The following is a 52209-nucleotide window of genomic DNA, read 5'->3' on the forward strand; positions in this document are numbered from 1 at the left end:
ATAGATTTATCTCTGGGCTTTCTATTTTGTTATATTGATCTATATTTATGTCTTTGTGCCAGTACCATACTATCTTGAGGACTGTAATTTAATAGTATAATCTGAAGTCAGGAAGGTTGATCCCTCCAGTTGCATTCTTCTTTCTCAAGACTGCTTTGGCTATTTGAGTTTTTTTGTGTTTCCATACAAATTGTGAAATTATTTGTTCTAGTTCTGTGAAAAATACCATTGGTAGCTTTACAGGGATTGTGTTGAATCTATAGATTGCTTTGGGTAATATACTCATTTTCACTATATTGAGTCTTCCAATCCACGGGCATGATATTTTTCCCCATTTATTTGTGTCATTTTTGATTTCTTTCATCAGTTTTTTATAGTTTTGTATATATAGGTCTTTTGTTTCTTTAGGTAAATTTATTCCTAAATATTTTATTCTTTTCATTGCAATGGTAAATGGGACTGTTTCCTTAATTTCTCTTTCTGTTTTTTTCATTGTTATGTATTGGAATGCAAGAGATTTCTGTGTATCAATTTTATATTCCAAAACTTTACTATATTCATTGATTAGCTCTAGTAATTTTCTGGTGGTATCTTTGGGGTTTTCTATGTAGATGATCATGTCATCTGCAAACAGTGAGTTTTACTTCTTTTCCAATCTGGATTCCTTTTATTTCTTTTTCTTCTCTGATTGCTGTGGCTAGGACTTCCAAAACTATATGAATAGCAGTGGTGAGAGTGGACACCTTGTCTTGTTCCTGATTTTAGAGGAAATGCTTTCAGTTTTCACCATTGAGGATAATGTTTGCTGTTGGTTTGTCATATAGTATATGGCTTTTATTATGTTGAGTTATGTTCCATATATATATATACACACACACACACACAAACACACACACACACACACACACATATATATAGAGAGAGAGACCATATTTTCTTTATACACTCAACCTGTCAATAGACATTTAGGTTGTTTCCATGTCTTGGCTATTGTGAATAGTGCTGCTATGAACATAGGGATGCATGTGTCTTTTTGAATTATAGTTTTGTCTAGATATGTGCTCAGGAGTGGGATTGCTCAATCATATGGAAACACTATTTCTAGGTTTTTGAGGAACCTCTGTACTGTTTTCCAGGGTGGCTGGGCCAATAGTGGATGTACCACATTCCAACCCTAGTGTAGGAGGGCTCCCTTTTCTCCACAACTTCTCCAGCATTTGTTATTTGAAAAATTTTTAATGATGGCCATTCTGATCGGTGTGACGTGGCACCTCACTGTAGGTTTGACCTGCAGTTCTCTAATAGTGATATTGAGCATCTTTTCATGTGCTTGTTAGCCACCTATATGTCTTTGGATAAATGTCTACTTAGATCATCAGCCCATTTTTTGATTGTAGTTGTTTGTTGTTGTTGTATGAGCCATTTGTATATTTTGGAAATTAAGCCCTGTCAGTTGCATCATTTGCAAATATTTCCTTTCATAGTGTAGGTTGTCTTTTCTTTTTTTTTATGGTTTCTTTTGCTGTGTAAAAGCTTGTAAGTTTGATTAGCTTCTATTTGTTTATATTTGCTTTTATTTCTGTTGCCTTGGGAAACTGACCTAAGAAAACATTGGTTTATGTCAGAAAATGTTCTCTTCTAGGAGTTTTATGGTGACCAGTCTTGTCTTTAAGCCATTTTGGGTTTATTTTTGTATATGGGGTGAGGGTGTGTTCTAGCTTCATTCATTTGCATGTGGCTGTCCAACTTTTCCAGCACCACTTGCCAAAGAGATTGTCTTTTTCCATTGTATATCCTTACCTCATTTGTTCAAGATTAATTGACCATAGGTGTGTGGGTTTATTTCTGGCTCTCTATTCTGTTCCATATATATCCATTTTCTGCCAGTACCACGCTGTTTTGGTTATTGTAGCTTTGTAGTATTGTCTGAAGTCTGAGAGGTTATACCTCCTGTTTTGCTATTTTTCCTCAGGATTACTCTGGCAATTCTGGGTCTTTTAAAGATTTTATTGAAGTATAATTTACTTACAGTGTTGTGTTAATTTCTGCTGTATAGCTAAGTGATTCAGTTACATATGTGTGTGTGTTTTCACGTTCTTTTTCATTATGGTTCATCCCAGGATATTGAATATAGTTCTGTGTGCTATATAGCAGGACTTTGTTGTTTAGCCATCCTATATATAATGGTTTGTATCTGCTAATCTCAAACTCTCAATCCTTTCCTTCCCCACCAGCTCTTCCCACTGGCAACCACAAGTCTGTTCTCTATTTCTGTTTCAAGGATAAGTTCATTTGTGTCATAAATATTTTAGATTCCACATGTAAGTGATACCATATGGTTATGAGGCCAGTAATAGGCTGATACCAAAATCAGACAAAAACATCATGAGAGAATTACTGACTAACATTTCTTGTGAGTACAGGCACAAAAATTCTCAACAAAATACTAGCACACCAAACTTAGAAACATTATAAAGAATTGCACACCAAAGCCAAGTGGGATTTATACAAAAAAGGCAAATTTAACATCCAAAATTGAGTTAACACAATACATTATATTAATAGAATAAAGGATAAAATCAATATGATCATCTCAATAGATGTAGGAAAAGGATTTGAAAAAATCAACACTCCCTCATGATTTTTTTTTTTAAAAAGTCAATAAACTAGGAATAGAAAATAATTTCCTGAATCTGATAAAGGATATCTATGAAAAACCCACAGCTACTAAAACTTAGTGGAGAAAAACAGGATACTTTGTCCCCTAAAATGAGAAAGAAGACAAGGATGACTGCTTTCATTGTTTCTGTTCAACATCATACCAGAGATTCTATGTGGGGCATGAGGGTAAGAAAAAGAAATCAAAAGCATTCAGATTAGACAGGAAAAGTCAAAGTATATTTGAAGGTAACAGGATCTTATACATAGAAAACCTTGAGGAATTTACTTAATATTAAAACCCATTAGAAGTAGCAAATTAATTTAACAAAGTTCCAGGATACAAGAGCAATATGCTAAAAATTAATTGTATTTCTGTACACTATGAATGAAATACCTGAAAATGAAATTAATAACTCAATAATAAAAAATCCAATTTTAAAAAGTGGCCAAATTGTCTGAATGTGTATTTCTCCAAAGAAGATACACAAATCTCAATAATCACATGAAAAATGTTCATGTCGTTAGTAATTAGGGAATGCATATCAAAACCACAATAAGATACCACTTCATACCCAGTAGGATGGTTATAATAGAACAGCAATTAGCAAGTGTTGGCAAAGATATGAAGAAATGGGAACTCTTATACAGTGCCAGTGGGAATGTGAAGTGATGCAGTCGCTTTAGAAAATAGTTTGACATTCGCTTAAACAGTTAAACATAGAATTGTCATATGACCCAACAATTCCACTATTTTTTATTTATTTTTTTTTATTTAATTTTATTTTTAAACTTTACAATATTGTATTGGTTTTGCCAAATATCGAAATGAATTAGGTAGATACATAAGTACATATATCCAGACAAAAATCTGTATATGAATGTTCATAGCAGCATTATTCACAAAGCCAAAAAGTGGAAACAACCAAGTGTTCAACAGAAAATGAATGGATGAATAAAAGGTGATATACTCTTGTGATAAAAAGCAATGAAAAGGGATGAAATTTTGATACATGCTATAGTCTGGATAAACCTTGAAAACATATCCTAAGTGTAAGGTCAGGGGAAAAAAAATGTATTAAATGATTTCATTTATGTGAAATGTCCAGAATAGGTGAATCCATAGAGACAGGAAATGGGTCAATGGTTATCCTAAAACTGGGAGGTAATAAAGACTGCTAAAGAGGTAGGGGGTTTCCTTTTTGGAGGGATAAATGGGTTTTGAAATTCAGACTGTGGTGATGGTTACACAATTTCATACTAAAAACTCTTGAGTTGTGTATTTTAAACGGGTGAACTATATGATAAGTAAATTGTATCTAAATAAAGCATTTTTAATTTTTTAAGAAAAGGGACAATGAATTGAAAATTCAAAGATGAATAAGACTGGTCCACACTTGGGCAGTGGGGCTGGTATTATGAAAATGTTTCTTTACACCTGTGAGACTCCAGATTATTTTCCTGTTTCAATAATCATTTTTCAATGAAGTAAAAACAATCCTTTTATTCTTCCATGGAAATTTGTATTACATGTAAATCACCATTCTGCTCTAAAATATAGGAAACTATCTCATTATAAATGGTATGTCTATCCCTAAACTAATAGCTGGAAACAGATGAAAAGCATGTTTTGAAATGCTAGAAATAATTAAGGTAATGGAAAGATGTATTTATAACATCAACAACCTTGATGCCAAAATGAGAAAATTATCTGTAAAGTGATTTGACAGGGCTGGATCAATAAAATAGTTTTAAAACTATATATGTGTCTGTGTGTGTATATATATACTATATTCATTATATTCACTCTACATATTCAGTATTAATTAGTTTCTTTATATAGCAAACTGCAAACTTTTATCTTAGAATGTGCTAGCTACAAAAGTGAATGTTAACTCAGTGACTTTGTTCATAGAACTTGAATGTGACTTTTTTATCATTAGGATTCATTTGGGAACAAACTGTTGACTCAAACTTAAGCCATGTAGACCTTTTCTAGAACTGTTCTAGGAAGTTAACTAATAATCAAGTATGATTCATACAAGAAAATAAAGAAAAAAAAACATGTATTGGTGTTGATTCACAGATAAGATCCTTCTGGAGTGCATGATGGTCTGTGTATGGTCACCTGGAGTCTTTGCAGTTACCATAAAACTTGTGGTTACCCTCTTCTGACCTTTTTAAATGAGCCCGACAGGCCAGCTCCAGATCACACTGGGATGTCATAAAGGCCCCTACAGTGTCTTGCTTTTGGAATTTCTCTGCACCATCTCCTATCAGCATGATCCTCTTCCTCAGCTTTTCTAAGCTAAATGCCTCTCTTCCAATTCCATGCCTTAGCCTCACAGCTTTATTCGATTTGAGACTCTGGACTCCTTCCATACATTTCTACCAGTCTGTGATATGCCTGGGAACTGTCAACGGGTGACATTTACCCCCCTGGATAAAGGTAATGAGTTGGTATTATTAAGCACAAAATGTCAACTGAGACTGGCATAATTGCTTTATATAGATTAATTTTGTTTAATTTTTATATGTCAATTTACATATTTATTTTTATTGATTTTTGGCTGTGCTGAGTTTTCATTGCTGTGTGCGGGCTTTTCTCTAGTTGCGCTAAGCAGGGGCTTAGCTAGTCATGGCACATGGGTTTCTCATTGTGGTGACTTCTCTTGTTGCAGAGCACAGGTTCTCGGGCACACAAGCTTCAGGATTTGAGGATTGTGGGCTCAGTAGTTGTGGCTCGCAGGCTTAGTTGCTCTGTGGCATGTGGGATCTTCCCAGACCAGGGGTCTAACTGGTGTCCCCTATGTTGCAAGGCAGATTCTTAACCACTGGACCATCAGGGAAGCCCTAATACAGATTAACTTTCAATCTTCATGGCCATTTTCTTCCTTGGCATTTCAGCAGACATACTCTATATGTTGTAGGGCCTTGTATACAATTACTCGGCTAATATGGGCAGAATTCAAGTACTTCACTCCTGTATCAGGGCTATTTCTCTCAGCCTGGACAAAGAATACCTGTAAGACCACCTATAAGATTACACACACAAATTATCTGGCCCCAGCCCAGACCAACTGAATGAGACCAGGTGAATAAGAAGGTGGTACTCAGAATCCTGGGCTTCCCTGGCTCAGGGGTAAAGAATCCACCTGCAATACAGGAGATGCAGGTTCCATCCCAGGGTTGGGAAGGAGGGCATGGCAACACACTCCAGTATTCTTGCCTGGAGAATCCTATGGACAGAGGAGTCTGGCAGGCTACAGTCCATAGAGTTGCAAAGAGTCAGACACAACTGAAGCAACTTAGCACACATGCACCCAGAATCTTAATATGCCACAAGTGATTCTGATTCACATAAGTTTAAACACCATTGCATTATTCTTCCTTGAGCATTTAATATAGCATTTCAGCAATTTCCTGGAAAGATTCACATCCCCTAATGGCCAGAATGCACATTACCAGCATCATTTCCACTGTGAATGGGGAAAGATATTCTTCTCTTCCCAATCCATATTTGTTATATTGTTGATGATAAATTATGTTCCCAAAAAATCCAAAAAGGAAAACAAAACAAAACACAGGTTCCTCGGTGTGTCTGCAGCACCTCTTGACTAAGAGAATGAGCGCAAAAATCTGGTTTTTACTAGTCCTTATTAAAACATACCTAGAGGATCCTCACTCCCCAACAACTCAAATGGCTTAGTTGCAACCTTGTTCCAGATCCGCTATACCCTTGTGCTGATGAATTGAATTGGGTATCCAATCACAGTCCTTCTGTTTCTATTTGAGACACAAAGATGCATAACCATGGCGAGATGGCAGTAGTCTTCCTACTCTTGAGAGAAAGGTGCCTCGAAAAGGGGCAGGGGTTGTTTTATCATTGTTGATCTGTACAAGTTCTTTATATATTTTGGGTTTTAACACCTTATAGAATATATGATTTGCAAGTATCTCCTCCAATTCAGTAGGTTTCCTTTGGTTGATGGTTTCCTTTGCTATGCAGAAGACCCATTTGTTTATTTTTGCTTTTGTTACCCTTCCCTGAGGAGATGTATCCAGGAAGATGTTGCTAAGACCAATGTCAAAAAAGCATACAGCCTATGTTTTCTTCTGGTTTTGTGGTTTCAGTCTTAACATTCAAGGCTTTAATCCATTTTGAGATGATTTTTGTGTACGATGTGAGATAGTGGTCTAGTTTCATTCTTTTCCCTGTGGTACTGACAGCTAGAAACTAAATTTTTGGTGGTAAGCATGTTGTATACACAGAAGTTAACATATGTACACGTATGTTGTTGTACATCATAGAACTTATATCATGTTATAAATCAACATAAAACATAAGGTTATAAATCAACATCTCTTCAATTAAGCATTACTTTTTTTAAAGATTTTGTTTTTGGTGTGGTCCATTTTTAGTATTTGTTACAATACTGATTCTGTTTTACATTTTGGTGTTTGTTTTTTTTTGGCTGTGTGGCATGTGAGATCTTAGCTCCCAGACTAGGGGTCGAACCCACACCCCCTGCAATGGAAGCCAAAGTCTTAATCACTGGCCCACCAGGAAGTCCCTAAACATTAACTGAAAAAATAAAATTAAAAGGAAATGTGCACAAAAAAAAGGAAAAGGGTAAAGTTTTATTGGGTGCTTGGTAAAAAGGGCTTGTTTAGGAGTTAGCTCATTAGTTGTATGTATTGTTCCCAGATTCAGTCTTCACCAATGCCCAGCACAATGTTTGCTAATGCTATGTCAGTTGATATTTGCTGGATGGATGAGTCAAGATACTAATCAGCCTTGTGTGACTATCAGAAGTAGAAGAGTTTGAGAGACTTGATTCATACCTGTCCTTCTCCTTTTACAGATGAGAAAACACCTTCATCAGTCAGAACTCAACTCCTTTTCCAAAAGGAGGTGGTCACCCCATTTCTTCCTCCTCATTTCAGAACACTTGGCTGAAGGTATGTTTTCCCATCCAAGTTAAGGTCTCTATGAGTCTCTGACCTTTTATAGATTTCTCAGCTTTAATATTGTTTCCCCAGATCACTGTGGCTTCAGGCCAAGGCTATTTTTCCTTTGACTCTTTGCTGCTGCTGCTAAGTCGCTCTTTACTTGATACTAATAACTGCCATATGCCTGAGAAAGAAAAACAAAAGGCACACTTACGGAGAAAAAGGAGAGTGTTCACTGAAAGACAAGTGGAGAGAAAAGTGCAGAAGATAATTTTTAAGGAAAAAAAAACCACTGAGCTAAAAGCATGAAGCCTTAGAACACCCCTTCTCAGGGTAAAGTTTCATTCTCACTGATATGACAAACATTTTCCCAACAGAAGAAGTTTAGCACATTATATAAATACCCCAATACGCATATGCAGCGGTAGTAATAATTAGTTTTCTCCCCCTTTCATCTCCGTTGTTTCTGCCCACACACATTTCCTATTTCGAGCTTTGGTGTAACAAATGCATCTTTCAAACTGGAAGCCCACGCCTTGTTTGCACAAACACAGGTCTCTTTATCGCCACGTGCAGTCCCTCCAGCTTGCGGAACTGAACAATGAGGCATTTTCCTCTCTCCCCGGCCCCAGAGCTCTGACAGAATTCATTTAATTTCCATGGAAAATGTAATCTGCAGATAATAATAGGTCATTCGCAGCAATATCACTCCACCCGCCCAGATCACCCGTTGTTGTGCTAATTGTGGGATAATGTAATAGACAGCCGAGGCCCGCGGATGGAATTAGACGGGGCATTTTGTTTTTTGCGATGCTATGAAGGAGAATATAAGAGAAAGTGTCAGCAAATGCTGTAGGCATTGTTCCCCTTTTGTAAAATGACTTGAGTCTCCTTGTACATGGGGCATCTTTGATATTCTTGATGTCACCTGCAAAATTCAAGGGTTTTAGTGTTTCACTGGGCATCTTTGGACCACTCAAATGCTCCACCTAAGCAGATGAAGTGAGTTCTTGAGAAACTGGGAGGAGCCAAATGATGGCTTGGGCAGGTGCTAATCACCTAATCTATTATTCTTGTTGTGAAATACTTAAAAAATATCAATCACCTCTGAAATTCCTCCTTCCAAGCTCAAAAGAGAAGCAGAGGCCCTTTCTGTGTAGAATGACTTTCCTCAGCATAGAAGTCTACACTCACCCATCCGTGCTAACGTTCTCTCTCTTTTTTTATTGAGCTACGTGTGTGTGTATGAAAGTAGCTCAGTCGCGTCCAACTCTTTGCAACCCCATGGACTATACAGTCCATGGAATTCTCCAGGCCAGAATACTGGAGTGGGTAGCCTTTCCCTTCTCCGGGGGATCTTCCCAACCCAGGGATCGAACCCAGGTCTCCCGCATTGCAGGTGGATTCTTTACCAGCTGAGCCACGAGGGAAGCCCCTTATTGAGCTATAATTGACACATAACATTCTTTTGTTTTTGAGTTCGCAAAGTCAGGAGCTATCACAGAATCATGAAAAGTGGGTCCAAAGATGACTAAGGTTAACACACTAATTATTTATTTCATGACTTTTTTTCTCTTCTAATAAAGATCATTCACAGTCATTGTAAATTATTTGAAAAGGGTTGAAGAAAGCAGAAACGAGCCCACCCTTCAGAGAATTCCCTCAGGGCAGACAGAAAAGGCAGAGGAAATGATTCTCCTCAGAACTGACAGTAGAAAGGGCGGGAGGGTGTGTTTACAATGAGATTTGGAAGCTGATACGTGTGTGTGTGTGTGTCTGTGTCCATCCCTCTTAGCTGTCTGCATCACTGATGGGCGGTGTCTGACCCATGCCCACTGGATGATGCGGGGATGGGATGACTCAGGCAGGACCTCCCAGTTCTTCTCCTGCCAGGAAGCAGAGGGCCTGCTGGGTTGACTCAAAGGGCTTAAGTCCAGATTGTCAGGCTCTGATGAGGAAGACAGATGGCCATTCCCTTCTCTCATTGTCCAGCCTGGTTGAGGTATGTGAGGAGATAAAATATACCCACACGCTGGGGAAACAGACAAAGATGGAGAAGCTCAGAGATGCTGGGAGATAAGACAAGAGAGAGTGAGCCCCAGAGAGCAGACATCTCAGAATATGGCAGGGAAGGAGAGAAAGAGTGGTAACAGGAAAAGGGGACAGGGAGAGAGGAGCAAGACAGAGACAAAGAGTGAAGGGCACAGAGGGAAAGGCCATGAAAATAAAAGACAGGCGAGGAGGACTGAAAGAGACAGAGCAGAATGAGACAGAAGGCAGAAACCCACAGGAGTGCTGGGGGATCCGAGAAGAAGAGGCGAGTTTGTGAACAGACTGCGCCCAAGGCTGACGGCAGCGGGTGAGGGTAGGTGTGAGGGCGTGTGTATGAGGGTGTATGTGTGAGTGTGTATGACGATGCTGCCCGTGTGTGAGAATACGTGTGTGCACATGAGATGGGTGTGTGTGTGGAAGGAGCCTTCGACAGGCACGGGATTTGAAGCTCTCTGACTTACAGGATGCCCTGTGCCTCACCCACCCCTCACTACATCAGACACCTCTGTAAGCATCCAAAAGAGCTTTGCTTTTCATTCTTCCCCTCTTCCTGGAAAGGAACCAGCTCTTTCAGTCATTTCGTCAGCAGCTGGGGACTCTGTGGTTTATTGCTTCACACCCTGGGACAAGGCAGGCGGTCACTCTGGAGGGGAATCCTGCAGGCCCGAAAGTGGTCAGAGGGGAGGGTGCTGGGATCTATCGCAGGGTCAGGCTCAGCTTCCACAGGCAGCAAGCGCTAAACTGGCTTTCTGGCTCTGAGGTCTCTGACAGAGGAAGGGTCAGTCCTGACCTGGCAGATAGATTAGGGTTAGTTATGTCCATGGACGTATGGACTCAGTGTATGTTCCCCACCCAGGAGGGCAGCCTATGGTCCATGAGCAGAGGATAGCAGCATCAGATGGAGGGACACTGGATCCTGGGCACAAAGACCAGTAGAGAGTTCTAGAAGCCAACATGGGGTGGGATTGTTGTTGTTCAGTAGCTAAGTCATGTCCAACTCTTTTCAACCCCATGAACTGCAGCATGTCAGGCTGCCCTGTCCTTCACTATCTCCCAGAGTTTGCTCAAACTCATGTCCAGTGAAGGGTGGTGAATCGAAAGTTATGTGTATGGGCAAGGCAACCTAGGGACACTGGACTCAGAGGGTGAAAGGGACTTGGAGGAGGTCCAAGATGAATCATGGGGCTGCCCAACAGATGGAGCTGGGCTTCTCCATTCCAGGTCACTGTGGGGGACTTCGTTCAAAGTCTCACAAGACTGAGCTGGAGCCTCCTGCCTGTGAAAGTTGTCTTGAGCCCTGGACAGTGGTGAACCCATCTGTGAAGAATGGAGAGGAGAGAGTCCAACCTGGTCCCTGCCCTGTACATGGGAGACAAAGGCACACACACACGTATACACTCACATGCACATGTGTAAAGGTATACACACACACACACACACACCCCCTCTCTCTCTCTCTCAGAATGATTAACTTTATATCCTTGCTGTTCAAAGTGTGATCCATGGCCCAGCAGCATCAGCATAACCTGGATGTGAGTTATAAATTCAGATTCTCAGACCCCATCACAGACATACTGATCATGACCCGTGCCTTAGCAAAAGCACTTTAAAGTCTGAGAGCAGTACTCCACGTGGCAGGGGATCGGGAAGAGCTGCTTGGGGGTGCTCAACAATTTGATGAGTTGGACATCACTTTCTTTGTCCTGTAAGTAAGGACAATGAAGTTTTTAAAAAGATTCTGTCTTAGTAGCCCAAGGCAGCGTAGCTATGAAATGACAGAAATTTGGTCTCAAACTCAGGCGTAATGACTCAAACTTAAACTTGGTAAGCCAAGACAACCACTTACTCATGCTTCTGTGTGCTAAGCCCAGCGCTGAGCACTTGATTATATCCATTACCTACCTGGATTCACACAGCCACCAGATACCATATATTTTCCCCAGTTCACAGAGAAAGAAACAATAGACTTAGAGACGTCGGTGTTTTTTCCCCCAAACCAACCAGCTGGCCAATAGCAGAGCTGGGATTCAAGTATACAAGTGTCTCACCCCTAAGCCTGGGTTTTATTTTTGATTCTGCTTTGTACTGCCCAGCGGCTGCCCACTATAGCTTTCTGCTTCATTTTCTAAAGATGCAAAACCTATGCTGGTCTCAACTGCCTTTGTGTCCCCCTCTCCGGTCACAGCCAGCCTCCAGGCGCCAGGCCGATGCGAGCAGGGAAGACCACTGAAGTCACATGAGGAGGGCACATAGCAGACAGATCTGGACACGTGCTGCTCAACAGCCCTGGAAGGAGGGACTCCTGATCAGCATTTGGAACCCAGCTGTGGGGTCAGAACTAGAAATGTGTGTTCTTTATGCCCGAGTCACACAGTTTAATGCCTTCCCATGGCCTCAGTCTGGACCCCCTGGAGCCTCCAGCCTGGGAAAAGCTCAAGGAAATCAGGTTCCCAGAACATCTTCAAGCTTCCTGGTAGCAGTATATCTGGGAAGACAGTCTGCATGACTGTTTCTCTCATTACAGCAGGATGTTTTTCAGCCCCCTGCCCCTCCAGCTCAGTGTTCTCCCCTGTGTGCAGACTCCAGGTAGCATTCCCTGTCCTTGAGAGCTATTACCTTAGATGCAGGCGGCCACGCATCCCTGCCCTCCTTCGCTGATCTGCAGTGAGCTGACACAAAGAATGCAGGGGGACCTTCTAAGAACTTTTGTTATCTGAGTTCCAAACTCCCTGAGCCCTGTGTGAGTGCAGAGGGAGCTCCCCAAAATGCAAACCATACGTACCAAGATGGAGGAAGGTTGGATCATGCCATTGAACAAGGACTAATGAAGCCCCCAAATCACATCCAGTCAGGTGACTCTGAAAATATCCCTGGATCCTAACAGCTTCCTCAAGGACACAAGTATCTGCAAATCTCGGTGACTCGGTTTTGATGTTCTGAACCAACTGTCTTTCATCTCTTGGGTTCAGCCAGCCCTGGGGCAGGCTGGAGGCCTGGGCTCTGCTCTGCTGAGTGGAGCACATCCCTAATAAGGCAGGTGTCGGCCCAGGAGAAAATATCATTACTAATGGTTTGTGAAGGAGGAAAGGCTCACACGTGGGGTGTGCTGGGAAGGGAGATGCTGTCTGCCAAAGGGGTTGGTGGTCTGATGAGATGTCCCTGTGCCCCAGAACGGCTGATGGGGACTCAGGAAGCCAGAGCCTGCCTTTCTGTCTCTGCGTTGGGGAGCAACAACTCAGGATGACAAGTGAGGTTCAGAGTGACCTGTCAGGTACAGGAGTTTTTAAGGAAAGTGGGCCCCATTTGCCTGCACTCCCTGTAAAAGTGCGACAGGACGAGGCTGGCTTGCTGATTGCAGGCAGGTTAGCCCGCAAAGGAAAACATGGCTTTCAGCTCCACGAATGCTTTTGATATTAGAGAAGCCTCTTGCTGGCTGTGACTTTAAGTGGAGATTGTTCCCTAGAGACAAATCAACCTGAAATTTGCAAGAGCTCAGGGGCAGAAGGAAGAAAATTGTGCCAGCTGGGAGACTTTATATCTGTGAGTCCGGGATGGAGTCAGAAGTGGAGAAAAGGGTGGGAAGGCCAGGAGCCCCGTGGGTCAGAGGGAGGGCTGAAGAGACGTGCCAAGCCAGAGGTCACCCCTTCCCAAGGGGAGGGTGTCTTTGGGGACTGTGGGCAGAAAAGAACAGGCATGATTCCGAATGGAGACTCCCAGGTTGAAGAACCCTGAACCAGGAATGTCCCAGCTTCTCCCTTAGCCAACCTGACCCCGAGGATAAAAGTGTTTTGGTGTTTACTTTTTCTAACTGAACGATTTACATACAACAGTTGTTTTGTTTTGTTTTGTTTTTTACGGGTGCAGCTGATTTGAGTTTTGCAAACAGATCACTCATGTAACTAGTGTCCCGGTCAAAATACAGAACATTTCCCTGTCACCCCAGAGTGGTTCCCCTCTGCCCCTTCGAGCCAGTGTTCACCCCACTTCCCTTGCAGGACAAACACTGATTTCTGTCATCACAAGGTGAGTTCTGCTTGTTCTAGAGCTTCATTTAAATAGAGTGTGTGTTCCTCGGTTCTTTGTCTCGTCATAACAAAGATTTGGAGTGACGGACATTAAAGCCCCCTCGGCGTGTCACGGCTCTCAGGTCTTGGATAGACCGTGTTATAGCTCTCAGGTCTCGAAAGGACCATGTTATAGCTCTTAGACAAACCAGTGTTACAGTTCAGTGTTACAGCTCTATTTTATTTAGAAGATAGCAGGAAAATCCATCTTCGAGGCGTGAGGGCACGTCGATCCAAAGATGCGAAGAGAAGAGCGCCCCAGCGCACGCGCAAGAGAGAGCTAGCTTTGGCTCCTCTTTTTTTATGTTTCTCTCTCCCTGGGCCTGTCCTATGTAAACTGGGCCAGCCAGGAGTGTTGTTGGTTTTACCTGAGGTCCTCACTCCGGTCCTCAGACCTTCCTTTGTTCTATTTTCGCGGGCTTTTCCCTTCTTCGTGTTTTAGCCACCGCCATTTTGGACTCCTTTTCCCTATTCTACCTACCTAACAGAATCATACAGTGTGCTTTTCTGTCTGACTTCTTTCTCCCAGAAGAATGATTTTACGTTGTCTCTGCTGTAGTGTGCAATAAAAATTGGTTCTGTTTTATTGCCGAATAGTATTTTATTATAAGAATGTATCACATTTACTTGTAGGTGGACACTGGGGTTGATAACAGTTTGGGCGATAACAAGTAAAGCTATGAACATTCCTGTACAGTTGTTGTGGAAATAATCATGCACTTATTTCACTTGGCTGAAGAGGAGTGAGATTTCTGAGTCACAGGGTAGCTGTATCTTTACCTTTATACTGCTGCTGCTGCTGCTAAGTCGCTTCAGTCGTGTCCGACTCTGTGCGACCCCATAGACGGCAGCCCACCAGGCTCCCCCGTCCCTGGGATTCTGCAGGCAAGAACACTGGAGTGGGTTGCCATTTCCTTCTCCAATGCATGAAAGTGAAAAGTGAAAGTGAAGTCACTCAATCGTGTCCAACTCCTAGTGACCCCATGGACTGCATGCAGCCCACCAGGCCCCTCCATCCATGGGATTTTCCAGGCAAGAGTACTGGAGTGGCTTGCCATTGCCTTCTCCATTACCTTTATAAGCATCTACCAAATTATTTCTCAACACAGCTGAACCATTTTGTATTCGCATCAAATTGCAAGATGCCCCCCATGCTTACCAACCCCCTGGTATTGTCAGTCTTTTTAATTTTAGCTGTTCTGATGTCTGTCTACAAAGTGATATCTCCCAGTGGTTTTGATTTGTACTTCTCTAATGACTAATTGTGTGATACATCTTCTCATATACTTATTGGCTATGTGTGTATTATTTTACAAATCATTTGTCCATTTTCTTAATGGGCTATTGTTTTATTAATGAACTGCATGAATTCTTGTATATCCTAGATAAAATGCTTCCATTGCAAATGTGTTTACCAGCCTGATGTATTTTTTTTTTACTTTTATTCAAGAGCAGATGATTTTAATTTTACTAAAGTTTATTTTTTTTCCCTTTTATGATAAGCGCTATTTGGGTCCCAGCTAAGAAATTTGCATCTCCTTTAAGGCATGAAGATATTCTCTTACATTTCTTCTAGAAGTTACCTAGTTTTAGCTAGTATGCTAGGTATACTATCCATTCCATATTAACTTTTGTAAATGGTATGAGTAAGGATTGAGTTTTCCCATTTTTTTTTTTTCAACTCAAGAGTCTCTCCTTAGTTTGCAGGAAAAAGTAAAATTGGGCTTCAGTGCTCTGAAGGCATCTAGTAAATAACTGATCTAATACTGTTTCTTTTGTTTGTTTTAAGAGTTGTTAGAGGGACTTCCGTGGGAGCCCATTGGTTAACATTTCACTTTCTAATGCAGGGGTGCAGGTTTGATCCCTGGTTGGGGAGTTAACGTTCCACATGAGTCACATCTGGAAAATCAGAACATAAACCACAGAAGCAATGTTGTAACAAGTTCAGTAAAGACTTTGGAAATGGTTCACTTCAAAGAAAAAAAAAATCTTAAAAAAAAAAAGTTGTTAGAAACATCTTCCAATATTATTTCTTGAAGACCTTCCTTTCCCCAGTGAGTTGCCTTGACGTCTATATGTATGAATTTATTTACAGATTCTCCATTTGGTAATGTTTGATTGATTTGTCTGTCCTCATCATACAATAACACACTCTTCATTACTGAATTCTTTTAAGTCTTAAAATTCAGATACTGTAAGTCTTTTATCTTCTTTATCCAAGATAGTTTTGGTTCCTTTGTATTTACATAAAAATTTTAGAATCCACTAATCAATTAGTACAAATAGGCTTGTTGGAATTTTAATAAGAAAGACATTAATTTTATAGAACAATGAGGAGGGGAAGACATCTTACAGTGCTGAATCTTCCAATCCATGAACATGGTGAATCTTTTACTTAGGTCTCCCCTCCCCCACCAACAGTGTTTTGTAGTTTACAGCATAAAACCTGACATATAAAGTTATATCCTCAAATACTTTCTTGATGTTGTAGATTGTATTACTTTATATTTCATTTTCTAATCTCTATATTCATTATCAGTTGCTGTACAATACACCTTCCAACAGGGCTCAAAAAATGAGTCATCATTTATTTCCCCTCATAGTTTCTGTCAGTCAGAGATTTGGAACTGATTAGATGGGAAGTTTCAACTCAAAGTCTCTCCTAAGTTTGCAGGAAAAAGTAAAATCAGGCTGCAGTCGTCTGAAGGCTTGACCCTAACTAGGTGAGCCCATCACACATAAGCTCCTCACAAAGCTGGTGGTTTGATGCTGATAGCTCTTCTGTGTGAGCCTCTCTGTGGGGTTGCTTGGCCATCTTCATATCAGGGTAGCTGGCTTCCTCCACAGAGAGTGATCCAAAAGACCAGGGCAAAAGCTGCAATGCCCTTTGTGACCTGGCCTCAGAAACTACACATAGTCATTTTTGCTTATCCTACCAGTCACTTAAGGCAGCCCTGATTCAGTGTCTGCAGAGACTGTGTGCTGGGCTTAGTCGCTCAGTCTGGTCCAACTCTTTGCAACCCCATGGACTGCAGTCCTCCAGGTTCCTCTGTCTGTGGGGATTCTCCAGGCAAGAATACTGGAGTGAGTTGCCAAGCCCTCCTCCAGGGGATCTTCCCAACCCAGGAATCCAACCTGGGTCTCCTGCATTGCAGATGGATTCTTTACCGTCTGAGATGACTAGACAAGTAAATAGCGGGAAGCAAGGGGTCACTGAAAATCATTTTAGAAACTGGATGCCAATCCCATCAATAGAAATAGAACTGATTCCTCTATGTTGATTTGCATTCTGTGACCTTGCTACGTGGACATTAATTTTAGTAGGTTTTTTTTTCTTTTGAAGATGTCTTAGGATTTTCTTTGTAAAATAAATCATGTCATCTGTGCATAAAGATTTTTCTTTCTAATGTATGCTTATTTTTCTTGCTTTAGTGCACTGGCTGAAATATGCAGCACAATGTTGAACAGAAGTGGTATGAATAGAAACCCTGTCTTGTCTCCAGTCTCAAGCAGAACACGTCCAGTATTTCTCCCTAAAGTATAATGTTGGTTACAGGTTTATCATGGATGTCTTTTATTAGCTTGAAAAAAATTTCTTTCTATTCCTAGATTGCTGAGGTCTTTTTTTTTTTTTTTTAACCCCCCTTCCATGATCACTCATGGGAACTGAATTTTTTCAAATGCTTTTCCTACATCTATTAAGGCAGTCATGTAATTTTTCTTCTTTATTTTGCTAATGGGTTAAGTTATATTGGTTTAACATGCCTAAATCAATCAATCTTGACTACCTGGAATAAATCCCAATGATGCATTACTCCTTTTATATATCTGGGTTAATCTTCTAGCATACTTTTAAGAACTTTGCATTAATAACCATGAGGGACAGTGGACCATAATTTTATTTACTAATAATATGTTTGTCAGGTTTTGGTATCAGAGTAATGCTGATCTTATGAAACAAGTCAGATATGCTCCCTGAGCCTCTATTTTCTGAAAGAGTTTGTCTGAGATTCATGCTATTTCTTCCTAAAACATTTTATACAATTTACGAGAGTAACTGTATGAATCTAGGGTTTTCTTGTAATCTTCCCCCCTAATTTGATTTCTTTAAAACCTATCAGTTCAGTTCAGTTCAGTTGCTCAGTCATGTCCGACTTGTTGCGACCCCATGAATCTCAGCATGCCAGGCCTCCCTGTCCATCACCAACTCCCGGAGTTTACCCGAACTCATGTCCATCAAGTCGGTGATGCCATCCAGCCATCTCATCCTCTGTCGTCCGCTTCTCCTCCTGCCCCCAATCTCTCCCAGCATCAGGGTCTTTTCCAATGAGTCAACTCTTCACATGAGGTGGCCAAAGTATTGGAGCTTCGGCCTCAGCATCAGTCCTTCCAATGAACACCCAGGACTGATCTCCTTTAGGATGGACTGGTTGGAACTCCTTGCAGTCCAAGGGACTCTCAAGAGTCTTCTCCAACACCACAGTTCAAAAGCATCAATTCTTCGGCACTCAGCCTTCTTCACACAGTCCAACTCTCACATCCATACATGACCACAGGAAAAACCATAGCCTTGACTAGATGGACCTTGGTTGGCAAAGTAATGTCTCTGCTTTTGAATATGCTGTCTAGGTTGGTCATAACTTTCCTTCCAAGCAGTAAGCGTCTTTTAATTTCATGGCTGCAGCTTTAAGCCAACTTTTTCACTCTCCTCTTTCACTTTCATCAAGAGGCTTTTTAGGTCCTCTTCACTTTCTGCCATAAAGGTGGTGTCATCTACATATCTGAGGTTATTGATAGTTCTCCTGGCAATCTTGATTCCACCTTGTGCTTCTTCCAGCCCAGCATTTCTCATGATGTACTCTGCATAGAATTTAAATAAGCAGGGTGACAATATACAGCCTTGACGTACTCCTTTTCCTATTTGGAACCAGTCTGTTGTTCCATGTCCAGTTCTAACTGTTGCTTTCTGACCTGCATATAGGTTTCTGAAGAGGCAGGTCAGGTGATCTGGTATTCCCATCTCTTGAAGAATTTTCCACAGTTTATTGTGATCCACACAGTCAAAGGCTTTGGCATAGTCAATAAAGCAGAAATAGATGTTTTTCTGGAACTCTCTTGCTTTTTCGATGATCCAGTGGATGTTGGCAATTTATCTCTGGTTCCTCTGCCTTTTCTAAAACCAGCTTGAACATCTGGAAGTTCACATATTGCTGAAGCCTGGCTTGGAGAATTTTGAGCATTACTTTACTAGTGTGTGAGATGAGTGCAATTGTGCAGTAGTTTGAGCATTCATTGGCATTGCCTTTCTTTGGGATTGGAATGAAAACTGACCTTTTCCAGTCCTGTGGCCACTGCTGAGTTTTCCAAATTTGCTGGCATATTGAGTGCAGCACTTTCACAGCATCATCTTTCAGGATTTGAAATAGCTCAACTTTGGCTTTGGAGTATAGAATGAAGCAGGGCAAAGGCTAATAAAGTTTTGCCAAGAGAACGCACTGGTCATAGCAAACACCTTCTTCCAACAACACAGGAGAAGACTCTACACATGGACATCACCAGATGGTCAACACTGAAATCAGATTGGTTATATTCTTTGCAGCCAAAGATGGAGAAGCTCTATACAGTCAGCAAAAATAAGACCAGGAGTTGACTGTGGCTCAGATCATGAACTCCTTATTGCCAAATTCAGACTTAAATTGAAGAAAGTAGGGAAAACTACTAGACCATTCATGTATGACCTAAATCAAATCCCTTCTGATTATACAGTGGAAGTGAGAAATAGATTTAAGGGACTAGATCTGATACAGTGCCTGATGAACTATGGACGGAGGTTCATAACATTGTATAGGAGACAGGGATCAAGACCATCCCCATGGAAAAGAAATGCAAAAAAGTAAAATGGCCGTCTGAGGAGGCCTTACGAATAGCTGTGAAAAGAAAAGTGAAAAGCAAAGGAGAAAAGGAAAGATATAAGCATCTGAATGCAGAGTTCCAAAGAATAGCAAGGAGAGATAAGAAAGGCTTCCTCAATGATCAGTGCAAAGAAATAGAGGAAAACAACAGAATAGGAAAGCCTGGAGAGTCCCATAGATGGAGGAGCCTGGTAGGCTGCAGTCCATGGGGTCGCTAAGAGTCGGATACGACTGAGCGACTTCCCTTTCACTTTTCACTTTCATGCATTGGAGAAGGAAATGGCAACCCACTCCAGTATTCTTGCCTGGAGTATCCCAGGGACAGAGGAGCCTAGTGGGCTGTGCGACCTATGGGGTTGCACAGAGTCGGATACGACTGAAAGACTTAGCAACAGCACCAGCAGCAGAGATATCTTCAAGAAAATTAGAGATACCAAGGGAACACTTCATGCAAAGATGGGCTCAATAAAGGACAGAAATGGTAGGGACCTAACAGAAGCAGAAGATATTAAGAAGAGGTGGCAAGAATACACAGAAGAACTGTACAAAAAAGATCTTCAAGACCAAGATAATCACAATGGTGTGATCACTGACCTAGAGCCAGACATCCTGGAATGTGAAGTCAAGTGGGCCTTAGAAAGCATCACTACGAACAAAGCTAGTGGAGATGATGGAATTCCAGTTGAGCTATTTCAAATCCTGAAAGATGATGCTGTGAAAGTGCTTGAAAGCTATATTACCATTCAAAATCTTTCTTGTGTTTGCTTTGGTATGGTGTCACTGCCAATAAACTTGACCATTTTGTTTCAGTTGACAAATAATAAAATGACACAAAGTTGTTATATTTTGTAATATTTATGGGATTTGTTGTTTTCTACTCTGTCATTCTGATATTAGTATAAAATGGTCAGGTCTGTCATATTTGTGGGGTATCTAATCATGCAGAAAAAGAGGTAACACAGCAGCTCTGACTGCTGTCATTTGAAAGAGCTGCTTGCAAGGTTGGCCCCTGCTTGGCATCTAGAAACTTGGATTTCAGGAGGGTTCTCATTGTCCTAAACTGTATAGATAATATGGTGCATGCTAAATATGTACTTTCCTTCTGGAATTTTTAAAAATACTTATTTGACTGTACCAGGTCTATTCACAGCCTGTAGGATCAAGTTCCCTGACCAGAGGTTGAACCCAGGCCCCCTGCATTGGGAGCACAAAACATTAGGCATTGGATGACCAGGGAAGTCCCCTTGGAATTTTGTTATATGCTAGACAGAGGCTGCATACGTGACCAGCCCCCCAAATCCCTGGACACTGCGTCTCTATTAAGCTCATCAGGTGTATTACATATGCTGTCATAAGTCATTGTGGGGAAACTAAGCATGGTTTTATTTTTTAATTTATTTTTATTTGGAGGATAATTGCTTTACAATGTCGTGCTGCTTTCTGCCATACAACAACATGAATCAGCCAAAAGTATACACCTATCCCCTCCCTCCTGAGCCCCCCTCCCCCCATCCCACCCCTCTGGGTCACCACAGAGCGCCGAGCTGCGCTCCCTTTGCTGTGAGCAGCTTCCCACTAGCTGTCTGTTTCACATGCGATAGTGTATACCTGTCAGTGCTGCTCGCTCCATTTGCGCCACCCTCCTTCACCGTGTCCACAGACCCATTCTCATGTCTGTCTCTGTCCCTGCCCTACAGATAGGAATACCATCACTGCCATTTTTGCTGGCACGTTGGTTTCCTCTGAACATCACTCCATGAAATGCTTCTCTTTGTTAATTTTGTTTTATATCCTTTTGCTGTAAAACAAACAAACAAAACACTTAGCCATGAGTCTGTCTATATGCTGAGTCATCCCAGTAAACCTGGGCAGTCTGGGGACCAATAATACAGTACTTATTTCTCCTCTATCATAACAGTATTTGTCATTTATATTTTCTCCTTAATTGATCTAGGAATCCTTTTGGAGAACAAACTTTGGCCTTGTGGACTTGACAACTCAACACTGGTCACTGTTGGTTTGTTTTCGGTCATGATTTCTGACCTCATCTTCATCATTTCCTGATTTTTGTTTTCCTTTGTGATTAATTTGTACTTTTATTTGCTTCATATGGTAGAAGCTTCAATCACTGATTTTTAAGCCTATCTCCTTTTCTGGTATAATTATTTACAGTTTACACATTCATTTCTAAATTTTTCTTTAGTTCCTGCCCCCCACAGATGTTGATAGGTTGTGCTTTCATTACCCTTTATTTCAAAATATTTTTAATCCCCCCCTTTGTGATTTCTACTAATTTGCAAGTATGTTAGACCTTTCTAGATATCTTCCAGAAATCTTACTGACTTCAAATGTTATTCTACTCTTGTATAAGAATATACTCTGTATAATTCCAACCAGTAGATGATTTTAGGAACATCTTTTAAGGGCCAGCAGGCTTCCCTTGTGGCTCAGCTGGTAAAGGATGCAGGAGACTTGGGTTCAATCCCTGGGTGGGGAAGATCCCCCGGAGAAGGGAAAGGCTACCCACTCCAGTATTCTAGCCTGGAGAATTCCAAGGACCGTATAGCCCACGGGGTTGCAAAGAGTCGGACACAACTGAGCGACTTTCACTTCACTTTAAGGGCCAACATACGGTCTGTCTTTGTGAATGTGCCACATGTACTTTCAAAGAACATGCATTTTGCAGCTGCTGGTATTTGTTCTACAAAATACCAGTATGCTCAAGCTGGTATTAAATCCTATTCTTTACTTATGGCAGTCCTCCTTGTCTTGAAGTCTTTACCTGATGTGCAGTATGAGCCTCTTCATAGCCACATAGGGCATTAAGGTTCTGTTCACCGTTTTTCTCTCTTTTTGCTTTCAACTCATCCATGTGGTTACACTTACCCTGTATCTCCTAAAAGGGCTTCCCTGGTGGTTCAGATGGTAAAGAATCTGCCTGCCATGTAGCAGACCCAGGTTGGATCTCTGGGTCAGGAAGGTCCCCTGGAGAAGGGAATGGCAACCCACTCCAGTATCACGGCCTGGAGAATCCCATGGACAGAGGAGATCTCCTAAAAACATGTACTTGGTAGTTCTTTTTGTCTGGTGTGACCATCTCTTCCTTTAAATTGGAATGTGCAGTTTCTTTGCATTTGATGGAATGCAATTTGATGATCTATATAGTTTGTGTTAATTATACCAGCAGGCTGTTTATTGCTTATTTGCACTCTCAGTTCTTGATTCTCTTGTTCTCCCCTTGCTGTCTGGTTTTGGTATAATCACCTTTCTGAGTTTTTTTTTTAACCTCCCTCCTTTATTGGCATTTTCATTTTTAGTTAGTCTTTTTCTTTTTTTAATTTATTTATTTTTTCCACATTTTTTTAAATTTTATTATATTTTTAAACTTTACATAATTGTATTAGTTTTGCCAAATATCAAAATGAATCCGCCACAGGTATACATGTGTTCCCCATCCTGAACCCTCCTCCCTCCTCCCTCCCCATACCATCCCTCTGGGTCGTCCCAATGCACTAGCCCCAAGCATCCAGTATCGTGCATCAAACCTGGACTGGCAACTCGTTTCATACATGATATTTTACATGTTTCAATGCCATTCTCCCAAATCTTCCCACCCTCACTTAAAATGATGAAAGATAATAACCTACAGCCCAGATTATTGTACCCAGCAAGGATCTCATTCAAGTATGAAGGAGAAATCAAAAGCTTTTCAGACAGGCAAAAGCTGAGAGAATTCTGCACCACCAAACCAGCTCTCCAACAAATACTAAAGGATATTCTCTAGACAGGAAACACAAAAACGGTGTATAAATTCAAACCCAAAACAATAAAGTAAATGGCAACGGGATCATACTTATCAGTAATTACCTTAAACGTAAATGGGTTGAATGCCCCAACCAAAAGACAAAGACTGGCTGAATGGATACAAAAACAAGACCCCTACATATGTTGTCTACAAGAGACCTACCTCAAAACAGGGGACACATACAGACTGAAAGTGAAGGGCTGGAAAAAGATTTTCCATGCAAATAGGGACCAAAAGAAAGCAGGAGTAGCAATACTCATATCAGATAAAATAGACTTTAAAACAAAGACTGTGAAAAGAGACAAAGAAGGTCACTACATAATGATCAAAGGATCAATCCAAGAAGAAGATATAACAATTATAAATATATGTGCACCCAACACGGGAGCACCGCAGTATGTAAGACAAATGCTAACAAGTATGAAAGGAGAAATTAACAATAACACAATAATAGTGGGAGACCTTAATACCTCACTCACACCTATGGATAGATCAACTAAACAGAAAATTAACAAGGAAACACAAACTTTAAACAATACAATAGACCAGTTAGACCTAATTGATATCTATAGGACATTTCATCCCAAAACAATGAATTTCACCTTCTTCTCAAGCGCACACGGAACCTTCTCCAGGATAGATCACATCCTGGGCCATAAAGCTAGCCTTGGTAAATTCAAAAAAATAGAAATCATTCCAAGCATCTTTTCTGACCACAATGCAGTAAGATTAGATCTCAATTACAGGAGAAAAACTATTAAAAATTCCAACATATGGAGGCTGAACAACACGCTGCTGAATAACCAACAAATCACAGAAGAAATCAAAAAAGAAATCAATTTGCATAGAAACGAATGAAAATGAAAACACAACAACCCAAAACCTGTGGAACACGGTAAAAGCAGTCCTAAGGGGAAAGTTCATAGCAATACAGGCACACCTCAAGAAACAAGAAAAAAGTCAAATAAATAACCTAACTCTACACCTAAAGCAACTAGAAAAGGAAGAAATTAAGAACCCCAGGGTTAGTAGAAGGAAAGAAATCTTAAAAATTAGAGCAGAAATAAATGCAAAAAAAAAACACAAAAGAGACCATAGCAAAAATCAACAAAACCAAAAGCTGGTTCTTTGAAAGGATAAATAAAATTGACCAACCATTAGCCAGACTTATCAAGAAACAAAGGGAGAAAAATCAAATCAATAAAATTAGAAATGAAAATGGAGAGATCACAACAGACAACACAGAAATACAAAGGATCATAAGAGACTACTATCAACAATTATATGCCAATAAAATGGACAATGTGGAAGAAATGGACAAATTCTTAGAAAAGTACAACTTTCCAAAACTCGACCAGGAAGAAATAGAAAATCTTAACAGACCCATCACAAGCATGGAAATTGAAACTGTAATCAAAAATCTTCCAGCAAACAAAAGCCCAGGCCCAGACAGCTTCACAGCTGAATTCTACCAAAAATTTAGAGAAGAGCTAACACCTATCCTGCTCAAACTCTTCCAGAAAATTGCAGAGGATGGTAAACTTCCAAACTCATTCTATGAGGCCACCATCACCCTAATACCAAAACCTGACAAAGATCCCACAATAGTTAGTCTTTTTAAAATTGTTACTCCAGTAACAATATGCATCCTTAGCTTATCTAAACCTATTTTGATAAATTCAAATTCAAACCTAATTTGAATTAACTTTATATCCCTTCACATATAATGACAAAGCCTAAAATAGTGTGTTCCCACCCTGTCTTAGTGCTACCATCACATATTTTACCAATACTTTGTTATCAGCCTCAACTGTTATTATTTTTCACTCTAAACAGTTCATTACATGGTATAAAATTTGAGAAAAGAAAATACAGCTTTTCATATTCAATGTTTGCAGTGCTCTTCAGATGTAATGGATCATTTGGTATTATTCACATTCAACCTGAAGAACTTCCTATAGCACTTCTTGTAGTATGAGTCTGGATATATTTTTGCAGCTTTTATTTACTGGGAAAAAAGTCTTTATTTTTTTCTGTCATTTTAAAAAGGATATTTTCGCACTTGGTGGAGCAATCTATATAATGGTCCCTCCCCACACATCACCCCATGACACTTTTAAGATGTCTTTCCTTTATCTTCCAGTCTTCACGCTTTCTCTGGCTTTCTTTTTAAATAATAAATCCGCTGTCATTCTTCTCCGAGTTCTCCTGTAGACATCTCCGCACCTTCCTTTCCCCTAAGCTTGCAAGGTTTGTCTTTTACCTTGTTTGACAGCAGTTTAACTGTAATGTGCTCAGGTGTGATTTCCTTTGTATTTGTTCTGCCTGAGGTTTTCTGGGATTATTGAATTTGCGGGTTGATGATTTTGCTCAAACTTTGAAAAACTTTGGCCAACATTTTTTCCAATATACAGTTTTTATCGCCCTAATTCTCACTTTCCTATCCTCTTGGACACAGCTATGGGGTTTTTGTCCCAGTTTTTCTTTCCTCTCTTCTTAGTCTAAAATGATTACTGTTAATGTGTCTTTAAATTTATGAATTATTTTTGTTGGATCCAGTCTTCTGTTAATCGGTAATTCTTTTTATTTAATTTTAGCTGATGTGCTGTCCATGTAAGATCTCTATTTGAGCCTTTTCTAAGTTTTTATATCTCCTGAAATTATCTACTTATTATCTTTATCTCTAACATTTTATATTGGTTATTTTTTAACAAAGTGCAAAGACATTTCCCCCTAGCTTCATGGAGATGTACTCGACAAGGTAACATGGTGCCAGTTTAAGGTTACAATATCTTCATTTGATACATTTATTAATTGTAAAATGATTACCACCATTAGCTGCCATCTATCTGTCACATAGTTACCATATCGTTTTTGTACTGAGAAAATCTAAGAGCTACTGTCTTCTAATATTCAAGTATATAATGCAGAGCATAAGCACCATGTTCCTACATTAGAGCCCCAAACTTGTTAATCTTATAACTGGAAGTTTGTAGCCTTTGACCAGTGTCTGCTCATTATACCTAGCCCCCAACTACTGGTTACCACCATTCTACTCTCTGTTTCTCTGAGTTTGTCTTTTTTAGCTACCATATATAAGTGATATCATTCAGCATTGTATCTTTCTTTCTCTGATTATCCACTTAGCATAAAGCTCTCAATGTCATCCAAGTTGTTGGCAAACACCAAGACTTCTTTCTTAGAGCTGAATAATATTCCTTTTTCTCTATGTTTAAATAAACACATTTTTTCCTATCCATTCATCTGTTGATTGGACACAGGTTGTTTCCATGTCTTGGCTATTGTGAATAATGCTGCAATGAACATGGAAGTGCAGATATCTCTACAAGATCCTGATTTAATTTCTTTGGAAATATACCTAGAAGTAGGATTGCTGGAGGATATGGTAGTTATGTTTCTATTTTTAGAGGAACTCCCATACTATTTTCTAGTGGCTATACCAATTTATGTTCCTAGAGTACATTACATCATTCCTACATTCGCACTAGAGTTCCCTTTTCCCCACACTCTCGCCAACACTTACCTCTTGTCTTTTTGATGACAAGCATTCTAACTACTGTAAGGTGATATCTTATTGTGGTTTGGATTTGCATTGCTCTGATGATTTACGATGTTGACCAGCATTCCATGTACCAGTGGCTATATGTATGTCTTCTTTTGAAGACTGTCTACTAAGGCCCTCTGTCCATTTTTTAATCTATTAGATTTTTAGCTATCAGATTGTATTGAGATAATTTAGATATTAAGCTCTTATCAGATGTATGATTGGCAAATATTTTTCCTCATTCCTCAGATGGCCTTTAGGTTTTGTTTATTTTTTCCTTTGCTATGCAAAACTTTTTCAGTTTGATGTTGTTCTGTTGTTAAGTCATGTCCAACTCTTTGCAACCACATGGACTGTACCCCTCCAGGCTCCTCTGTCCTCCACTGTCTCCTGAAGTTTGCTCATTTGTTGTAGTCCCACTTATTTATTTGTGCTTTTGTTGCATGTGCTTTGGCTATCATATCCAGAAAATCACTGCTGAGATTAATGTCAAGGAGATTTTTTCCTATTTTACTTATAAGTATTTTATGGATTCAATTCTTAAATTTAAGCCTTCAATTCGAGTTCTATTTTGTCACTGTGAAAGATGGAGAGCCAGTTTCATTATTCTGTATGTTATACACTTTTCCAGTCATCATTTATTGAAGAGATTATATTTTCCTCATTGGGTATTCTTGGTCATCTTGTCAAATATTAGTTGCCCATATATAGAGAGGTTTATTTCTAGGCTCCCACTTCTATTCCATGTGTCTATTTTTATGCCAGTGCCATACAGTTTTGAATGCTATAGTTTTATAGTTTAGTTTAAAATGAAAATATGTGATGCTCCTAGCTTTGTTCTTTCTCAAGATTGCTTTGGCTATTTGAGGCCCTTTGTGGATCCATGAGAATTTGGCCTTGGACTTTTTTCTATTTCTGTGAAAAATGCCATGGGAATTTTGATAGTGATTACACTACATCTATAAATGACTTTGGAGAATATGAACATTTTAAACAGTACTCTTCCAATCCATGAACTTGGGGTATCTTTACATTTGTTTGTCTTCATCAAAGTCTCATAGCATTTAGTTGACAGATCTTTCCTCTGCTTGGTTAAGTTGACGTCTAAGACCCGTCCACTTGCGCCCATGGTGGCTCCCTAATGGCCTGGTGGCAGCTGCCGCTCTTGCTTGGAACAAGATGCAGAAGGAGCCACATGAGCCCGTTTCATCCTGATGATCTTGAGGAATGCTGTCACTGGCCAGCAAACATAAGAGACCCTGTTAAGTGACTACAAGAACAGATCATGCACAGACTTTCAATGAATGCCTCTGAGGGAAGCCAACATTGAATTCCATTTTAAACAGACGAAGCTGTCATATGATTGAAGTAATTCTCTGAACTTTCCTGGCCCAGAGTGCTGTGCCAACAGCCAGAGAGCTTCCACAACCCAGAGGAGGAAACCTTGCAGGAGACTCATAGATATTTTACTTTCTTAATGAATCTGCATGGATTAGAAGAGAAGATGGCATTCTTGCATTTCTGCATGTCTACCAGTGTTAATTATAGATACACTTACACCAGCCTGGGTGACAGAAAATCAGTGCTGAGGCAGCTTGGAAGACTTCTTCCCCCAGACTAAGCTCAGGGTGGAGTGAAGACAGAGATAGGTCTAATCATGCCCCACAGGAACATTCCCTCTGGTGGATGTTTTCATTGACAAATTGCTTTTGATCAGCTGGCTAGAACAGGACAACCTGAGGTTAAAAGTCATGGGGTCAACACCACTGTGATCATATTACCGTCACTGTCACATAGTTACAGGCTGTAACCTAACCACGGCCAACTATTTCGAAAATAAAACCTATGGTCATAGATTCAATGTGTAGAAACCTACATCAAAAGAGGAAAAAAATAAAAGCACCTACTTTATAGTCAATCAAAAATTCCCTGTTTATATAGGAATGTGTTACACATTATTTTTCCCAGTAGTCAAAGATAATGGTCTTATTTTCTTAGATTCCAGACTGGCAGGGTTCGTACTAAACTATTCTAGTGGTAATTTTTTTTTTTTTTTTTGGCTTAGCTGTGACCCAGTCCAGTATTCTTGCCTGGAGAATTTCATGGACAGAGGAGCCTGGCGGGCTAGAGTTCATGGGAATTGCAGAATTGGACATGACTGAGTGACTAACACACATACAATGCAATGTGTAGGATCTTAGTTCCCCAACCAGGATTTGAACCTGTGCCCTCTGCATTGGGTGCATGGAGTCTTAACTACTAGACCACCAGAGAAGTCCCTCTAGTGGTAGCTTTAACCGTGATATTGTTCCAGGGGTGGAGTCTGCTGGGAAGCAATAGCAGTAACCTAAGGCAGAGACAATAAAGACAGGAACTAGGCAGAGATGGCAGGATGAAGGAGAAGGGACATACTAGGGAGATACTTAGGACATGAACTGCCGGTCACTGGCATCTGGGAGATTTAGTAGCATCATATGTTGGATGGAAAAGAACTTGGACGAACTGTACCACAATCATGAATGTCAGTTGCCCACTAGAACCTGGACTTGCTGATAAACGCCCTGACTTGTGGAGCTTGCTGATTTCCCAGGTGTAACGGTTCCCAGCAAAGGGCCTAATAATCACCTGGCAAAATTCCTGATGTTTTGAACACTGCTTGTGGAGGACAATACGAGAGAGCTCTGGCACACCACTGACCTGAATTCAATGTCAAGCAATCCAATTTTCTTTTCTTTTCTTTTCTTTTTTAATTTTATTTTATTTTTAGACTTTACATAACTGTATTAGTTTTGCCAAATATCAAAATGAATCCACCACAGGTACAATTTGCCTAAATTTTGTTCCTTTTTTTCCTTTCTTCTTTGAACCTATTCATTATTTGTTCTTTGCCATTTCTTGTAAGAATGACTGTAAGAGCTATTCATAAGATTTTATGAATATGGAAGAGACAGGCACAGACTGGACTGTACATGGGTGTACACTAGACATACACTGGTGTATACTGGGCTGTGCATCAGACTGTTCCATTGGAATGTACACCAGACATACACTGACTTTACACTGCACTGTGTACACTGAGATGTGCCTTTGGATTGTACACCAGATGTGTCCAGATGTGCACTTGGCTGTATGCCAGCTGTGCTCCAGCTGTACACTGGAAGGTACACTGTACAGTGGACCGTACATTGGACTGTACATAGATGTACACTTGTACACTAGGCTGTACACTGGGATGTACACTATACTGGACAGTGAGTGTACACTGGACTGTACACCATACACTGGGGTATATACTATACACTGAATGTACATTCAACTGTACACTGGGGTGTACACTATACTGTACACTGGATGTACAGTAGACTGAAGAAACAGGCACCAGCATGATGTTTTCTGGTACATCATGGACACACATCCTTTGAACATATATATGCAAAATGCCAAGCTGTAATGATGTCAGGATTGAGTTTTTCTAATTTTTCCTTGCAATCCAGATAGAAACAGTTCATTTTCAATTTCAAGATGCCAAAAAAGTTTAAAGGTCAACTGGTACATTTTATTATAACCAAAGAGTGATTGATTCTAAGTTATATAATGGGTAGCTCAAAAACAAAAACCCCACAACTGAACTCGGTATGTTTTTCTACCCAAAACTAATGTTTTCCAAGGAGAAAATGTGGGGATAAACATGTGAAAAGAAGTTCTCATAATAGAGTTCAGGGAACATTTCTTCTGAATCCTTTATGTTTCTGTCTTTTTATCAATTTTCTGACAGGTAGCCCCAAGTAAAGCTACTAGGCAACAGATGATGTCACAACTCCAAGCAACAAAAGAAATACTTTCTGTTCATCTACACAACCAACCCATGCGTATTCTTGTTAACAGCATTAAGAACAATCTTTAATCTCATCATGTAGGGGAACTGTTATTTAAAAGTGTTGCTTTTATCCAGGTTATAACAATGGTTAGAAATCTACAGGCTTGTCCACACAAATACAAATGTGCTTATCTTTTTAGCTGGAATCAGAGGATATGGTCCACACTTAAACTCTACTTCACAATAATTAATGTAAAAATAAAATTGAAGGACAAATGGTCTTCCACCCAAGACCTGCAGGAGTTTCATCATGGTTAGATGCTTGATAAGCACCAAACAGAGCATGCGCATTTCAGATAGTCACAACCTTTGTTGCCTGCTGAATTCATTGTAATGAGATGATTCAAACGCACTGGGTCTAAGAGAACCAGCTGAGGCCTCAGGTTCTGTCCTTGGCAGGATACCAGGCTGTGCTGAGACTGTGCTAAAATCAGGCCCATCTTTCCCAGTGATGTTTGCATGCTACCTTCTCAAAGTTTTGGATGCTCAAAGTTGGCTACTCAGTCCTGCGTCATCATCTTGTCTCCATCTCTGGGTGCCTGCTCCCTCACCCAGCTGGACTTCTTTTCCCTGTCAGTGGTTGTCAACATTTTCCTGTCTCTGAGTAACTTGGTTAAAATGACCAGGTTAAAACACAGATTGCCAGGCTCCAACCCCCAGAGGTTCTGGTCAGTAGGTGTGGGTGGGGCCTCAGAATGTGCTTTCCTGATAAGTTCCCAGGGGGTGCTAATGCATCTGGTCTAGGGACCACACTTTGAGAATCGCTGCTGGACCTTGGCTCTCTAATATTAATAATTCTGCCTTGAATTCCTACGATTTAACCCTCTTACTTTCCCCCTCATAGACTGGCAGATGAGATCTGCCACATCACACCTGTGAGGAGCCATCTCTCCTCCCTGACTTCATTTTCTTTGCAGGTAAAATGGGGACCACCCTTTTCTCAAGGGGTGTTAGGATGGATCACTCATGTAAGATGCATCCTAGGGACCCAGCACCCAGCAATGACCAAGATCTGTGACTACCCCGCCCCTACTCTTTGCCCTGTCCACCCTGTATGAACTTGAATTAAATTTGATTACTTATTTAGATAGATTGTAATCCTCTGGAAAAGGTATATACTTTATACATCTGGGTCTAGCCCTGTATTCTACGTTCAGAGCCTTAAGAACATTTATCAAGGATGCTGATTTAAAAAAAAAAAAAAGCCTTCATTACTTTCACCCTAAATGAATCTTACAGTGGCATGTGATAGAAAATAAGCCAGCAAAGAGAGACCCAAAGAAAAATAATAATAAAGGAGCAATGTACTCAGAACAGAGCGCCCCCAGCCCCAACCATGCGGGAAGGATGGCCAAAGGAAAACAGTTCATCACCGTCACAGCAGAATACAAACAAAGCTGACCAGACACCAGCTGTTTTCTCTCAGCCCCTTTGCCTCTGGAACAAACAAGTTCCTTCCAGCAGAAAATCAAGAGGGCACAGCACTATTTTGAATTCCACGTGATACTGTTGGGAGGCACAGGGAGTGGTCCAAAGGAAAAAAAAGGAGATGGGGAGATGTGGGAAGTAACTGAAAAGGGGAGTGGGTGAAGGAAGGAAAACCCATCTGTGACATCACTTGACATTTTTAAACCTAGCTGCTAGCACCTGGCAAGGCCTTCTGGGAAAACAGATCAGATTTCTGTAGCCTCATGTTTTGGGAACATAACTGAGTTTGCTAATTCACAGTCAGACTCTCTTGTGACTCTGTGTTGATTGTCACTTGGCCTAAAATAATAGCAAGCAAGAAACCTGGTCCTCATCTCGTTTCCCTCCTGCAGCATGTGTCTGGGATGCCTGGCTTTTCTAGATCTCTTCTTGCCCACCCTCTCAAGCATGAAGTCCTCCAACCTGACTGGAGACAATGGTTCTGGAGACTAAGCAGCCCTGGAGGCAAAGCTGGGATTTTGAGGGCTAGGAAAGCACAGTGCAGCGCATGGCGTTTCTCACAAACTGGGGACTGAGTCCGTTTCACTGTCAGTCCCTTTGCCAGAATGCATGCTGTGGTTCTTCCTCCAAATAAGACAGCCTGGGCCATAGGCTAGCCACACATGTGCTAGCTCTGTTCCTGTTACCATGTTGTTACTAAGCTCTCGGAGGATAGATCTTGTGTATGAGAACTGGAGTTCACCAAGCTTGGAGTTCTTCAACAGACTTTTCTAAGATAACCCACAGTAGGACATTAGGGAGAAACAAAAGAAAAATTTGGAGATTCAAGGAACATATCATGAGTTGCAAAATTCAGAATCAAACCATCTCTTTTTTTTTTTTTGTAAATTAATTTAATTGGAAGCTAATGGAGAAAAGACAATCTCTTTAACAAGTGGTGCTGGGAAAACTGGTCAACCACTTGCAAAAGGATGAAACTAGAACACTTTCTAACAGCAAACACAAAAATAAACTAAAAATGGATTAAAGATCTAAATGTAAGACCAGAAACTATAAAACTCCTAGAGGAAAACATAGGCAAAACACTCTCTGACATAAATCACAGCAGGATCCTCTGTGATCCACCTCCCAGAGTAATGGAAATCAAACCATTTGAAACTCTTAGCAAACCATCTCTTGAAACTCTTAGCCTGAATGTATACCAATGTTTAGACACAGATGTTAGCAGTTATTCAGCAACACGCAACATGCCCAGGAGGTCATATACTGGGTTAGTACAGACCATGCTTATAAGAACCCAAACCAGGAGAGTAAGCATTGTGGCCTATACCTTACTGAGTTAAGCACTTGAGGAACAGGTACCATTAAGACTCATTTTACACAGGATGAAAATGAAGCACAAGGAATCCAGAAAATGGTTTAGGGCCATGCAGCCAAGAAGTACCAGAATTAAGTCACGGGTCTTCTGCTAATTTCTGTCCCAACCCCCAGCTCAGGGTCCTGGTAGGCAACAAAATTCCATTCCAATGATTCACTGGAGCTTGGGCATCAAATGAATACTAAAACGGACATTTGCATTAAAGACATGTTAAAGTGTCAAAAAATAGATTTATAATATACTTTTGATGTTTGAAAATGTTACACTTCATACATTAAAAATCAATGGATTGGTTAAAAAAAAGATTTCTTCTAAGTATTTTATTACTTTTAATGCTGTTATACACAAGATTGTTTTCTTTTTATATGTTTTATTCTTAGTGTACAGAACTAAACTGTATTCTGTATGTTGATTTTATACCTTCAATATTAATTTATTGATTTAGTTATGATTTTGGTGGAGATTATATATATATATATATATATATATATAAGTTGGAATCAAGATTGCTGGGAGAAATATCAATAACCTCAGATATGCAGATGACACCACCCTTATGGCAGAAAGTGAAGAGGAACTCAAAAGCCTCTTGATGAAAGTAAAAGTGGAGAGTGAAAAAGTTGGCTTAAAGCTCAACATTCAGAAAACAAAGATCATGGCATCCAGTCCCATCACTTCATGGGAAATAGATGGGGGAACAGTGGAAATAGTGTCAGACTTTATTTTTTGGGGCTCCAAAATCACTGCAGATGGTAACTGCAGCCATGAAATTAAAAGATGCTTACTCCTTGGAAGGAAAGTTATGACCAACCTAGGTAGCATATTCAAAAGCAGAGACATTACTTTGCCAACAAAGGTCCGTCTAGTCAAGGCTATGGTTTTTCCTGTGGTCGTGTATGGATGTGAAAGTTGAACTGTGAAGAAGGCTGAGCACCGAAGAATTGATGTTTTTGAAGTGTGGTGTTGGAGAAGACTCTTGAGAGTCCCTTGGACTGCGAGGAGATCCAACCAGTCCATTCTGAAGGAGATCAGCCCTGGGATTTCTTTGGAGGGAATGATGCTAAAGCTGAAACTTCAGTACTTTGGCCACCTCATGCGAAGAGTTGACTCATTGGAAAGGACTCTGATGCTGGGAGGGATTGGGGGCAGGAGGAGAAGGGGACAACAGAGGATGAGATGGCTGGATGGCATCACTGACTCGATGGACGTGAGTCTGAGTGAACTCCGGGAGTTGGTGATGGACAGGGAAGCCTGGTATGCTGTGAATCATGGGGTCGCAAAGAGTCGGACACGACTGAGCGACTGAGTGGAACTGACACTATATATAAATATAATTTAGGACTTAATACATATATAATCATATCATCTGCAAACAGAGACATTTCTACCTCTTCCTTTCCTGTTCTGATGCCTATTATTTCTTTTGCTTGCCTAATTGCTCTGGCTAAGATTTCCAGTACTATGTTGAATAGGAGTGGTGGATGTGGGCACATTTGTCTTGTTCCTGAATTTAGAAAAAAGCTTTCAAAATTTTCACTATTAAGAATGATGCTGGCTATAGGTTTATCATATACGTCCTTTACTTTTTGAGGTGTATGCCCTCTATACCCAATCTGTTGAGCATTTTTATCATGAAAGGATACAGTACTTTGTCAGATGCTTTTCTGCATCTATCCAGATGATCATGATTTTATCTTTCATTCTCTTAATGTGGTGTTTCACAGTTACCGCTTTGCATATTGAACCATCCTTGCATCCTAAATTTAGATAAATCCTACTTGATCATAGTGAACGATGCTTTTAAATGTGCTGTTGCATTCAGTTTGCTAATATTTTGTTGAGAATTTTTTGCATCAATATTAATCAGGAATACTTGTCTGTAGTTTCCTTGTGTCCTCTGGCTTTGGTATCAGGTTGATGATAGCCTCATAAAATGAATTTGGAAGTGTTCTCTCTTCTTCAGTTCTTATAAGAGTTAGTGAAAGATGGCATTAATTTTTCTGTAAATATTATAGAATTTAGCAGTAAAACAGTCTGCCTGAGCTTTTCGCTTGGGGAGTTTCGATTACTAATACTATCTTCTTCCTTGATATCTGTCTGTTGAGATTCCCTATTTCTTCATGATTCACTCTTGGTAGGTTGTATATTCCTAGGAATGTATCTGTTTTTCTATGTTGTCCAGTTTATTAGTATATAACTGTTCACAGAAGTCTCTCATGATTTTTTATATTTCTGCAGTATCAAATTCAGTGTCTTCTTTCTCATTTCTAATTCTGATTTTTGAGTCTTCTCTCTGTTTTCTTGAGTTAGTTAGCTAAAAGTTTTTCAATTTTGTTGATCTTTTTCAAAAATCAGTATTCACTTAGCTCCTAAAGCCTGGCTGGCTGTGAGCATAGATCCTGGGTTCTGATGAGGAGAGGGGACCCAAGGGACTGTTGTTTTATATTGTACTTCCACAAAGACCTTAGATGGCTGCAGGGTGGGCGTAGGCCCTGGCGGGGTATGAGGAGTGTGAAGGGAGCAGGGAAGGACTGAATCACAACTGGTGTTAGTGAACATAAACGCCTGTAAGGCAGATGGCAAGATCTGCACAACCAGTCCATAACCTGGTGTGTGGTGGAAGCTGCTGAATTTGTCTGGAAGAAAGATCTCTCTTGACCAAATCATTCCCACTGTGTGTTTGCTAATAATAGCCTCTTCTTTCTTTTACCTAGCCAGCTCTCTTTGCTTATCTAGGATGGAAAAAGCTAAGCTGGTCCTTCACACAGTGCTCAGAAAGCCTGAAGAAGCTAGTCACTCACCCCTCTCTTCCTCTCCTGGTGAGAGAACTTTTACTATCTGGGAAGTTCCTTCTCAGAGCTGAACAAAGACAGCCTGGGACATGGGACGAGGCAGGCAAAAGAAACCTGCCTTCCTTTTCTGCCATTCTTCTCATATATTTTGTTCAATGGTGTTGCCAAAATGTCTTCAGGTGTGTTTGTGGGTAGCTCTCTAGTCATTGACCTTTGTGGGAGGACAGGGAGGCTGTAGTCTTCTATACTGTCTTTATTTCCCAGAATACTTGGTTTATTTGCTTTCAATTAAAAAATTTTGCTTTTTCTTCTGCACGGGGTCTTCATTGCTGTGTGTGGGCTTTCTCTAGTTGAGGCAAGTGAGGGCTTCTCTCTAGCTGCCGTGCACAGGCTGCTCACTGTGGTGGCTTATCTTGTTGCCCAGCACGGGCTCTAGGGGTACAGACTTCAGTAGTTGCAGCTCGTGGGCTCAGTAGTTGTGATGCACAGGCTTATTTGCCCTGAAGCATAGGGAATCTTCCTGGATCAGGGATCAAACCCATGTTCCCTCCATTGGCAGGCAGATTCCTAACCACTGGACCACCAGGGAAGTCCTGCCTTGGTTAGTTTAAACTGATTGCCAGCTAATTCCAGCTGCTGGACATCTCAGGTCTACTTTTATTGACTGTTTTTACCACTGTCCTGCTTTTTCATGCATCTAATAATTGTTAAAATTGTGTGTTGGGCATCATTACTTGGTTGTACCGACTCTGAATTATGTTAGTCCCTTTGGAACAGTGTTGCTCCTCTGCCCGGGGCGGTTGAGGGCGGTTGAGTGGTTATTCACAGGTCATTTTGATCCTGCCTTACCGTTAGAGTTTGTCACGTTGTTGCTATGTTCGCTTTGCCCTTAGTGGTAAAATCTTTTAGTTCTCAGAGTCTTTACTTCTAAGTTTTGGCCTCTCTTCAATTTCAACAAAAAACAAAAGATATTTACTGAGCTTCTCACATAGAGGGATTCTAACTCCATACTCGTGTGCCTCTTTGATAGGCAGGAGATTAAATCTCTGTTTAGCTCTCTTATCCTTCAGCTGTTCATATTGCCTCTGGGCTCCCTATAGACTCACTCCAACATTCATAGTTAAGTATTTAGGCCCAGATTAGAGAAGAGTTCATATGTGGGTTTTGGGAGTTTCTTTTCAGTGATTTTCTTCTTAGAATTTTTCTCCTCAGTGTTCCAAGATATCTGGAAGCCCCTAAACTGTCTCTGGTTCCTTAGACCCAAAGTACTGTGGCTTGAGCTCTAGCTGTCAGACCCATACTATTAGAGTAGCCTCAGAGGAAAAATAAATGTGGGTCTCATCAAACGTGGCCGGGTTTTTTGTTGTTGTTGTTTGGTTTTGTTTTTTAAGAATAAAATCCTTAAGTGTTTATTTCTACTTTGGGGGCACTCTTTAATTCCTGTATTTTTTTTTCCTTATGTTGTATCCTTATTTTCTGTTTCCTCTGGAATTATTAGTCCAGTACAAGTTTCAGTTCAGTACAGTTCAGTTCAGTCGCTCAGTTGTGTCTGACTCTTTGCGACCCCATGAATCACAGCACGCCAGGCCTCCCTGTCCTTTACCAACTCCCAGGGTTCACTCAGACTCACGTCCTTCGAGTCAGTGATGCCATCCAGCCATCTCATCCTCTGTCGTCCCCTTCTCCTCCTGCCCCCAATCCCTCCCAGCATCAGAGTCTTTTCCAATGAGTCAACTCTTCTCATGAGGTGGCCAAAGTACTGAAGTTTCAGCTTTAGCATCATTCCTTCCAAAGAAATCCCAGGGCTGATCTCCTTCAGAATGGACTGGTTGGATCTCCTCACAGTCCAAGGGACTCTCAAGAGTCTTCTCCAACACCACAGTTCAAAGGCATCAATTCTTCAGTGCTCAGCCTTCTTCACAGTCCAACTCTCACATCCATACACGACCACAGGAAAAACCATAGCCTTGACTAGACAAGCCTTTGTTGGCAAAGTAATGTCTCTGCTTTTGAATATACTATCTAGGCTGGTCATGACTTTCCTTCCAAGGGGTAAGCATTTTAATTTCATGGCTGCAGTCACCATCTGCAGTGATTTTGGAGCCCCAAAAAATAAAGTCTGACACTGTTTCCACTGTTTCCCCATCTATTTCCCATGAAGTGATGGGACCGGATGCCATGATCTTTGTTTTCTGAATATTGAGTTTTAAGCCAACTTTTTCACTCTCCACTTTCACTTTCATTAAGAGGCTTTTGAGTTCCTCTTCACTTTCTGCCATAAGGGTGGTGTCATCTGCATATCTGAGGTTATTGATATTTCTCCCGGCAATCTTGATTCCAGCTTGTGTTTCTTCCTGTCCAGCATTTCTCATGATGTACTCTGCATATAAGTTAAATAAGCAGGGTGACAATATACAGCCTTGACATACTCCTTTTCCTATTTGGAACCAGTCTGTTGTTCCATGTCCAGTTCCACCTGTTGCTTCCTGACCTGCATACAAATTTCTCAAGAGGCAGATCAGGTATTCCCATCTCTTTCAGAATTTTCCACAGTTTATTGTGATCCACACAGTCAAAGGCTTTGGCATAGTCAATAAAGCAGAAATAGATGCTTTTCTGGAACTCTCTTGCTTTTTCCATGATCCAACAGATATTGGCAACTTGATCTCTGGTTCTTCTGCCTTTTCTAAAACCACCTTGAACATCAGGAAGTTCATGGTTCACGTATTGCTGAAGCCTGGCTTGGAGAATTTAGAGCATTACTTTACTAGCGTGTGAGATGAGTGCAATTGTGCAGTAGTTTGAGCATTCTTTGGCATTGCCTTTCTTTGGGATTGGAATGAAAACTGACCTTTTCCAGTCCTGTGGCCACTGCTGAGTTTTCCAAATTTGCTGGCATATTGAGTGTAGCACTTGGACAACATCATCTTTCAGGATTTGAAAGAGCTCGATTGGAATTCCATCACCTCCACTAGCTTTGTTTGTACAAGCTTCACTATTACCTAAATCAGAATGTCTTGAGTAATTTTATATCTGTGCATTTATTTGACAAGTCTTGCTGAACTCCTCCATGTTCCTTGTACTGGGTTAGACGTAGGAGATAAAACAGTAAATAGAAACATAAAGGGGGGGGGGTCCCTGGTGGCCTATGCAACCCAGTTAGGGTTCTGGGCTTTCACTGCCATGTCTTGGCATATATATATATATATATATATATATATATATATATATGTGTATATATAGAGAGAGAGAAGGAATATATATATATATATAGAGAGAGAGAGAGAAGGAATATGTATATTTTATATATATATTTATATATATATATGGAAGAAAGAGAAAAGGAGGGAGGGGGAGGAAGGAAGGAAAACATAAAGGGAAGGAGTGAATGAATAAAAAATATTATAACCCCATCTTCGTGGAACTTATTCTAACAAGAGAAAAACAAAGAAATCACGAAGTAAATGTGTAAAGAGAGCATGTGGTTATGACAGCCTATAATAGGGCAATTTGAACTGATCAGGGAGAATCCAGGAATATGTCCTCAGGGAAGTAATAATGGGGCTGCTGTCTAAATCTGCTGCCGGCACCTGGGAAGTTGTCATGTGGTTACAGAAGCTGCATCCCTTTCACTTGCTGAGACCATGGCCACCACTTGAAATCAGCTGAACATTAAACCATGCACTGCTTATGTCAGACCAGTGGAGAAGTCCAGTGATATCCTGGATACTTGCTGCAAGGCTGTATCCTAGACATCAGCTGTCTGGGAAAGCATCCTCTGGGATGGAGCCCTGGACCAGGAGAGCTGTGACTGGAGTTGGAAGGGAAAAGGGGTGGGTGCCATCAAACACATCACTCCCAAGCGGGGACACATGTGAAAGTCAATGACCACTTTCAGCACTTGTAAATTATTGTGAATAGATTCAAATGCTGTAGATGGGACAGAATCTGAGAACTGCTCTTCTGCTGAATTATAAAAAGAATCAGGAAAAGAGGAAAAAATAAAATTTCCTTTATAGATTAAACATTCTGTTGGCAGCAATAGAACTGTGAGATATCCAGAATTTTGTTTCCTCAGTGGAGGCCTCTGAGTCCACCACCAGCAATTCATATTGAGAACACTCTCACCAGGGAGTGCGAGGCAGGGGGCTACAGTGAGCCTTGTGGAGTAGGAAGGGAGCACTTGCCCCCATAAACCTTGAAAAATAGGAAGGCATTCGTTCACTTGTTCAATCTTGTCACAGCAACTGCTTAATGCTCTTTTGTGAAGATTTATTCTGAATCCTGCCAGCCTTATGGTAATATTTTCTCAACTTATTTTATAATTATTTCATAATTATAAATGGGTGACACAGATACTTAGTCCCTGCTTTTCTTTCTGTGCACAGGCAGACATTCTGTTTGAAATCCCTCTTCTGGTTAGCCAACCCTAGAAATAATTTGCCTTTTATCTTCCTAGTCTAGTGGGAACATGAAAAATATCTTTCATTCATTCATTCTTTTAGTATCAATTATATTATAGTTGGGCTTCCCAGGTGGCTCAGGGGTAAACAATCTGCCTGCCAATACAGGAGATGTGGGTTTGATCCCTGGGTTGGGAAGATCCCCTGGAGAAGGAAATGGCAACCCACTCCAGTATTCTTGCCTGAGAAATCCAATGAATGGAGGAGCCTGGCAGGCTACGGTCCATGGGGTTGCAAAAGAGTTGGACATGGCTTAATGAGTCATGGTTTAATGACTAAACAACAACAGTAAAATATTGTAGTTAACAGAGGTTCTGATTCCATGAAGAATATTTAAGAAAACAGAAAGGGAGGAGAAAAAACATATGCACATCCTGTTTCCTAAAGCTCACTGCTACTTTCATCCAAGGGTAAGTGCTTAGTGCCTGTTAACAGAAGCATCTGGTCAGAAAGCAGGACTGACCGTGGGTCCCAGGATGGCTGGGTAGAGAAGGCAAGAAATGCTGAGGTGGAGAGGTTTGTTGTGGCCTGATCACAGATAGCCTTTTAAAGCACAGTAATGACTTTAGACTTTAGAAGACTCTTGAGAGTCCTTTGGACTGCAAGGAGATCCAACCAGCCCATCCTAATGGAAATCAGTCCTGAATATTCATTGGAAGGACTGATGCTGAAGCTGAAGCTCCAATACTTTGGCCACCTGATGCAAAGAACTGACTCACTGGAAAAGACCCTGATGCTGGGGAAGATTGAAGGCGGGAGGAGAAGGGGACAACAGAGAACGAGATGGTTGGATGGCATCACCGACTTGCTGGATATGAGTTTGAGTAAGCTCCAGGAGTTGGTGATGGACAGGGAAGCCTGGCGTGCTGCAGTCCATGGGGTCGCAAAGAATAGGACACGACTGAACTGAACTGACTGAATGACTTTAGAACTTATTCTTAAATGAAAAGCCATTGAAGATTCTTAAACAAGGAACAGTCTGTAATCATAGTCACATTTTTAAAATTGCTCTGACTGCAGTGTAGGGAATGCATCTGAACGGGGCAAGGGTACGTGGGGAGAGACTGTCAGGAGGCAGTTGATGTTATCCTGATGAGAATCAACGAATGAACATTGGCTGGCTGGAAGGTGGTAGTGACAGAGGAGGGGAGTGGTTCACAGACTCTGCCGATATTTAGGAAAAACAATTGAATGTTCATGGTGATTGACTGGACATGTAGGTAGGTTCATTTGTGCTGTATTTTACATTCCACATTTTCAGTTCAGTCACTCAGTCGTGTCTGATTCTTTGTGACCCCATAAATTGCAGCACACCAGGCTTCCCTGTCCATCACCAACTCGTGGAGCTTGCTCAGACTCATGGTGTTTGTATTCAACAATCTCATCCTCTGTTGTTCCCTTCTCCTCCCACCTTCGATCTTTCCCAGCATCAGGGTCTTTTTCAAGGAGTCAGTTCTTCGAGTCAGGTAGCCAAAGTATTGGAGTTTCAGCTTCAGCATCAGTCCTTCCAATGAATATTCAGGACTGATTTCCTTGAGGATGTACTGGTTTAATCTCATAGTCCAAGGGACTCTCAAGAGTCTTCTCCACCACAGTTCAAAAGCATCAGTTCTTTGGCCCTCAGCTTTCTTTATAGTTCAACTTTCACATCCATACATGACTATTGGAAAACCATAGCTTTGACTAGATGGACCTTTGCTGGCAAAGTAATGTCTCTGCTTTTTAATATGCTGTCTAGGTTGGTCATAGCTTTTCTTCTAAGGAGCAAGCGTCTTAATTTCATGGCTGCAGTCACCATCTGCAGTGATTTTCGAGCCCCCAAAAATAAAGTCTCTCATTGTTTCCATTGTTTCCCCATCTATTTGCCATTAAGTGATGGGACCAGATGCCATGATGTTAGTTTTCTGAATTTTAATTCCACATGTAAGTGATCTCATATAATATTTGTCTTTCTGATTTACTTCACTTGGTATGATAATCTCTAGCTCCATCCATGTTGCTGCAAATGACATTATTTCATTCATTTTATGATTGAGTAGCATTCCACTGTATGTGTGTGTATGTGTGTGTGTGTGTGTGTGTGTGTGTATGTAAGGACTTCCTTGTTGGCTCAGATGGTAAAGAATCTGCCTGCAATGCGGGAGACCCAGGTTTCATCTCTGGGTCTGGAAGATCCCCTGGAGAAGGGAATGGCAACCCACTCCAGTATTCTTGCCTGGAGAATCCCATGGACGGAGGAGCCTCGTCCATGGGGTCGCAAAGAGTTGGACACAACTGAGTGATTAACACTTTTACTTTCACACACACACACATACATCCATACACCACATCTGCTTTATTAATCTGATCTGATGGTGGATATTTAGGTTGTTTCCATGTCTTGGCAATTGTGAGCAGTGCTGCAATGAACATACTATTCATTGTACAAATAGTCCTATTCAAGTCTCAACTGTTGTGACTGCCGGGGACCTTCTCCCACCGCATAGGCTGGTAGCATGTATCTTTTCAAATTACAGTTTTTCCTGGATATATGTCCAGGAGTGGGACTGCTGGATCATATGACAACTCTTATTTTTAATTTTTTGAGGAACTTCCAAATTCTTTTCCATAGTGGGTGCACCAATTCACATTCCCACCAAGAATGTAGGAGGGTTCCCCTTTCTCCACACACTCTCCAGCATTTGTTACTCACAGACTTCTTAACAATGGCCATTCTAACCAGACACATTGCTTTTTTATTGTTTTTCATTTATCCTCCTCCTTTCTGCTTACTATTTTATATAAGACACATTAGCAGTGGTTGGGAGCATAAGTGATATACAGTGCAGTTGTTAAATTTAAAGAAAAATGTTCTTAAATGATTTCACCATCTAGAACAGGGGAACATGAATGAAATGGAAAATTTCAGGTAGTATGAGGACAGAACCTAAGGAGATACACTTCCTCTTTCAAGGACCTGCATAGACAGGAGGAGATCCTTATCCTTAATGACCAGTGGATTTCAGATCAATGTATGAAAGAAGTTTCTAATTGCACTACCCAGGAAGGAAACAGGCCCCATTATCAATAATAAGAATAAGTCCTCTGTTACCGGAAGCCTAAATGATTCTTGATGGGATTTACGCATTAAATGCAAGATTATGAAACAAGTAGGGTATTATTGTTTCACATTTAAGGCACCTAATTGTCAGAGAGGCGATGCACCTTGCATACCATCACACAGGTAACAGTCGGGCTGATTCCACCTAATACCAAGATGGTCTGTGTTTTGCTGGTAACCCAACAATCATGAATAAAGGTATTAGATTATTTTTTTCTCCTTCTGAGAGTTTTGGCTCTTCTTGGAAGCCAAAGAGATCTTTCTGGTTATTAGGCAGCTTATGTGAACCTTACTTTAATATATATTCAAAACGTATTATCAAGTGAATATTAAAACCAATTATTTACCCCATTAACCTCTAAAAATTTATAGCAAAGTGGTATACCATGAACACAACCCCAAATCTGTAATTGCCAGTATATTTCTGATGCTCCCCTTACTTTATCACCTTCATGCACACACACACAGCATACAGGTATAGGGTATACTTCACACACACACTCACACACACACACACTCACACTCCAAATATTTTTTTCATAAGCATGTGTGTTTGATTTTTAGAAGCATCTTATTGTGCATACTGATATGTTTTTTATAATGGGAGCTGGCTCCATTGTTTAGAAACTTAGGTGTTCTTGTACAAACCAGTGTTTCTTTTTTCCTTTCATTTTTATTGAGATATAATTGACATAGAGCATTGTATAAGTTTAAGACGAATAACATAATGACCTGACATACATGTTGCATAATGATTAAAACAATAAATTTAGTTAATGTCTGTCATACATATAAAAAAAGCAATCTGGGGAATTCCCTGGCAGTACAGTGGTTAGGACTTAGTGCTTTCATCACTGAGGAACCAGGCTCAAGCCCTGCTCCAGAAATGAAGACCCCACAAGCCGCACCAGCGTGACCGAAGGAAAAAAGCTATTTTCCCTGTAAGAACTTTCAGGATCTCCCCTGTTAGCCACCTTCAAATATACCACCAGCAGTATAAACCCAAGTCTTAAAGTAGCACACCATATCCCCAGAACTTGTTATTTTTATACGTGGAAGTTTGCACCTTTTGAACAACTTCATCCAACTTCCCCACCCCTACCCCTGTCTCTAGTAACAACTGTTCTGATCTTTTGTTTTAATGAGTTTGGTGTTGAGTTTTTTTGTTTTTAAATTCCACATATAAGTAAGATCAGTATTTTCTTTCTCTCTCTGACTGAATTCACTTAGCATGATGCCCTTAATGTATATCCATGTTGTTGCGAATGACGGAATTTCCTTATTTGTTATGGCCAAATAGTATTTCATTGTGTGTGTATATATATATATATATATATACACACACACACACATATATATATAAACATATATATACACATATAACGTGGGTATAGTATATGGATGTACACACATTTTCTACATCCATTTGTGCATCAGTGAACACTTGGGTTGCTTCCATGTCTTGGCTACTATAAACTATGCTACAGTGAACAAGGGGATGCAGGTTACTCTTGAACATAGTGATTTTATTTCCTATGGATATGTACCCAGCAGTGAAATTGCTAAATCATATGTTGGTTCACGTTTTAATTTTCAGAGAAACCTCTATATTGGTTTTCACAGTGAGTGTACCAATTTACACTCCCATCAATAGTACACAAGGGTTTTCCTGTCTTCATATCCTTGTCACCACGTTATCTCTTGTTTTTTTGGATGGTAGCCATTCTAACAGGTATGAGGTGATGTCTCATTGTAGTTTTGACTTGAATTTCCCTAATAATTAATGTTGAGTACTTTTTCAGGTAGCTGTTGGCCTTTTGAATATCGTCTTTGGAAAAAATCTCTAAGTTGGTTGCCCATTTTTAATCAGATTATTTAGTTTTGCTATTGAGTTGTGTGACTTAATATATTTTGGATATTAACCCCTTGTCAGATACATGATTTGCAAATATTCTTGCCCATGCTATAGGTTGTCTTTTTATTTTGTTGATCATTTATTTTGCTGAATAGAAGCCATTTAGTTTGATGTAGTCCCTCTTGGTTTTTTTTTTTTTATTTTGTTGCTCATGCTTTAGCTATTATATACAGTACAAAAATTCATTTGCAAGATCCACCCCAAGGACCTTTTTTCTATATTTCTTCTAGGAATTTTATGGTTGCAGATCTTACATTTACATCGTTAATCCATTTCAAGTTGATTGTTATGAGTGTAAGATAAGAGTCTAGTTTCATTCTTACACGTCAATCAATATCCATTTCCCAGCACCATTTAGCAAAGAGGCTGTCTTTAATCCATTGAATTTTTTTGGCTCTCTGGTCAATATTAGTTGACCATACATATATGTGGAGTTTCTTTTCTGGGTTCTCAATTCTGTTCTATTGGTCTACATATCTCTTTATGCCAGTATTTTAAAAAACTATTTTATGATTTTATACATAATACTGTTTGTTGTATTTTACGTCTCTTAGAATGGTTTTTCTGCATCCCATAAGTTTGTACGTGTGTTTCCAGTTTCAGTTGTCTCAAGATGCTTTTTTATTCCCCTTTTAATTTCTTCTTTGATCCCTTCACTGTTCAGAAGTGGTGATTAATTTCTATATACTAATGAATTTCCAGTCCCTCTCGTTATTGATTTCTAGTTTTCTAGTTTCATATCATGTGGTCAGAGAAGATACTTGATAGGATTTTAATACTTGAATTTGTTGAGACTTGTTTTGTTTTCTAACATATGCTCCGTCATAGAAAATTCACTTGTGCTTTAGAAGGCTGTATTCCACTATTGTTGGGTAGAACAGTTTGTATATGCTTGTTAGGTCCACTTGATCAAATCTACTGTTTACTTATTGATTGTCCAATAACATACCTATTGTTGAGAATGGAGATTTAAAATCTCCAATTATTGTTATTTTTCTGTATAGTTCACCTTTTAATTCTGTTTTTGCTTATATATTCTGGTGCTCTGATGTCAGATGCATGCTGCTGCTGCTGCTAAGTGGCTTCAGTTGTGTCCAACTCTGTGCGACCCCATAGACGGCAGCCCACCAGGCTCCTCCGTCCCTGGGATTCTCCAGGCAAGAACACTGGAGTGGATATTTACAATTGATTTATCTTCTGGATCAATTGACCTCTTTATCATTATAAAATGATCCTTCTCTCTTTTTACCATTTTTAACTTGCTCTATTTTGTCTTATATAGTTATAGCTACCCATGCTTTTTTTGGACTTTCCAGGTGGCACAGTGATAAAGAATCTATTTACAAATGCAGTAGACTCAACAGATGTGGGTTCAATCCCTGGCTTGGGAAGATCCCCTGGAGTAGGAAACAACAACCCACTCCAGTATTCTTGCCTGGAAAATTCCATGGACAGAGAAGCCTGGTGGGCCAGAATCCATGCTGTCACAGAGAGTCAGACGTGGCTGAGCACGCAGAACATGATTTTTATTGGTTACTTTCTGCTTGAAATATCTTTTTTTTTTAATCTTATCACTCTCAGTCTGTGTGTGTCTTTAAAGCTAAAATGAGTCTCTTAACATATTGTTAAATCTCTATTTTTAAATTCATTCAGCCATTCTGTGTCTTTCAGTTGAAAAATCTAGTTCCTTTATGTTTCAAGTAATTATTATCAATAAGGACTTATGCCTTTTGTTCATTGTTTTCTGGCTGTTTTCTAGACCCACTGTTTCTTTTTTTCTGATCCTTATGTCTTTTTTGGTGTAATTTAATGTCTTATGGTATGAGTATAATTTGACATCTTTATCTTGTTCTTGTGCATAGGTACTCCTGGGTTTTTCTTGTTATTGTCATGAGGCTTATATAAAATAGCTTAAAATTGGAGCATTCTATTTTTAACATCTTTTTAAAAAACTGATAACAACTTGATAGCATTCCTAAACGTTACATTTTTACTTCTCCTCCCCCTCACATATTAAGTTGTTGATATTACAGTTTACATATTTTTATATTATGTATCCAGTATCATATTATTATATTAATGCTTTTTAACTTATTTTCTAACTTTTTATCTAGAGCTTTAATTTAATTACTCAGCTGTAATTTAATTAATTTACAGAATCTAACTTTGAATCTAATTCAAATATTAGATATTTATCATCATCATTGAGTTTGATGTAGCCATATGTTTTTATGATGTTAATTAGCATCCTTTTCTCTTCCACTGAAAGAAACCCCTTTAGAATTTATATTAAGTGAGGTATAAGCGACTTAGCAGCAGCAGCAGTGGTAATGAATTTCCTCAGCTTTTGTTTGTTCGGGTAAGTTATTATCCCTCCTTCTTTTCAGAAATACAGCTTTGCTGGGTATAGAATACTTGGTTGACAGATTCCTCCTCCCCCACCCCCATTTTCAGTGTTTTGAATACATCATCCCATTCTCTCTTGGCATGCATAGTTTCTGTTGAGAATTCTGTCTAATATCTTATCATGTTTCCTTGTATGTAACATGTCCCTTTTTGCCTGCTGCTTTCAAAAAATTATTTTTTCCTTGACATGAAAATTTAATAAGAATGCGTCTCAGTGAAGCCCTATTCAGGTTTAAACTATTTAGAACCCTTTGTGCCTCATGGGTCTGGATATCCATTTCTTTCTCTGGGTTTGCAAAGTTTTATCCATTATTGCTTTCCATACAGTTTCTGTCCCTTTATATTTCTCTTCTCCTTTTGGGGTTTTTCTAATATGATTTTTTTTCTTTTAATGTTATCACCTATGTCCAGTAGGCTTTCTTTACTTTTTAAAAAAAATTCTTTTTGCCTTTTGTTCCTCTAACTAGATAACTTCAGGTGTCCTGTCTTCTGGTTGAATGGTTCAGTGGTCATTCTGGTTGAATGATATGGCCAAGACTGCTGTTGAAACTCTTTATTGAATCTTCAGTTCAATCACTGTATTCTTCTCTTCCAGGATTTTCACTTTTTAGGAGGGGAATGGGTTCTCTTTCTTTGAACCTCTCTCTTTTTCCCATGCATTGTTTTCCTAGTTTTGTTGTTTATGTGTTCTTGAAGTTAAGTAAATTTCTTTAAGAGGAATATTCTGAATTCTTTGTATGACAGTTCATAAATCTTCATTTCTTTGGGGGTCAATTCAAACATAAATGTGTGCTAAGCTCTCTGAACATGTGGGGCCACTGTCCTGGCTCCGCAGGCACTGAGTCACTGGTCAGGCTCACTATTCAAGTGCTGCTGTAGTTTAGGCTGTAGGGTGGGCTACAGAGATCTCTACAAGCTCTGCTGAGGTTTCCTGGTTGGCAGGTTTGGAGGCTGGGTTCAGCAGTGGGTGCAGACATGGATTACCTTCACTAATGCAGGTCAGGAGCTTCAAAGCAGGCCCCAAGGTTGATAAGACTCTAGTTTGGGGGGGTGAAATAGGCAGAACTGTGTACCAAGCTCTCAGGACAGATTGGGTTATCAGCTGGTTCTGCACATGGGCAGACCTGCTGGCTGAGGTCACATCTGAAGTGTTGCTGGACTGAGCAGCTTCCTGGTCTCAGGTCAAACCTCCTGGTCAGATGAGGAGCTATACTCAGCAGTGGGCAGAGCTATGAATTAACTCCCCAGTCTGGGAGAGCAGCAGAATTGTTCCAAGGCAACAGTGCTTTTTGTTTGGGGACTTGACTCCAGCCAAGCTGTACCCCCAAGTTCCCTGACCAAAAGAGGCCACTGGCTTTGTTCTAAAGATGGCTAGTGCTGCTGGCTAAGCTCTTAGTTCCAGTGTTGCTAGGATTAGTAGCTTCCGGGTTGTTTCAGCCAGGTTCCTGGTTGGGATAGTGAGGAGCTATACCCAGCAATGTGCAAGGCATGACTAATTCCCCTGCCTACAAGGAGAGGAAGACCAGGCCCTGAGATGGCAAGCCTCTTCTTTTGGGGTGCCAAATGAAGCAGACCTGTGCCCCACCAGATTCCCTGATCAGACTGCACCACCATCTTGTCTCTACAGAGGAGCAAAGTCACTGGTTGAGACTTCTATCAATATTTAGGCACTGGTACTAGGAACCTGGGGCTTCCCAGTGGCACAGTGGTAAAGAATCTACCTGCTAATGCAGGAAACACAGGAGACATGGGTTAGATCTCTGGGTCAAGAAGATCTCCTGGAGGAAGAAATGGCAACCCACTCCAGTATTTTTGCCTGCAAAATTCCATGGACAGAGGAGCTTAGTGGGCTGCAATCTGTGGGGTTGCAAAGAGCTGTACGTGATTGAGCACACACAAGCGCATGCGCATGCACACACACACACACACACACACACACACACACACACAATAGGAACTCAATCTGCCAAGATCTAAATGCTGGTTGCTGCAAGACCCTCCCTTCTTCTCCATCACAATCCAGTTGCCCATGGTCAAGCCCTGCAGACTTCCACACCATTCCCATGGGATGGGACCCAAGTGGGCCTCCTCAGAGGCAGCTCACAATGTTGGGGAAGCAGGATGTCTACCAGAGCCCTCATTTTGCCCCCTGGAGAAACCGTAGGATCAGGGAGGTTCTCTTACCCTCCTAACACGATTTGTCTCAGTGTCTGTGGTGCAGGGGGTATACTCCTGCCTCATGCCTATGTTCTAAAGTTTTCAAAATGGTATATTGTTCATAAATAGTAATTAGTTATTCCTGTGAGGGGAAACAAAGTCAAGAATGATCTGTGTCACCACCATGGTGCCATCATTCCTCCCATACCAGTGTTCCTAGTTCTTCTATCTGTCCAGAGACATGTAAGGATTATACGGCCTTGTACCTTCAAGGTTCAGCATAGCCACATGACTGTCTTCATCTAGTGAAATGTGACTATGAATTATCTGAGTTACCCTGAAGCCTGGTATTGAGATGTTGATGTCATAAGATGATGGCATCTCTAACAGATTGGATCCTTGTGGGACTACAGAGAGCAGAGTCCCCCTGCCCCAATTCAATTGGCCATGAAGCTTGCACAAGAAATAATCCTAGGACTTCCCTGGTGGTTCAGTGGTTAAGACTCCATGGTCCCAATGTAGGCAGCTCAGTTTCAATCCCTGGTCAGGGAACTAGATCTCACATGCTGCAACTAAAGATCCTCCCATGCCACAACTAAGACTCCAGGCAGTCAAATATATAAATTAATTTTTTAAAATAATCCTTTGTTGTTTTAAGCCACCAAGAAGCAGGGTTTGAATGTTATGGCAGCAAAACCTAATCTATCCTGACAGATACACATGTCTTCCAAGCTCTATATTAGAGACTCAGTCTGCAAAAATCTCTATGAGATAGATATGATTATTTCCACTTTGTAAGTGAGAAAACTAAGGTTCAGTCATTAACATACCATAAATCACACAATGAGTTAGAGTTGAAAGGGTTAAAAGAGGCAGTGATCCATGTTTCTGAAGATAAGCCTTTGGGTTTTGATGCTGAACAGAGTCATTGGTTTCTGCAAAGGGAAACTTTTTCATAGGTTTTGATCCCTCCCCTTAACAGCCTTAATCTTTGAAAAGAGAGGACATCTCAAAGACTGAGTTCTCAGCTGAGGTCAAATGAGAGTGAGGAATGGTGAAAGCAGAGGGCTGCAAAGGAATTATCTTTTAAAATAAGAAACTATAGAGCCTTCCCTGGTGGTCCAGTGGTTAAGAATTCATCTTGCAATGCAAGGGACTTGGGTTCAATCCCTGGTCAGGGAACTAAGATCCCACATGCCACGAGACAACTGAGCCTGCACTCCACAATGAAAAACCGCGCATGACACAACAAAGATGCCACATGCTGCAGCTAAGACCCAACGCAGCCAAATAAATAAATATTTAGGAAACTCTATATGCAAAAGAAAGGTTTTATCTGGAAACCAAAGCCCACTGGAGGCTGCAAATATGTCCCAGTGGACAGCAGCTGTCTGAAACAATAGCTGTTTGAATCATAGGTGATTAAACAATATCACAGTAGTGGATGAGGTCATGTAGATAAGGGTGCAACTGGAGAAAATAAAAGACAAAGGAAAAAGAAGGAATTCAAGGTATCAATTCTGGTGCATTAGGTTTTAACCAAGGTGAGACTGCACATTATCTTCATTGCCCAGTGGAAATCCACAGAGGAATGACAACTTTTTTTTTTTAATTGTAGTAAGTTTATAAGCTTTCAAGATGACTGGTCTATTATAATAAAACTCTTTCCTTACTTGACCTGCTG

The 52209-nt window shown here is 40.4% G+C and overlaps 1 long non-coding RNA gene across 2 annotated transcripts; it reads left to right on the forward strand.

Annotated features, from left to right (window-relative positions):
• The first annotated feature begins 4997 nt into the window (after positions 1-4997).
• Positions 4998-31794, forward strand: LOC129631583 (uncharacterized). 2 transcript variants are annotated; one of them, XR_008704123.1, is made up of 3 exons: positions 4998-5107; positions 7524-7620; positions 30785-31794. It is a non-coding gene; the product is annotated as an uncharacterized LOC129631583 (long non-coding RNA). The 2 variants fall into 2 exon arrangements; XR_008704122.1 differs by lacking the exon at positions 30785-31794 and adding an exon at positions 11849-15137.
• The last annotated feature ends 20415 nt before the right edge of the window (positions 31795-52209 follow it).

The sequence above is a fragment of the Bubalus kerabau genome, chromosome 17 (genome assembly GCF_029407905.1).
Source record: "Bubalus kerabau isolate K-KA32 ecotype Philippines breed swamp buffalo chromosome 17, PCC_UOA_SB_1v2, whole genome shotgun sequence".
Taxonomy (NCBI): Eukaryota; Metazoa; Chordata; class Mammalia; order Artiodactyla; family Bovidae; genus Bubalus; species Bubalus kerabau.